This window comes from Amblyomma americanum, chromosome 11, assembly GCF_052857255.1.
Source record: "Amblyomma americanum isolate KBUSLIRL-KWMA chromosome 11, ASM5285725v1, whole genome shotgun sequence".
Taxonomy (NCBI): Eukaryota; Metazoa; Arthropoda; class Arachnida; order Ixodida; family Ixodidae; genus Amblyomma; species Amblyomma americanum.
In genome coordinates, this window is record NC_135507.1 from 48,508,270 (window position 1) to 48,580,358 (window position 72,089).

Genomic DNA, 72,089 nt, shown 5'->3' on the forward strand with positions numbered 1-72,089 from the left:
TAGCCTTGCATGCAGGAGTTGCGTGCTTTGATTCCAAGTGTATTTGCGTGCCCACCTTTGGTACAATGAGTAGAAGCTTGCCCTCACCGAATGGCCTGCTCATCAGGGGTGAAATGTTTGGGAAATGGCTCTTTGACATCGTCTTGTCTATTTGAAATTAACATATCATGGCACCCTTTCGCTAAAAGTGACCCTTAGGCCATACTTACTCACCATCGTTATAAACACTCCACAGATGTCATTCATTCTGCCACAGCGTAGGGAGGGGGTGGGGGCGTGGTTGTTAGGATTGAGCTTGAAACACAAGGTCGTCCTAGATCTATTTGCTACCGCAGGCAACGCTGAACTCGCTGGCTGTGCTTGAAGAGGTTGGTAATCGTTAAACCCTATGTAGAGCAAGTGAAGAGATTGAATTGCTTATTGCCTTTCTCTGCATTGAAGCAGTTACAACAATGACATTTTTGTATAAAACTAATACACCCGCAATAAAACTTAATAAAACCGGAAAGGAGGACGCCGACGAAAACTAAAAAACAAAAAACAACAAAATGACGTTTCGGCTCCTGTATGGGAGCCTTGTTTACAATGAGAAGGAATAGGAAGTGCATCAGGATTAAATACGTTTGAAAAAAGGGCACAGGGAGCGTGCGTATACAGGAGTTAGATTTCCAGTGTTGCGATTGAAGGTGCGATTAGTCGTTTGAATGAATTATTCCAGGTGAAGGAGACGGTAAAGATTCATTTCAGTTGCCAGCACGTGTGCCCTACCCCAGTCAATATCGTGGCCAGTTGATACGGAGTGTTCGGCGAGACCATTAGAGTTCACTTTTTTTTTAACATCATTACAATGTTCTTCTAGGCGTCTTTTAAAATCACCAGTCTCGCCGATGTAGACGCTGTCACAATCGAAACACGGGACGCTGTAAACAACGCCAGGGTACTTTTGTTTGGGGAGAACGTCTTTGACGTTAACCAACCCATGCCGTAGTTTCCTTGTGGGGACATGGGCAACGTGAACTTGGAATGTGCGCAGAATGCACGCCAAGGCTTCGCTTATTCCGGGTGTGTAGGGAACAGCGGCACGCTTCAGAGGGGACAACACGGGAGTTTCATGTGTCGGGCAAGATAACTGCTTTTCAACAGATGCCACAAAAGCAGCTGGGTCTCGTTGCGCGCGAGTTGTCGTACAGTACCAAAGTCGACTGCCCGATCTTCAGGAAAACTGCATATGCGCACTGCGCGTTTGAACAAGGTTGCGGCAACAGATTTCTTTTGATTAGCCGGGTGCACAGATTTGAAGTAAAGGTATCTTCCGGTGTGGGTGGGTTTCCTGTAAACGCTGAATGATAGCTTTCTACTGTTTCGTTTTACCAATACGTCCAGGAAGGGCAACGTGCCATTCATTTCTTCGACGGTGAAATCAATCGCTTCTACAATGGAATTTAAATGGCACGAAAAGGCCAGCAAATCATCTTTCCGAATGAGGCTGAAGCAGTCATCTACATGTCTAACGAAAATTCTTGGCGGTGATGGGAATGTTTCAAGGGCATGGCGCTCAACAAATTCCATAGTCAGATTCGCAACAGTCACTGAGATAGAGGCGCCCATTGGTGTGCCCTGAAATTGTCGGTAAGAAGAGCCTTGGATGACGAAATAAGTGTTGTCCAGGCAGAACTGTAAGAGCCTGCGGAGATCTGGAATGTCAATGGGGTTCCCTTACCCGCCTCCCTTACAAGAACGCCTGCTCGCACGCTTTTCCGCATCCCTTATCCGTAACAACACATTTTCGAGAATGGCCACTCCACTGTCCACATCTCAACACAAAAAACAATCCTTTGTACACATACCCCTGCAAGTGCAGATCTCCCCGTGTCCATGCAGGCCTTCCGGGACTGGTTCCGTGACGAGAGAAACCTGGGCCACCACGTGTTGTTCGGCATGAGCCTGCTGCTGACCACCAGCCTGTCGCTGGCCCTGACGCTGTCGTGGCTGGAATCGAGCCGACGGATGGCCAATCTCTCGTGGCTGCTCTCAGTGCCCCTGGGACTGGCCCTGCTCCTGCACAGCTGCGTCTGGGCGAGCCTGGCCGTCTACGGATTATGGTAGGAGAGGATTCCTGCATCGTAGGGCCTCACAATAATAATGTTTCAGTAGGTGGCATGGCGTATCCCTGTTGAAGCTATTATACGAGTCGCTAACAGGAAATTATGGCAACATGGAGTCCTTGTGATGTTAAAAATAAATTGACATCCAAACTTTTTCTGTAAAGAGTCCGTAAGCTTTCATTAAAATTTCCATATAGCTTCTACAAAACATGCATCATGTCGTACAAAGGCTGTAAGTTTCCGTAAAGCGCTTTCTATAATATCCATACCGACTACATACGCTCCATACTGATTCCATATAATCCATACGGAGATAATAGAATTACATCAGACTCTGCTATTAAACCTTCGGTTGGAATGTATCTCGTGATTGTGAACTGCCCGAATGAACTTCTGCTAACTACTGCTTGTGAAGGTGCAGCAGGCAAGAGCCTAAGATCTAAAAGAAATAAGATTTTGCTGTCTGTTTTAATCAGAACCAACGTTTCGGTGCGCACGTGACCTCTACCTCGTCGATAATTAGTGCGCTTACTGCTGGCACATCTGCACCACACTACTACAGTGGAGCATTTTCTTGAGCAGGAATTTTCTGGCCCACTTGAAGATTCTCTATCTCCTCTGTGGGTCGTATTTTGCTATTAAGGACAGTTTTCGTTATAAATTCTTTTTCTTGCATGCCACTCCTTAATGCCGCACTCGCTGAACAGACGTTGTTTTCCGCCTATAAGCGTCGTCGTCATAACGGGTGGCTGTCATTGGCGCTGGGCAAAAGAATGAGCCAGGAAAAAATTGATTTGACGATTACGTTAGTGGGTAATAGGAAATCTGAGCGCGGCTCTCCAGATGTGGTATCTACTACCTGCCACGTCCGGCAGGTGGCGTGTCGCGCTGCTATTCGCTCTCCAGGATATGCTCGTGGCAGCCATCTTCCTGTTCTGGAAGCGGCTTTTGAACTGCCCCGTCTGACCTGCTTCTGCTCTAGAGGTGACGTCATCGCGCTTTATGCTAACTTGCCCCGGACTTAAGTAGGCAGGCAAACGACACCTGGGAATTCAGGATTACCACACCAGCTGACCGCCACACACTCGAACCTGGGCACATGGGCCCCAATACCAGGCCTTAATAGTTGGCATTTATAGCTTACAGCGGGCAGCACATGCACGGTCTCAGCCAAAAATATACAGCCCAAGGGGTTTGCTTTCAAGCCCTTTAGCAAGGCAAATATCTCCGTGTTGTTGTTCCTCATAGCACAAGTAAGTAGGGTACGTGAGGTTTAGCGTCGCCAAACTGCGCAGGCGCTATGGGGAAACCCGCCGCGGTGGCACAGTGCTTAGGGCGCTCGTCTTCTGAGTCGGAGTTCCCGGGTTCTAACCTGACCGAGGCTATCGCGTTTCGATGGAGGCGAAACGCAAAAGGCTTCCGGGTGTTGCAGAATGTCACTGCCCGTTAAATATCCCCAGGTGGTCGAAATTATTCTGGAGCCCTCCATTACGGCACCCCTTTCTTCTTTCACTCTCTCCTTTATCCCTTCCTTTACAGTGCGGTTCGAGTGTCTGCCAATATGTGAGACAGATACCGCGCCATTTCCTTTCCTCAGTACCAATTTTCATTTTCTATGGAGAACGAAGCAGTGGATGGCTCCGGATTAGTTGCGACCGCCAGGTGTTCTGACTTCGTTATGCATGCATCGCCACCGAGCTATTTGGGCTGGTAAAGCGCCCACCCAAACGTTTCCAAGCGTTAAGCATCATTGCCCGCTAAACCAGAAAGCGTCATTAACTTACTGACGCCGTTATTACTGCACGTTGTTCGCAGGCAGTATCCGATGGCCTACCGGAGATGGAAGGATGAGATGCTGCCCATGGTCGGCCGACATTTTGTCAGCATGACGCAGACATGTGAGCCGGCCGCCCCTGCCCAAGCTCCGTAGTCCGCGCCAGCTTCCGGTCACACTCAGCCGTGGCTCCGGTTCCTGGATCCCCAAACTTACGCAGATCGCGTTTATGGCTTTTCGACTCTCTTCATTATAAAGCGTCGTTCTATCGGTATCGCTACGAATCAGTGTGTGTTCTCCAGAATGTTATGTTCGTGTGAAAATGCCGCCCAACGCATTCAAATAAAAAACCATTCAAGCAAGCGTTTTACTGGTATCCAGCTGATGATTGCTTACAATGTGTGAACACGAAGCATTTTTGTAGAGCTTTCTTCTCGCTACTTCCATCAATGAATAATGAAGGTTTGCCACACTGCCTTTTTTTGAAAATCGGTTCGACTGTGAGAAAATTCGTTCCCGTCTTGTCAAAGTCAAGACCTTCGTTTATATTCATGCCGGCTTTTCGGGAACATTAAAGATACTGTATACGCTGCCTCGAGTAGCCACAGTTTCGCGCCTGCTTTCCCGGCTTCGCTAGCGCCTCTATTAGAAAAACACGATCACATTGCTCCTAATCATCTGTGCACTGCAGAAAAGCCAATACGCTAATAATGTTTTTCTTTCAACCGGGGCTACAAGTTAATTGGTTAAAGCACTGTGCTCGTAACTTGAGGCCTCTGATTTTGATCGAGTGTCCATGTTGACTCAAAAATTGCTTATGTACCAATAACCAGCAATTTTATGATACACTTTCAGTAACTCAAAAGAAGAGCATGAGATTTTTGAAACATGCAAGAGAGGGCGCCACCCATCCGCATGATGCGAATATCGTTAATTCGTTGATATGGGCCTTGGTGTAGAGGCGCTTTGCTCACAAGCTGCCTTATTCACTGTGGAATTGCTTGTTTAAAATCTGTTGTTCCTGGCTGTGCGCCAGATATTCTGAGGAGCCGTGCACCTTCGCCGCATGCAGTTTTCTCCGAGAGAAGAAATTAAGTTGAACGCAACTGGAGCACCCCTATAATGCCCTTGCTGGCACGACCGAGAGATGTCCATTAAGAGCGCATGGTAAAATTTTGGTGCACAAACGATACAAATGCAAATTGCTCTCAAGGTATAAGCAGTATAATCCACAAGTGCAAAGCCCACTGCATTCACTACAACGAAGCTTCTTCGAAGTCCAGATTAGCTTTCTTTTATCACTCGGGAAAGCTATCGTGCAACGGCCATTTCTGGAGTGGTCCGAGCAGAGTGCCATGCGACACTCCAGAATTCTGCCAGGCCTGCGACCAAAGAAAGCAAAGTCCGCGTGACCACTGGTGCTAGGACGTGCAGCCAGCGCAAGTTAGGCGCGGAGGGAGAAAAAAGATGCCGGGCGTCCTCAAAGATGTGGAAATGTCCCCGTGAGGTGAAGAAAGAAGAGACCACAGACGTCGCCTAAGGCGCTCGGACGATGTGAGTGACCAAGGCGGTCAATCCCGCAGTATAACATATGAGCATGGCACGAAACAATATTACGCTTTCGAAGGAACTGTGGCGCCCACAACTGGGTTCTTACTTTATTATACGGGGTCCACGCATAGTGAGGCGAAAAGAAACACGGGCATCCAAAATAAGCCAACAATTTCAATAATCAAGTACTTGTCGGGCTACTGGTGCCTGTGCGGCTCACCTAAGAGTGATGGTTTTCTGCTGTCTGGTCCCTCGTAGTCGGCGCACTCACGAAGCTGCGTTTCCCGTCATAAAGACTGAGGTAGTCTGCTGCAGCAGTGGCGGCAGTGGTGTATGGAGGCACTTGATCAGTGGAACGGGCAGGTGGATAAGACTTAGTCTGGATCTCGTTCTCGGCTACGTGGCTGATGACGTCAGACAACTCCTGAATTTCTCCTACAGCCTGTTTTCTTGATCACCACGAAGCAGAGTGCGGAGCCTTGGGGCCCAAATCCAACCTAATAAGTAGAATTAGCTACGTGGCGGTTTCGCTCTCGCAACGGCATCACAGCCCTGTCATCACGTGCTACTCGCTGAAGTGGCACTTGCGGACATGGGACCCGCTAATTTGGTGATTTCCCACGGTGGTCCCGGAACTCGCAAGGCCCCTCTGAGGGTCTGGTTGCCCACACGCGGGTTCCGCGGCCTGCCTCTTGCCCCGCACACGACGTACATATGAAACTGGTTCCGCTCGTCACAGAACGTGTGACGAAAAGCAAAGCTTCAGCGAGTTTAAACAGTTTTTCCAGATGACTTCATCATCTCGGGGAAGCAGGAGAAGGGCTTCTGAAGCACGTGATGTCTACGCAGGCATGAACTATTGCGATGGGTATAGTACGTACCACAAAAAAGTGACAAGGCTCGATCGAGCCAGGCGCACTTGTTGCCTGGGCGCTGGCAGAAAAAGGTGGAGAAAATCTGAACCACATCGAATAAGAGGATGGCATACCGAAGAGTTAGGCTGCACGGTGTGTAGGAACAGACTGACAAAGAGGCTTAGTCTACCCAGATATATTCATCGCATCGCTTTAATTCCCACCAACTGTCACGCTAATCTCCCTGAGAAGCCTGCAGGGCGATATATAAACAAGCAGCTCTGAGATCACAGTTTCAGTATGGGTGATGGGACCTCAACGTGGTCTCAACTAAACTCTGATGCCATAGCCAGCTGACTGCTCCCGAGAGTACAATAGCTTTAGATAAACTAAATCCTAGATTACCTGCTGGGCTTAGAGCGAAGGCCACGTGACAATCCACGCTTACTGATGTCTTGGACTTCATTCGAAAAAAAGGGCATACGACGAAAATTTTGTTCTCTACTCAATATATATGTTCATGGAAATGCCACAAACAGCAGCAACAACGTATACTTCAGAAGTGAAAAAATGAATTTGTGAAAATTTCCAGCGAGAGTTGCGCAGGATTTACGCAGCAAGAACCGCTAATTAAATTCTGCCACTGAGCTCTTTTCCACACATTCACCTACTTTTGCAATCGTATGGGTCCCAACTGGAAAAATTTCTCTCCCGCCAACATCCTCGCAACGAACAGGTGAGGTAAAAATTGATATCGAATATGAATAGCTGCATACCAAAATTCAGCATCCATAGAAGGCATCGCTACCGCACGCTGCTGGCTGTCGCTCATGCGGCTATGAAGGTTGAACGTGTGCAGGCGTAATGTTGCACACAATGTTCGACCAGTAGTACTTATTCACGCCGAACAAGCCGGCCAAATTAAAATAAGTGACGAACAAGCATCGAAAACGAGGCTCGTTATTCGGCAATTAAGAAGATTCTACTCTCGCCGCCTCCTTCATTAACAGAAAGGCCCGGCAGGGCGAAATATCTTGTTGAATGCTAAATCCTGTTCATCGGGGATAGGTAATTGGCAGGGAGAGGATTAACGGTAGTTTCCCACCTAATCGCGGTCGATTCACGGCTCGCCATTGCCTCCGCACAGCCGCGCGCAGGAAATGACGCCATCTGGTGAGAGGCCGTCGAGAGAGCAGGTTGGAGTCATTGTTTTCGTCGTTGGCTGTGCGAATAGTGACTATGCGGGCAGTAGAGTCGCGGCGTTTATTGGCCGGCGACAAACAGACAGACCGGTATCGACCTCGCATCTTTTCTTTATACGCGATGTGCTCGAGCTAATTTCGTATTCGCCACGAACTTAATGACGCCCCCATAGGAAAGGAAGGTTTGTGATGTGCCGCTCGATCTTAGCGCTGCAGTCGGCTGGCATGTCCTCAAGAATGCTTGCGGTGTCGATGATTTGTTGTTTCGCACTTGACGTATTCCACGGTAGGAACTGCCTTTAACGTGAAGTGCGTGACAGCTTGGACGTGTACACCGCTCATTGTATGGTGCAGGTGTGGTGTTAAATACAATTCAATGAATTTGACTTTGATAGCATATCACTCAGTGCAAATGGATTCAGTGAAAGGGATTGCAGTTTCCGGCACCGAGCCATCGCAACGGCTACCTGAACGGGAAATAGTTGCGCACTGAAACCATTTTTTTTTAATTCAGGCCGTCCCTTCGGTTATAACCCCTGCCTAGGGTATTACTGGAGGGCAGCATGCAGGATGTGGAGGTCGTCTGAAATGTGCGTTGTAGCGACCACAGGATGGTAAAATCTCGAATTAGCCTGGACTTCAAGAGGGAACGAATCTAGTGAATCGGAAGCCGTGAGCGGTAACAGGGAAGGTAGAGGAATTTAGGACACCTTCCCAGAACACATGTTTGACTTCGACTGAGGACAACGACATAAAAGTTCAGACAGTGAACGATAATCTCAAAGCTATCATTACGGAATGCACAGTAGAGGTAGGCGGTAATACGGTTCGACAGGATACCGGCAAGCTATCTCAGGAGACGAAAGATTTTATTATGAAACGCCAAAGCATAAGGGCGTCTAACCCCTCGGACAGAGTAGAACTTTGAGAGCTATAAAAGTTAACGAGCACAGGGTAACCGACATAAGGAAGTTTAATCTGGAGGGTTCGAGTATGCTCTAAAGAACGGAGGTAGCCTAAAAGCAGTTCAAAGGAAACTAGGCATAGGCAAAAACCAGCTATATTCTTGAAGAGACAAACAGAGCATTGTCATCAGCAATATGCATCAGATAGTTAACGTAGTCGAAAGTTGTAAAAAAAATCTATGCAGTAGCCACTGTAATCAGGATTTTAGGAGAGAAACAGTAGCGCAAAGCAAAGGGACATGCCGTCAGTAACGAAGGAGCAAGAAAAGAAAGCCTTAGGAGCAATGCAAAAGGGGAAAAGCAGCTGGTGAGGATCAGGTAACAGCATGTCTGTTGAAGGACAGAGGGGAGATTGTGCTACAAATCCTTGCCCGCCTCTATAAGCAGTGCGTTACAACCTCGAGCCTACCAAAAGCTTCGAAGGACGCTAATATAATCTCAGTTGATAAGAAAGGAGACTTCAAGGACTGGAAAAATTACAGACCTATCAGATTACTGTTCTTTGCCTTTAAGGTATTTACTAACGTAATCGCAAGTAGGATCAGGACAACCTTAGACATCAATGAAGAAAGTGATCAGGCAGGCTCTCGTAAAGGATACTCGACTGTATACCCTATGCAGGCCTTTAATCAAGGAAGAGAGGAATGTGCAGTATATAACAAACCCATATACATTACCTTTATACATTACGAGAAGGCATTTGATTGAGCCGAAACTTCAGCAGTCTTGCAGGCATTGCGGAATCAGGGTGTAGAAGAGGCCTTCTTAAATATACTGGAAAATATCTATAGTAGCTGCACAGCATCTCCTGCCTAAAGTCAGGAATAAAACTCCAATAAGAAATGATGTCAGTTAGGGAGTTGCGATCTCGCCAGTTCTATTAACCGCCTGTTTACGGGGCACTCAGAAGCCTATATAGGGAAAAGTTGGGAATAAGAATAAATGGAGAAAACTCTATGCGACTCGCTGATGACAGTGCTTTCCTAAGTTAGTGATGAGATGAACTGGAAAACATGATCAATGAGTTAGACAGGCAGAGTAGTAGTGTATGTCAGTAAATTAATATGCAGAAAATCAAAGTAATGTTTAAGTCTCGGAAGAAAAAAGCAATTTATAATAAGTAGCGAGATGCTGGAGGTTGTATGGGAGTACGACTACTTAGGGCAGGTACTGAGTGGAGATCCGGATCACGAGAGCGAAAGAACGATAAGAATAAGAATGGGGTGAAGCACATTTGGCAGCTTCTCTCATATCATGAATGGCATTTTACCACATTCCAATATCCCTGAAGAGAAAAGTATACAACAGCTGTATCTTACAGGTTATCACCTACAGGGAAAGAACGTGGAGGCTAACGAAAAGGGTTCGACTTAAGGAAAGCGCAACGAGCTATTTGGAGCGACATGGGAGAGGAGTTTGTACTGCAATGGGACTAGTCAGTCTGGTGATGATTTTAATACTAATGAACATTAGATTATTTACACCTTCGCCACATTCGCTAATAGCCAGCTTCGTTATATCCGGCACATTTGTTCGTAATACCAGCTAATAACTTTTACAATTATGTGTATCGCAAGAGGAGAAATCGTTTAACACTATTGGGAATGCACTGCGACCAAAGTTCGGCCGTAATGGTCACCTGAAGGTCCTCGGAATGCATATTTTGTGGGTGGAAAGAGCGTCGGTGCGATTCCTACACATATTTTGGGCTTCATCCCAGTCAGTCATTTTATACTCAAGAACATGCCAGGTCATTTCAGACCACTTCGAGCGCTCTGCATCGAAAGAGGGGCCCCCAAATTTCCAAATATTTTTGCGAATGTAGGTTCCGGGGTGATCTTACTTCGATGTCTGCTATACTGGCACATATATAACTGATCGAAAGGATAGGTATCAATTGAGGCGCTAAGCGCACAGTGTTGCTGTCTGATAGAATGCGTCACGTTGTACTGTTTAGGTCAATTTCACCTTCACTGCAGGCAAACTCGTCCTTTACAAACGTAAGTAGTTAGAGCACGCCAGCACCTAAGGAATACTCAGCCATACTAGAAAAGTATGGAGGCAGAAAAATGCGATATCCCCCTGCGCACAAATCTCTCAACAGAGAGGATGCTGTCACTTGGGAGACAATTACAGACACATACTAAACAAAATGCACCCAACGATATACGCGGACCGCTGCCGCTGTGAAGTCCAACAAGGTCTGGTACACAAAAAGGTCTGGTACATAAGGTGGATACACAAAAAAGAGAACAAAGCTGAAGATACCCCAAGGCCGCCGAAAGAAGCACCAGGGTGCAATAAAGTTTTTAAAGTTAAACTTTACTACTCTTCTCCGTAACTCCTATCGCCGTGTGCGCCGTCTGCGCGTTTTACCTTCAACCGAGGAGAAAATCTTGAATATTGAAGATTGGCGTTTGGGGAAAGGAAATGGCGCAGCATAGAGGAGGCGCTTGTCTCACTTATCGGCGGATACCCTTACCGCGTCTAAACGGAGCGGTGAAAGAGGCGCAAGCATGATATTAGCGCATGTGAGTGCTTTCGAATCAAAACAATTGAGAATCAATGCAGTCCTAAAAACAACCTCTACATTTTTTTATCATTTCAGTGTACCTCACCATGATCTGCAAATTAAAAGCAATGCGCTAATAAAGAGATGCAGTGCGTTTGTCGAAAATAAGATAACATTTCAATCAATAGGATTTGGGAGGGAGAAATCTGGTTCTTAAAACTGGTCCGTTTTCATGCGTTCGGACTTATAGTGTGCAGTTACCCGTGCCTACTAAAAATCTTCTAAATCCGTTGCTTGTCTGCAATCTCCTTTTGCCTTCCTAAATAGCGCTAAAAGGCGTTTCAACTCGTTGCGACAAATTAAATTCGGCAGAGACAAGACTGCTTACGTCAGAGAACTTCAAAGTATTACACTCCCAAAGCATTACTCGACAATGCCCACAGGTAGGTAGGTTAGGTAGGTAAAAAATTGGCTTGGCTTAGCTCAGCTATGCGAGCATATACGTAGCGAGAGCTGTAGTTCTCCGCTGGTTACGCATGTTGTCGAGTTTGTTGTTTTGACAAAAATGTTAAGCATTGAAGAAGTATTCAGTGAGACGCATTGTTTATTTATTAAAAAGTTTTGACAGAGATAAACTCTGCTCGATGATCGGCAAAGTAACGCGCAGTTGTCTGAATGCTGCCTACACAGTATTTAGACTGGTTGCTTTCCCTCAGATACACAAGGTCAATCCTTCCGGTCCAGGATCCGGAGTACCCAGTTTCGATGTAGGCGAAACGCCAAGCCGCCCGTGCGCTGTGCGATGTCAGCGCACCTTACAGATCACTCGGTGGTCGAAATTATTCCGGAACTCTCCACTACGGCACCCCATTCTACCTCTCTTCTTTCATTCGCTCCTTTATCCTTTCTCTTACGGCGCGGTTTAGGTGTCCGTCGATATATGAGTCAGATACTGCCCCGTTTAATTCCCCAAGAAACAGACTATTATTATTATAAAACGCCGGAGCACTTTGATGCGTACAGGGGAACGGTAGGTGTGATCCATGCGACGCGTGCCGTGCATATCGACAACGCGGACCGCGGCCGTAAGGTTAAATTTGCTTTGGGGAAAGTTAATGGCACAGTATCTGTCTCACAATTGCTTCCTCTATTTTTCTGTGCCTGCTCGAAAGCTGCGGAAGCGCCGTCTGACTCTGCCGTGTTTCTCCGCGGGGCGTCCCTGCCAGGCCTGGGTGGACGTGCGCAGGTGGGATGGAGCAGTGGCGGCCGGCTGCAGGGGCTTCGGTGGCCGCATAATAAACATATGCCCGGCCTGTTTCGTAAAGGACCAACTCGTCCTAAGACAATTCTTGGCGACAACAAAGAGGGATGCTCTTTTATATCATATCTCTTAGTCCGGAAAACAAACGCCAATCCAGTAAGCAGCACTGCATGAGTGCCTCGAGACCACACTTTTGCTTGTGTGGTTTCTTGTTTCAAATTTTTAACAGTGGTTCTTTCGAAGTAAATCTAGTGCTCACATGCCTCCCTGTGTTCCGCCCTGTACTTTAACAGGCAGCGCAGCGCTGTGGCACAAAACTAGCTGATTGACTACGAGGAACATGCATAGTGCTTACCGCCGAGAAATCAACCCATAACTTGCAGTTCAACCACAAAAATACGTCACTCTGCCTTATGTCCGAGGTGTCAGCGAAACCATTGCCCGAATCCTAAGGAAAGAGGATCTCCAGGTTGCGCACAAGCATACAAACACGGCTGCGCTTGCCTACCTGTTCCCACTATCGGCTACGGAGAGTAAGAGCCCAAGGCAATATGGAGAATTTTCTCGCGCCGGCTGCGACACAAGCTAAACCAAAAAACTAAAAGAAACGATTCGGCAACACAGAAACGACGTCAGCAACTACGCAAGAAAGTGCAACATTCCGAAATCTCAAACCACAGAGCCATCTTCCACGAAACTAATCAGCGATAATGCTCTTACTCCAATTCTGGCACTTTCAAACGACACCCAACAACGTCAACAGCACCAAGGGGAACCTCCTCCCTGTATAAGCACATCGCTCCGCGGCAGCTGCCCGAAGAAGAAAAGTGGCCTTTATTGACCGTCAACATGCAGTCCGAAAACGTGACTCAGAGTCATAACGTTAACCAGGTAATGTATCCGAAGTCAAGCGTGAAATGTGTCAAATACCTAACTGAAAATGAAAAGTTAAAGTTTGTCAGGAACATTTTTTTTCGGACACCACATATGTATCAGGAATGACGCACGTTTTATGCATGGTGCGGCCGTTCATCGTGCTCGTCTAGATTAGATAAGCGCCTTGTTTGCCGCGCCCCCTGCTGCTATAAAAGCTCTCTACGTTCAGCAATAAACGGCTTTTGTTCGCTGGGCACCTCGACTGATACTGTCAGAAGTGCGGCCAGCTCACGTCGAGGGCCAGCCGTCTGAGGATAAGACTGGAGCGACCGAGACACGACGGAGCAACTGCTGAAGCTTCCCGAACCGCTACTGCTGTCGGGGAATATCGCCGAGAACTGGGAATTGTTCCAGCAGAAATTCGAGCTTTTTCTGCAAGCAAGGGAATCTCCAAAATATCCCCGATTCACGGCCGCCAAAACAGCACTGCTTCTCAGCACTGCCGGAGACGACGCATTGGAGGTGTTTAACAAATTTCTTTTCCTCGAGGGCGAGTGCAAGCAAGGTTATGCTACCGTTATTAAGAAGTTCAAGGAGGACTGCCGCCAAGAACAACAAAATGAAGTCTATGAGCGGTTCATATTTCGATCAAGAGTGCAAGGCGAAGGGGAGTCATTCGAGCATTTCTTGCGGGACCTCAGAAAACATGCGAAAAGCTGCAATGTTTCGGGACAAACAGATTTTTTAATCCGTCACCAATTAGTGTTTGGCACCAGCAGCCCACGACTGCGAGAAAAGATTCTCAAAGAAAAAGACTTAACACTTGCCAAGGCCGAGCAGGTTTGCAAAGCAGAGGAAGCCACATCGCTACAAAACGATCCATGGGCGCAGCCCGATAAGCACGTGGCGCTAGTCATGAAGCGGTCTGCGCAGATCCGCAAAGCGGAGCACGCGGTGCAAAAAGAACCCTGGCCACAGCCCGATAAGCAAGTGACGCCAGAGAAGCAGGAATCTCGGAAATGCGCCAGATGCAACCGTTTACACGAGACACCCGGCAGATGTCCAGCGTTCGGCAAAACGTGTTTCAGATGCCGAGGTGTTAACCATTTCGCAGCCTGTTGCAAAAAGGGCCCACAGATCAGAGTAGTCAGCGAAGAGCAACGCATCTTTGACATTCTCGATGTAACAGTCTTTAGCATCGATGCCAGAGCGGACTGTGTAGTGCATACGAAAGTGGCTGGCCAGATGGTTAGCTTCAAAGTGCACACGGGATCTCAGGCCAATTTGCTGCCCTACTCTATCTTCCGACGATGCAAGACGGCAGCAGATTTGCCACCGAGCTCTTCGGTGTTTAGATCACACAGCGGTGGTGTCATTCGACATTTCCGCATGGCAAGGCTACCACTGACCATGAACGGCCGGTCTAAGGACGTCAACTTCTATGTCGTCAAAAATGGCAACCAAGCTATACTGGGATTACTAGCATGCGAGTCCCAAGGTCTGGTGTCACGCGCAGTGAACGCTATAAAAGAAGGAAGCACCGCAGCCGGCAGCAGTGAAGACGTTCCGACCGATTTCCGCCAGCTTTTTCAGGGAATAGGTTGCGTGAGTCGCCAGTAAAAAATGGTCCTACGCAAGAATGCGACGCCAGTTGTCCAGCCAGCTCGGCGGGTGCCCTTGGCGCTGAGGGAACCTTTGAAGGAGGAGCGCGTGGAGCGTGGCATCTTTGAGAGGGTCCAGAAAACGACACTCTGATTGAACCCTTTGGATATCGTGCGGAATAAAGACGGCAAAATACGCGTTTGCATGGACCCTAGAAGTATCAACGAGTGCATACAGCGAGAGCATTAGCAGATGCCAAGAAGCGAGGACATAGAAGATGAGGTGGCAGGAGCTAAGTACTTCACGCTCCTCGAGGCAAGGGCGTGTTTTCATCAGGTACCTTTGGATGACGCCACAACAACTATATGCCCGTTCAGTACTCCGTTCGGGCGCTACCGGTTTTTAAGGCTCCCGTTCGGAATCGCATTAGCCCTGGAAGTATTCCAGATAATCCTGAGCGAAATATTTGACCGCTGCCAAGGCGTTAGAGTGTACATTGATGAAATTCTAATATGGGGATCGTCTAAGGAAGAACACGATGCGCGCCTGCGGAAAGTGCTGCAAGAAGCAGAAAAAGCAAGCTTAACTTTCAATGCCTAAATGTGCAACATTCGAGTCACTGAAAAAAAAAAATTCCTGGGTGACGTCATTAGCCAGGATGGAATCCTGACTAACCCAGCGTTGACGCAGTCGTTGAGGGAGACTCCATTCCCAACGAATAAAGCCGTGGTCCACCGAATGCTAGAACTAGCAAATTATTTTAGCAAGTACTTGCCCAATCTCGCCGAACGTACAACGCTTCTTCGCAGCCTCGTCAAAAAGGACTCGGTCTTCGAGTGGACCGAAAATCACGCTAGTGAGTGGAAGGTGATCTGCGACATGCTTAGCAGTGCACCTCGCCTAGCTATTTTTAACCCAGCCAGTGAAACTAAAATTGTGGCAGATGCATCAAAGATACATTTGGCGCCACAGTAAAAACTGGCGGCCAGTCGCTTACGCCTCACGTGTAATGACCAGCTCAGAACACAGGTAGTCGCAGATTGAAAAGGAAGCGATGGGAATAACGATCGGCAGTGAAAAATTCCTTCACTTCGTGTACGGACGTTAGACTGTTATCGAGACTGACCACCGTCCAGTAATTGGTGTTGCAGCTAAAGGAATAAGTGATATGCCACCCAGGCTTCAACGTTTTTTCTTGAGGCTACTGGTTTATGATTTAGAACTTCGGTATGTACCAGGAAAGAAATTCTTTCTCGCAGACATGCTATCAATGGCTCCAAGGGCAGAGACTAAGGACTACATGAACGGCACGGAAGACGTTGAAGTGCATGCGGTTGCAGTCATGTGAACTTTGGTAAGCGCAAAAACACTGGCCCGTCTGGCCAAAGCAGCAGCGACTGATCCGGACTTACAGTCGGTGATGCGCTACATTAATGGGCAAGGTGACATTGTGGGCATAATGAAGCCATTCGCGTCTGAGCTGTCACTGAATAAAGGAATTGTACTTAAAGCAAAGAAAGTTGTAGTCCCGAAGTCAATAAGAAAGGAAGTTCTTGAACGCATTCATGAGGGACACATGTGCTTGAACAAGGGCCAAGCAAGTGCCAGGGGCGTAGTGTTCTGGCCGGGCTGAACTATGATGTGAAAAAAAAACTGTTGCAGAGCTGTGCAGTTTGCCGAAAATATTCGTACAAACAGCAAAGCGAGACATTTATGATCAGACCTACACCGGACCATGCATGGTACCGCGTAGGTATCGACATTTTTCAGCACGGCGGGAGCTCGTACCTATCTGTTTTTGCTGCCCATTCGAACTTCCCTGAAGTGGAGAAGCTGACTCGTACAACATCTAATGCCGTAATTGAGAAGTTGAGCGCCATCTTTCCAAGATACAGCATTCCAATGGAAGTCCATACGGCCAATGGGCCTCAGATTTCGTCTTATGAATTTGCTCTCTTTACGCCAAGGTATGACTTCAACCACGTCACGTCGAGCCCAGAGTTCCCTCGATCGCATGGACTCGCCAAAAAGGGGGTTCAGATTGTGAAGAGTATCCTAAAGGAAACGCGAGAAACAAAGGAAGACTTCTGGCTCGGGTTGCTCAGCTACAGATCCACTCCGCGCGAAGATGGCCGCTCCCTTGGTGAACTCTTGCAGGGCAGGAGGGTTCGTACTCTGCTCCCAGACTTCAGGCAGCAGCCAAGCATGCCGGTATTCAAGTGAGCTCAAGCAGCATCTAGGTGAAGAATGCTACCACCTCTCAAAACCAGCCATGTCGTGAGAGTAAAGGAAAATACATGGAATCGCCGAGCTCAAGTTACCGGAGCAATTGCGCCGAGGTCTCGTCGAGTAGTTACCGAGGACAACAGAGTGGTACGCCACAACAGACAGCATCTGCTTCCAACTGGTGAGCTGTTCCAGCAAGAAGCCTCCGAATGTGACGACCCGGAGAGCGAACGAGGGAGTGAAGCACTGCAACCCACGCACCCGCTTCGACTTCCTCCGAGAGCTCCAAGAACATTCCGCAGGCGCCGCCGCCCTTGACTACGACTGGACCACCTGTGAGCTCAACGGCACCGCATGCTCTTCCATAGCGCCGGTCTACCAGAGATAGGCGACCACCGTAGCGCCTGCGGTACGACCGCAATTTCAACCAAGTACTTCGCCTCTATTCTCCACACGAGGGAAGATGTATCGGTTATGACACACGTGTTATGCCTGGTGCGGCCGTTCATTGTGGTCGTCTAGATTAGATAAGCGCCTTGTTTGCCACACCCCCGCTGCTATAAAAGCACTGCACGTTCAGCAATAAACGGCTATTGTTCGCTGACCACATCAACTGATACAATATAGAGCCGTTTTTTGGGTGGTCAAGGCGGTCGGCTATAAGCAACGATCAGACAGACGTTATAGCAGCACTCGCAGGTGTAGGGAATTCCTTGGAAGCTGGGTTAGTGTCTGCTTCCAAAGGCAGCAACGTCATTGAAACGGAAAGCCAAGCACTTGAAGCGCTGAACAGTACACGTAAACCTGCAGTCACGCACCCCTGCAACGCGGACTACTTTCCACCGGAGGAGAAAGTTTGGGACCTCGAAAACCTGCTCAGGACCCAGAAAACGTTGCTGCCAGCGCCAGACACTGCAGCACTTGCGATGGTAGGAGGATACTTAATTGACTCGCGTTGTTAAAAAAAAAAATGAACTACAGCAGCTGCCCTCTTTTTAGGCGACCAGCTTCTGCGCCCAGCGACCATCTGACCCGTCATCAGAACATAGGAGGCCTCCTTTACCTTTCAACATAGTTTGTGTACGTTCTGTACGCCTTGAAGAACTACGTTGAAGTGTTGATGATCAAAAGGAGGTTTTCAGCAAAACCGCTGCAAGCTGCAGTGATCAATGCAGTTGGCGCTCTTGCAGAGCATGGAGCATTGAGTAATAGCTTGCTTGCTGCACGGCCAACTTCTGAAACTCGCCTGCACCAAGTTTTTCCGCCCTGTTTTTGCGAACTATGCCTTAAATTCGATGAAAGAGCGACGAAGTTAAGCCATTAACATCAAAGCCTCTCTCTCGAAAGCTCTTAATGTTCTGAAAACGTTTTCGTCCATGTGTCTTCTATTCTGATTGCGCCCGTAAAATGTTTCAATTCACTCATCGCGCAGAAAAATTCTTAATATTTCTATTTATATATCGATCGATTCAGATACGTGTTCTGCTGAGAATGCGTGTTTTGTACACAGCAGCACAATAATAATTATCATCGATAAAGCTGGAAACTGAGGAATTCATCTCGGTACTACAGCAGCATTCTATCTGATGCCCGGCTGTCGCTTTCAGGATTTGCTTGATGACCAGCTTTTATTAAGTACGTCTGCAAGAAGAACATAGCAGGTTATCACTTTCACTATCTTGCCCGCATATCATGAATGTTTTACTAAAAGAGGAGTAGTATACACAGTAACAGAACTGCACACCTCGTATTACGCGGCGTGTAACTGCTCCTCCCGCGTCGTCTGCTCCATCCAAGGCTGCGCACGCCACACGTCGGCAGCTTCGCGTACTAGCGCGAACGGCATCTAACAACAGGGTTCTGCGCGGTTGAGCGGGCATGAAAAAAATATATGAGGCTATGCTACAGGAGCCTACTACTACACGGCTTACGGCAAACATCTGGGCTATAAACTTTTGACTAAGGCTGTTCGCATAAAGCTGAGCTTGTCAAGAAACCACGCATGCTTAGCGATTTTAATCGAGTGCGGAGAAGCGCGCATTTTCACGTCAGAATAACACCTTTCATGCACCAATCCCCCTCCCGCCCTGCAATTATTGTCGAAGCTTTAGCGCCTCTGCTTGCACTGATATCAGAATAATGATAATAATAATAATAATTGTTTTTCTTTTCGGGGAAAGGTAATGGCGCGGTATCGGTCTCATATATATCTTTGGACACCTGACAGATACTGCGCCATTTTATTTCCCCAAAAACCAATTATTATTATTATTTTTATTCTCTACTATTACTAGAGGGGGCTAGGGAGCAGAAAATACCTTGTAGCGACCCGCGCGGCTGGCAGTGCGCGTGATTACGCAAAGGACGAAGTGTTCCCAGCACGCGCTAGAGAGAACGCTCAGGACCTTGGCCAGGGCTCGACGCTGCCGCCGCAGGTCCGCTGCTGTTTCTACTCTGGCAGCCCTTGAATGAATGTGGCCGCGGTAGACTCCCTGGGCGACCTATACAACCTGAAAGGAGGAAGAAGACGGTCATACACTTCCAACCGAGATTGCTTGCTTCGGTGAGTGCTGTTTCTCTACTCGTAACGAAATTCACTTCAGCACTACATCCACCCGCCGTGGTGGCTCAGTAGTTAAGGCGCTCGGCTACTGATCCGGAGTACCCGGTTTTGAACCCGACCGGGGAGGCCGCGTTTCTACGGAGGCGAAACACAAAAGGCGCCCCTGTGCTGTGCGATGTCAGTGCATGTTAAAGATCCCCAGGTGGCCGAAATTCTCCGGAGCCCTTCAATACGGCACCTCTTCCTTGCTTGTTTAAGTACATCCTTTAATCCTTGCCTTACAGCGTGGTTCAGCTGTCCGCTGAGATGTGAGGCAGATACAGCGTCATTTCCTTTCCCCAAAAACCATTCTTCCATTTTTACTACAACATCCATTACTTATACTCTCGGTAAGTGCATTGCAATAACTGCACAGTGTACGCTGCAGGGATGCTCTCGGCGAGGTGACGTGCTTTGGGCCGAGCTTCTCTCAATGTGTGACTAGTAATGCACTCATTGCAAGAGCGCCTTAACCACGCTTAACGCAACCAGGACTATAGCTATGTGGTGCTGAAGCAAGTAGCTCGACGACAAAGTGAACTGCTGTTTTCTTGCTAACTATCGTAAAATACTTTCAGCGATGGCTAACCTTTCAGGCGTCGGTTAATACTCTATTACACGAGCAGCGTTAATCTCTGCTAAAGCCTGCTAATCGTCTTCAGTCTGAAGCTGTTTTTCTGCCCGTGTAGATAATAGCGAATAGCTGTACTTGCTTTAACCATGGTAAAGGCTTTGCTTGTGACAGGGTTATGGAATCAGACTCGATGACGCACTTTTGGTGCCAGTATATTCGCGAATGAAACTTCAACCCATGCATAAAGAACAATTTCAGCCCGTCCCTATAGCACACCATTTATTCACCTAATTCCAGGACCTTTCATCAATCATCACACAGAAATATATTTAACTGGGGAGACGCCATACTTAACACCTATTTAACAAGCAAAATAGGATAGGCGTCTGAGATTCAGGTTGAATTCATGCTACGGTTTTGTTGAAGGCCGCATGCGTTGCACACAAACGGTCCTGCACGTGGCAACAATGAGCGCAAGTTAGTAAGGAAAATGACACGCGCAAAAATGCACCTTCTTTCTTCTATTGTGACTATTTGGTAAGGAATAAGAAAGTGTGAACTTTCCTCGATGACAATCTCCTGCTGTAAGTATTAAAAAACATGTGTGAGTATTCCCACCGTGAGTCGCATTATAAATTCCTCACGAACAAGTAAGTGGTGGTTGCGAACTGAAGGCCGAAGACATCTTGTATCTGTGCGAGTGTTCAAGCATTCATTCATTGTCCTTGAGCCCTGAATCTGGATCATTCTAACCATTCCACTGTAGAAGTTTGTTTTTTATTTATGTATTTCAGACGTTGAAAGCTGCAGTTTTGTCTTATTTCAGAAAAATATTGCGATTTGCATGAGCTGTTTGATTCTCTAAGCTAGCTCCAGCAATTCCGGACGTGGGTAGGTTTTGCGTGTTGGATGATTACCAGTAAAGTTTTTCAGGCAATATCACCTCCATGAACTACGGCTTCTTTGACTACGCTCCTGAGGCCTCGCGTATATTTTAACCGACATGTCTTTTTATGACATTTCTGAAAAGGGCATGAGCTGTGGAGCGTACGTACCACGACTGAAATGTTCCATATAAGTCGCTCGTATAGAATATGGAGCCCATAACGTATGGAATGTATACTGAAATTCATATGACCTTTGTATGGAGTCTATAAGCAATCCATATAAATTCTACACGATTTCCATTCGGCGTATCACCTTTGCCAAAAGTAACCAGGCTGGATGGTTTGCTTCTCATTCGAATAGTACGAGTCCTTACGGCTTCCCTGAATATGAAAAAGTTCTCGGAAGGTGGGGACAAGGGTTCTCCTTACCATACAGAGATTTAGAGCTTGCCTGCGGGCATAATAACTTCAATATACGGCAGGGAAGCAAACCGTCCATATGTCCATACCGACTGTATGAAATTTCTTAGGGATACAAATGAAGTTATGGCACTCGTCATATGGCAACTTTCTGAACGGACCTGCTCGAAGTACGAGAGTAGTCAATATGTTCGCGCATTGGCACCTGGTCAAGTTTTCTGTGGGTATAGGGGCGCCCTAAGCAGTTTTTCATTTTGTTTCCTTTGTCTAAATGAACTTACTGCTCCAAACGGCAAGTTAAATTGCCAGTATACTGGGCTTCACGATAGGATTTTCATATAAACATGCATTATGCCTCGCATATATTCAAATGAATACGAGTTATAGCCCTTTGCTCTATGGCTCTGAAGGCACGGGGGCCCACAGCTACGGCACAGGGAAACGTTGAAGAACTCCTGCTGTCCTACAGCTTCTAATCATATGTGAACGCACATCGCACCACTCAGGTGTGAGACACGTTGCATAATTCTCCATTCACGCCATTCTTTACTACCCGAGGTTTTGAATCACATCGCCTGCGTTGACTGCTGCTCTTGTACACGTAGGTGCACAGTGCACAAAGAACATTTGGGTTGATCGAAATACCGAAAATACTGAATTTCCTCGCTGCCTTGGGGCGCAGCCTGATTTAGTACGCAAAATTAATTTGAATTTTTCACCAATGCAGAGAGTCTCACTACAACCCAGCCTCAAGAAAGGAGCACCAATCAGTTGGTGGCGCCACTTGACAGCCTCCAAACGCGTCCACCTCGTCTTGGACTTAGGTTTCGTATTTGGATCCGACTTGTTTGCAGTTTGAAACGGTGCCTGCTGCAGACGCTGCAGCTTTTGTGCGCCTGAATACCCCGTCTGCGGCCATGCTTTCGCAGCACATAGAACCTCAAGATGCGATCGAGGCCGCACATGTGGTCACGGAAGCGACTCAGCCTGCAGGTTCACCCGCAGTTGTGGCGGCGGCTTCGGCTGCTGACGGGTCTGCTGCAGTTATTCCGGTTCCGAATGCGGTACAGGTTCCTGCTTTGGATGGTGGCTGCTTGATTGAGCCGCCTACTGCACTACCGGCTGATCGTCTGCCAGCTGCGGCCGCCGGAGTACTTGAAGGAAATACTACGAACTTCACGTGGAACTGGACCACGAGCAGTGGTAAGCCAGGGCAGTGTTGCTGCAGAGGAAAGCGCTTCTTGTTTCCGCCCAGTAGCGAAGTTTCGCACTTGATGACGCCACTATTTGAGAGCAACGGTCTATTTTCCGGGCATGCACCCTGTAACAATCTAGGGTTTGCTCATTGAAAGCACAATGCATTTTAAAAGCGACAAAGATGGCATATTTCATGAACACATATTATGCAGTTTAAATAACTGCCAGGAATGCTTTTGGGGGTGTGCGCAGGACAGCAGTCGCGATACGGGACATAAAGAGTTACTACCGAAGTGCACTTTCGGCGAAGTGCATCTCACAGACTTGTGTACATTGTATCGAAAGGGGCCACAAATAGGACACGGACAAAAATTCGTAAAAATAAATTCCATTCGACTTAAATTAAGAAGCGCTATACTGGCTTTTGTTGTATACAAACATTGGTTCTGATAGTGGTGGTCACCCCACAGCGCTCCGGTATCAATGGTGTGGCGTTTGAAAAGGTTTACGCCGGTATAGACAACGCGTATCGCGCTGGTTTTGATAAGGCACCGAGACGCGGGAAGCATTCCGCTTAGTGTTCGATAAGGCGCTGGTGCGGGTCACGACCCAGCTTTCGATGCTTTGCTTGGGGAAATTGCTTTCTCAAAAAACGCGCCATCTTCAAATACAGCCATCTTCAAACACAGCAGTGTTTAGCGTTCGTGGTGTCCTTCTATCTTTGTCCGTGTCTCTAGCGCAGTTACCATGTGCATTGAATCTAAAGATCACCAACTAGCCCTGCTGTCTGCTTTAAATTCAAACACAAAATGTCCTGGGGCCAAATCACGGTAATGCCGGGGCAAAAACGATCGACAAAACCATGTACAAATGTAAATAGGCGGTTTGCATAATTTGATTGTATAAAAAATAAAAAATAATTCCGAAAAATTGCCTAATAATTCCGTGATTAGAACTGCGAACATGTCTTGGCAGTCATGTCCGTCTCGCTCTTAAAATCGATGTACTCTTTTCTCTCTTTCATGTGCAGCCCCATCCGTACAGCCAGCCCGTGAGTACCCAAGAGTGAGGGCGAACTGCTATGATCGACACAGGTCACCCGGTGAGTATAAATCTGTCAAGCACTATGCACGGTTCTTCAATGGATGTGCAGTGTTGTGAAAACAAATCGACTCTAATTGCATAGCAATCGCGCAATGGTCTGTTTCGTACGCCTGTTCTTACACTGCAACCACTGTTACTGGCAGCTGGCCTCAGAGCTTGATTCCTGATGATGAACAGTATGAAGCATATCAAGTACGGAAAATGTGTACAGCGCTGCTCATCTTGTACACAGAGGAAAAAACACAAGTTACTGTGTGGACATGTTAAATAACATCCAATCTGCGGCACGGCCTTGGATCTCTCACATGGGAAGTAAACTGCGCTGTATAAATGCACTGCACTAAAGCATAGATCGCTTGAGATCTCCATCCCGGAGACCAAGCACCAGTGCGAAAAATGTGTAAAGAGCTGTGATCGATGAAGCTGTCTGTGTAGCAGTGTTACATAAACCGTGCTCGTATCTCTGCCATGCAATCCGCCTTTTACGCGTCTGAAATACCGCTAACAATGGCACCAATATTAACAGTCACGAAGTGATCGGATTCTACCTCCAGGTGAAAATCAACTTCATGTAGGCATATGTTCGGCCGATACATCTGCGGCGGCATTCTCGAGTTTCCAGAACAGACGCTCTTGCGGCAGTTCCATCTGCTGCACCGCTTGATATTGGGGAAGAGTTCACAGCTAGAAGGATAGCCTAACTCTGTGCTGTTTGCTACGTGGAGTCGTCCACTTCTAACCTAAACACGCGAGAGGTGTGACTACGCTCTTCAGATGGCCGGCGCGTCCTCCACATCGACGCATCGGAGTAAAGTTTCCTATGCGTAGAGGAACCTAGAGGTCGTGCTTCTCGTCAGCTGCCACTTCGCTTTGATTAACACAAGCAAGAGACACTCTGGCGCTCTGAAGAGCAAATCCAAGCCGCTCAAGTGTTCAATATAAAAGTGGGCAACCTTGTACATTGCACGGTCAGTTGGGCTCAAAAGTGTTTGGTCCGCATGATCCTTGAACGCAGCCGGTAGTTTAATTTGCCGTCAGTTGGAGTCCGCCTTTGCGGAGGCAAAATAAGAGGGTTTTAACTTTCACCTCCATAATTTTGGCCTCAAAACGGTCGCTAATAACGGAGCTATCAGCTTTCTTTGTTTATCACGTGGTTCAAAGACTTTTGCTCCGACTGCACTTCCTTGTGTCGCGTGATAAAGCATTTGCCTCTCCCCTCTGACACCATCTACGTTGACGAAAGAGATAATTCAATGACACGGCCACAGTTATAGCATTATAAACAAATAAACTCAATCTGATAAAACCGCGCATGAATAAATTTTTAACATCTTATATCAGAGCGAATTATCCTACTTGAATGCGCGTGCTACGTAACTGTAATGTTCATTTTTGAAAACATGCTCAGAAACAAACGTTCAATCCGCTATGTTATTAATTAAGCATGGTTTTCTCACGACAACCACTTCATTTTTGCTTAATCTGGTCTGAGATAACTTTCTAATACATTCTGGAAAGGAGACTATTGATGATGTAGGCTACCTTCGAGTGGCCAGCACCCACTCAAGCGACTGTTGGTAGAAAATCAAGTGATATTTAAATAACTAAGAAAAGACTCGCCACTCGGGAATAACTTTTCTCACTAGTACACCTCTCTGCACACAGTGACTGGTTCAAGTAGGACGCGTAACCTCCCTATATAGGAATCTATGTCTGTGTTGAAAATTGATTCTGATTATTTTCCACTTTCTTATGTTAGGCCTCGCCGCCGGGGATATCAACGTGTTGCGAGGCACGTATCACGCCAGAACCTACCCCTGCGATGCCTGTGGCTACCACTTCGATGTCCGCATGGACCGCCGACAGGTACGGCAATGTATATGCTAAGACAACAGGCTTACACCCTTTGTGACTACGGCTAGCTCGGTAACACACACTCTGAGCACGGTAAAACAGCCAGCAATGCCCACCGTTTTCCCTAGCTTTATCACTCGAATTCCAACACCTCAAATATGCTTGCGTGACCTTACGGTTAAAGCTAGAAGCACTGACGGCGAGAGATTTCGCGTCAGCTACCACATGCGGTCAACAGGTACTAGTTCAACAATCCGCAGTCACCAATAGCCTCACCTTTTCAATGACGCTTTTAACAAATCTAAAATGACAGCAGACAACATGTCGATAAATTTCTTTTCTGAGAATATATGTATAAATCGTTCGAAATATTCATTCATCACAAATTGTTTGCGCGACATGTGTGCGATGTAATTTATTATTAGCTTGCACAGGAACTAATTAACCGATAATTTTGCCAGTAGATGCAGGATGTAAGTCTCTTCATCCCGGCAACACATTCTAGGCGATTGTATTCGGCTGACAACATCAAAATATTTTTTTTTTGGTTCACACATCCTCATCCCGTACACTTTTTATGCCGAATGTGCACTTTTTGGAAACCATTATTTTTCAGTTTCTGCAATTGGGATGCTAGCTGCTAGCCCTAAAAAAGAACTCCAATTCATAGATTCTAGAAATTCGTAAAGTCAATGCTCAAATCAAGATGTCTTCTCTCCCATAAGGGAAGAAGTGGCCATCAACTGCAACCCTATGTATCCCTTTCCACTATACGCATACTTACATACTCAATGAAAAAGAGCCCGTTTCGTGACTTTGAAGAGGCGCGACGGACCGACCTACCTCAACCACGCTACTACACATAGCGTATGTCTTTATGCTATCGTTTATCGTTCTGACCCGTAGGCCTCACGCGGTGTTCCCCACAAATCTGTTGGAGCCAAATCGAGCTCACTGTCTATAATTTTTTTTAAATTTAGGCCCCACTGACTCGTATACCAACCTTATGAAGCACATTCACTGAACTGGTAACTTCTAAATTCTGCACACATTTTTCACCCCATGCACCTCAGAATATGACCTAATTGGTACCACACAACCTTAAAGGTGCTTCAGTATGCATAGAAAACAGAATAGTTCTAAAGAAGTAAAAATACTTCAGTCTTATCTGGGAAGATAAACAGTCTAATGCATCATACCTATCTTGTGATTCGAATCAAGGAATTAAAGAAAACATTCAGAGCACCGCAGCAGTGATCTGGGAGTATGAGTATTAGCCTTGTATGCAGCAGCTGCGTGGTTCGATTCCAAGTGTCTTTGCGTACCCACCTTTGGCACAAAAGGTAGAATCTTGCCCTGACCTAATGACCTGCTTATCGGAGGTGAAATGTTTGGGAAATGGTTCTTTGACATCATCTTGTCTATTTGAAAACAACATATCATGGCTCCCTTTTGATAAAAGTGGCCCTTGGGCCATACATACTGATCATCGTTATAAACACTCCAGAGATGTTATTCATTCTGCCACAGCGTACCGGGGGATGGGAGTGGGGGCGGGGGGGTGGGGGGGGGGGCCATGGGTGTTAGGATTGAGCTTGAAACCCAAGATCGTTATACATCTATTTTCTACCGAAGGCAACGCTGAACTCGCTGGCTGTGCTTCAAGAGGTTGGTAATCGTTCAACCCACTGTAGAGCGAATGGAGAAACTGAAATGCTTATTACCTTTCTCTGCATCAAAGCAGTTACAACGATATCGCTTTTGTATAAAACTAATTCACCCGCCTCCCTTAGAAGAACGCCTGCCGACACGCTTTTCTGCGTCCCTTATCCGTAACAACACATTTTCGAGAATGGCCACTGCAATGCCCAATTCAGAACCAAAACATTATTTTGTATACATATCCCTGCACGTGCACATCTCCCCGTGTCCATGCAGGCCTTCCTGGAATGGTTCCGTGACGAGAGAAACCTGGGCCACCACGTGTTGTTCGGCATGAGCCTGCTGCTGGCCACCAGCCTGTCTCTGGCCCTGACGCTGTCGTGGCTGGAGGCGAGCCGACGGATGGCCAACCTCTCGTGGCTTCTCTCGGTGCCCCTGGGACTGGCCCTGCTCCTGCACAGCTGCGTCTGGGCGAGTCTGGCCGTCTACGGACTCTGGTATGGGAGGATTCCGGCATCGTAGGGCCTCACAATAATAATGTTTCAGTAGGTGGCATTGGATATCCCTATTGAAAATATTATACGAGTCCCTTGTTTGAAATTATGGGAACATGGAGGCCATATGATGTTGAAAATATATGGACACCGAAACTTTTAGTGTAAGGGGTCCGTAAGCTTTCATTAAAATTTCTATATAACTTCTATAAAACATGCATCATGTCGTAAAGAGGCCGTAATTTTCCGTACGCGCTTTCCATAATATCCATGCCGACTACATACGCTCCATACTGACTTCATATAATCCATGCGGAGATATATGGAATTACATCGAACTCTCCTCACGAAAACTTTCGGTTGGGATGTAGCTCGTAATTGTGGGCTGTCGAAATGAACTTCTGCTGAGCACTCCTTGTGAAGCTGCAGCAGGCAGCAAGAGTGAAGAGCCTAAGAACTAAAATAAATAAGATTTTTGCTGTCTGTTGGAATTAGAACGAACGTTTCGGTGTGCACGTGACCTCCACCCTGTCGATCATTAGTAGGCTTACTGCTGGGACACCTGCACCACACTACTACAGTGGAGCATTTTCGTGAGCAGGAATTTTGTGGCCCACTTGAAGATCCTCTATGACCTGTGTGGGTCGTAATTTGCTATTAAGGACACTTTCTCTTATAAATTCTTTTTCTTGGCAGCCACTCCTTAATGCCGCACTCGCTGAACCGACGTTATTTGACGCCTATAAGCGCCGTCATAACGGTGGCTGTCATTGGCGCTGGGGCAAAAGAATGAACCAGGAAAAAATTGATGGACGATTACGATAGTGGGTAATAGGAAATATGAGCGCGGCTCTTCAGATGTGGTAGTTACTACCTATAACTGCCTGCAGGTGGCATGTCGCGCTGCTAGTCGCCATCAGGATGTGCGCGCGGCAGCCATCTTCCGGTTCTGGAAGCGGCTTCTGAACTGTCACTTTTGACCTGCTTCTGCTCTAGAGGCGACGTTATCGCACTTTATGCTAACTTGCCCCGGACTTAAGTAGGCTGGCAAACGACACCTGGGAATTAAGGATTACCACACCAGCTTACCACCACACACTCGAACCTGGACACATGGGCCCCAATACCAGGCCTTGATTGTTGGCATTTATAGCTTACAGCGGCCTGCACTTGCACAGTCTTAGCCAAAAATATACAGCCCAAGAGGTTTGCTTTCAAGCCGTTTAGCAAGGCAAATATCTCCGTGTTGTTGTTCCTCTTAGCAAAAGTAAGTAGGGTACGTGAGGTTTAGCGTCGCCAAGCTGCGCAGACGCTATGGGGAAACCCGCGGCTGTTGCACAGTGGTTAGGGCGCTCGTCTTCTGAGCCGGAGTTCCCGGGTTCTAACCTGACCACGGCTACCGAGTTTCGATGGAGGCGAAACGCAAAAGGCTTCCGGGTGTTGTACAATGTCACGGCCCGTTAAAGATCCTCAGGTGGTCGAAATTATTCCGGAGTCCTCCATTACGGCACCCCTTTCTTCTTTCACTCTCTCCTTTATCCTTTCCCTTACTGTGCGGTTCGGGTGTCTGCCAATATATGAGACAGATACCGCGCCATTTCCTTTCCTTAAAAACAATTTTCATTTTCTACGGAGAACGAAGCAGTGGATGGCTCCAGATTAGTTCCGACCGCCATGTGTTCTGACTTCGTTATGCATGCATCGCCACCGAGATATTTGGGCGGGTTAAGCGCCCACCCAAACGTTTCCAAGCTTAAGCATCATTGCCCGCTAAACCAGAAAGCGTCATTAACTTACTGACGCCGTTATTACTGCACGTTGTTCGCAGGCAGTATCCGATGGCCTACCGGAGATGGAAGGATGAGATGCTGCCCATGGTCGGCCGACATTTTGTCAGCATGACGCAGACATGTGAGCCGGCCGCCCCTGCCCAAGCTCCGTAGTCCGCGCCAGCTTCCGGTCACACTCAGCCGTGGCTCCGGTTCCTGGATCCTCAAACTTATGTTGATCGCGTTTATGGCTTTTCGAGTTTCTTCATTATAAAGCTTCTTTCTATGGGTATCGCTACGCATCAGTGTGTGTTCTCCAGAATGGTTGTGTTCGTGTGAAAATGCCTCCCAACGCATTCAAATAAAAAACCATTAAAGCGAGCGTTTTACTTGTATCCAGCTGATGATTGCTTACACTGTATGAACACGAAGCATTTTTGTAGAGTTTTCTTCTCGCTACTTCCATGAATGAATGATGGTTTGCCACACTGCTTTTTTTTCAAAATCGGTTCGATATAGAGAAAATTCGTTCCCGTCTTGTAAAAGTCAAGACCTCCGTTTACATTCATGCCTGCTTTACGGGAATATTAAAGATACTGTATACGGTGCGTCGAGGAGCCACAGTTTCGCGCCTGCTTTCCCGGCTTCGCTAGCGCCTCTATTAGAAAAACACGATCACATTGCTCCTAATCATTTATGCACTGCAGGGAAGCCCATACGCTAATAACTTTTTCCTTTCGACCTGGGGCTTCAAGTTAATTGATTCAAGCACTGTGTTCGCAACTTGAGGCCTCTGATTTTGATCCAGTGTCCATGTTCACTGAAAATTTATGTACAAAAACAAGCAATTTTATGATACGCCTTCAGTAACTCAAAAAAAAAGGTGCATGAGATTTCTGTAACCTGCAAGAGAGGGCGCCGCCCATCCGCATGATGCGAATATCGTTAATTCGTTGATATGGGCCTTGGTGTAGAGGCGCTTTGCTCACAAGATGCCTAATTCACTGCGAAATTGTTTGTTTAAAACAACCTGTTGTACCTGGCTGTGCGCCAGAGATTCTGAGGAGCCGTGCACCTTCGCCGCATGCAGTTTTCTCCGAGAGAAGAAATTAAGTTGAACGCAACTGGAGCACCCCTATAATGCCCTTGCTTGCACGACCGAGAAATGTCCATTAAGAGCGCATGGTAAAACTTTGGTGCACAAATGATACAAATGCAAATTGCTCACAAGGTATAAGCAGTATAATCCACAAGTGCAAAGCCCATTATATTCACTACAACGAAGATTCTTCGAAGTCCAGATGAGCTTTCTTTTATAAGTCGGGAAAGATATCGTTCTACGGCCAATTCTGGAGTGGTCCGAGCAGAGTGCCATGCGACACTCCAGAATTCTGCCAGGCCTGCGACCAAAGAAAGCAAAGGCCGCGTGAGCACTGGTACTGGGACCTGCAGCCAGCGCATGTTAGACGCGGAGGGAGAAAAAAGATGTCGGCCGTCTCCAAAGATGTGGCAATGGCCCCGTGAGGTGAAGAAAGAAGAGACTGCAGACTTCGCCTAAGGCGCTCGGACGATGTAAGTGACCAAGGCGGTCAATCCCGCAGTATAACATATGAGCATGGTACGAAACAATATATATTACGCTTTCGAAAGAACTGTGGCGCCCACAACTGGCTTCTTGCTTTACTATACGGGGATCCACGCAGAGTGAGGCGAAAAGAAACACGGGGCATCCAAAATAAGCCAACACTTTTATTAATCAAGTACAAGTCGGGCTACTGATGTCTGTGCGGCTCACCTAAGAGTGATGGTTTTCTGCTGTCTAGTCCCACGTAGTCGGCGCACCCACTAAGCTGCGTTTCCCGTCGTAAAGATTGAGGTATTCTGCTGCAGCAGTGGCGGCAGAGGCGTATCGAAGCACTTGATCAGTGGAACTGGCAGGTGGACCAGACTTGGCCTGGATCTCGTTCTCGGCTACGTGGCGGATGACGTCAGACAACTTCTGAATTTCTCCTACAGCCTTTTTTCTTGATCACCACGAAGCATAGTGCGGAGCCTTGGCGCCCCAATCCAACCTAATAAGTAGAATTAGCTACGTGGCGGTTTCGCTCTCACAACGGCAGCACAGCCCTGTCATCACGTGCTACTCGCTGAAGTGGCACTTGCGGACATGGGACCCGCTAATTTTGTGGTTTCCCACGGTGATACCGGAATTCGCAAGGCGCCTCTGAGGGTCTGGTTGCCCACACACGAGTTCCGCCAGCCTGTCTCTTGCCCCACACACGACGTACATATGAATCCGGTTAGGCTCGTCACAGAACTTGTGACGAAAAGTAAAATGTCAGCTGGTTTAAACAGTCTTTGCAGATGACTCCGTCATCTCGGGGAACCAGGAGAAGGGCACCTGAAGATCATGGTGTCTACGCAGGCATGAAATATTGCGGTGGGTATATTACGTACCACAAAAACGTGACAAGGCTCGATCGAGCCAGGCGCACTTGTTGCCTGGGCGCTGGCAGAAAAGGGTGGAGAAATCTGAACCACAGCGAATAAGAGGATGGCATACCGAAGAGTAAGGCTGCAAGGTGTGTAGGAACAGACTGACAGAGTCTATGTCTAGCCAGAGATAATAATCGCATCGTTTTAATTCGCCCCAACTGTCACGCTAATCTGCCTGAGAATTCCTGCAGGGCGATATATGAACGAGCAGCTCTGAGATCGCCGTTTCAGTGTGGGTGATGGGACTTCAACGTGTTCTCAACTAAACTGCGATGCCACGGCCAGCTGACTGCTCCCGAGAGTAGAATAGCTTTAGATAACCTCAATCCTATATTACCTGCTGGGCTTAGAGCGAAGGCCACATGACAATCCACGCTTACTGATGGACATCATTCGAAAAACGGGCGTAGGACGAAAGTTTGGTTTCCTACTCTATATATATTCATGGAAATGCCGAAAACAGCCCCAACAACGTATACTTCTGAAGTGAAGAAAATTTGTGAAAACTTCAAGCGAAAGCTGCTTAGGATTTACGCAGCAAGAACCGCTAATTAAATTCTGCCACTGAGCTCTCTTCAACACGTTCACCTACTGTTGCAATCTTATGGGTCCCACCAGGAAAAAAATTCTCCCGCCAATATCCTCGCAACGAACAGGTGAAGTATGAATGATATCGAGTATGAATAGCTGCATACCAAAATTCATCATCTATAGAAGGCATCGTTACCGCACGCTGTTGGCGGTCAGTCATGCGGTTATGAAAACTGAATGCGTGGCGGCGTAATGTTGCACATACTGTACGACCAGCAGTACTTATTCCCACCGAACAAGCAGGCCAAATTCATAGAAGTGACGAACAAGCATCGAAAACAAGGCTCGTTACTCGGCAATTAAAAAGATTCTACTCTCGCCGCCTCCTTCGTTAACAGAATGGCCCGGCAGGGCGATATATCTTGTTGAATGCTAAATATTGTTCTTCAGGGATAGGTAATTGGCACGGAGAGGATTAACGGTGGTTTCTCACCTAATCGCCGTCGATTCACGCCGCGCCATTGCCTCCGCACAGTCGCGCGCAGGAAATGACGCCATCTGGTGAGAGGCCGTCGAGTGACCAGGATGGAGTCATTGTTTCCGTCGTTGGCTAAGCGAATAACGACTAGGCGTTTTTAGGCCGGCGAAAAACAGACTGGCCGCTATTGACCTCGCATCCTTTCTTTATACGCGATGTGCTCGACCTAAATTCGTCTTCGCCACGACCTTACTGACGCCCCCAGAGGAAAGGAAGGCTGCGTGCAATGTGCCGCTCGATCTTAGCGCGGCAATCGCAGGGCACGTCTTGAAAGAGGAATTACGGCGAGCATTACAAACATCACGATTGCTTGCGGTGTCGATGTATTCATTTTTATTTTTATTTATTAATACTGCAGGCCAACATACTGGCCCATGCAGGAGGGGCAATACAGTTGACAAAATAAGGTTAATGCAACAAAGGTGACAAAAAAATGCATATATAAACAGTGCATGAAAATGATGCAGCCCTAGCCACGTTACAGAAATCTAAATGCTTTCCTTAGCACAGTAATTAAAACAAAAAGAATCGCACATTTGAATTTATATGTAGATAAAGACGCAGTGCCAAACAACAATCGGGCACTAAACATAACAAAATACAGAAAATATCACATAAAAAACGAGAAAATAGTGAAAATACTGCTTATGTTTGTATTATTTTATGTGACAAATAGTTTTCCAACGCTTTTGTGAAGTTCTCTGATTGAAGTACATCAACAAAGAGAGAATTCCATTCGTTTATAGTACGTGGGTAAAAACTATTCATGTGAGATTTTGTTTTAGCAAATAATGGTGTAAGGGAAAAGTTGTGTCTATGTCTTGTTTTTCGTGCTTTAAGAGCCGTTACATAATGAAGCATTTGAAGCCCGATTTTTCAATTTATGATTTTATGTAAAAACTGGAGACGGCTAACTTTACGCCTGTGTTCTAGTGAAGTGATTTTATTTCTAAGCATTAGTATGGGCGGGGAATCCTGTCTTTTATATTTTCCAAAGATAAATCTAACGGCCTTCCTTTGTGCACGTTCCAAATTCATGATGTCCTTTTTTGTATGAGGATCCCATACAACCGCTGCATATTCAAGTTTCGATCGCACGAATGTGTTATATGCTAAAATATTAGTGTTTACCGGGGCCTTTTTAAGTTTCCTTTTCAACAACCATAATTTGCGCAAGGCCGCTGAACATGAAATGGAAATATGGTCTGACCAGGAGAATCTCTTAGTGACTGTGACGCCTAATTGTTTGTATTGTTCAACATTAGTTATTTTTGTGCCGTTTAGAAGGTAAGAAAATATACTAGGTTCCTTTTTTCGTGTTACTCGCAGCAAGACTGTTTTGTGTACATTTAATTCCATGCCCCAAAATTTATACGAATTTGAAATTGCAATAACTGACTTCTGCAGGCATGCGTGATCATTTCGTGAAGCTATTTTTTTTTAAATATGACACATTCATCCGCAAATAAATTAACATGCACATAATCGGGGATTTCGTCTACTATATCATTAATATAGATGAAAAATAAAAGCGGTCCTAAACGCTGCCATGCGGTACGCCCGAAAATACCTAACGGACACTGAAGAACATTTAAGTTCTACGAACTGCTGCCTGCGTTGGAGGAAGGCTTGGATTCATGATATAATATTTGATGGAAGACCAATGCACTCGAGCTTGTGGATTAATTTTCCGTGGGGTACCTTATCGAACGCTTTGCTAAAATCTAAAAAGAGCATGTCAACTTCTCCGGACGAGTCAAGTACTTCAGAGATTTCATGAACGACTGATACGAGCGGAGTTGAAGTCGATAATCCCTTTCTGAACCAATGCTGTATTGAGATAGGACATTGTGATCTGTCAAATACTGACGAATAAAGCCTGCGACAATGTGCTCTAATAATTTGCAGCATGTGCTTGTAATAGAAACAGGACGATAATTTGACACTGTGAGGCGATCGCCCTTTTTATGAATTGGGACAACCCTTGCCTTACGCCAATCTAATGGTATTTCTGCTAAATGTAACGATAATTTGATCAAATCTGTTAAAATACACATATCTGTTCCGCATACCTTCGTAAAAACGCATTTGGAAGCTTGTCAGGGCCTGCAGATTTCCTAACGTTGATATTAAGGAGCATTTCCAAGACACCTTCAAGGGAAATCGTTATATCACGTAAGGCAGACCTATTTGTACTGGATCGCTCGAATTCATCTAGGTCAGAGAATACACTACCGAAGTAATCATTAAAATGCTCAGCAATTATGTGGGCGTCTTCAATAATGTTACCATTCATGTTTATTTATGTGCTGCCTCTTTTCATTGACTTAAATAGCTCCAAAACGTTTGTGGAGCATTTGAAATAAAATCAGCAAGGCAATGACTAAAGAATCTTTCTCGCGCAGCTTTAACTTTTCCCGGTACTTCATTTTTTAATTATGTGACATGCGAACTCCTTATTTTTTTATGTTTTCGTTTCATTCTTTTCAGCTTCCAACTAGATTGGATGATATCTCTGTTGATCCAAGGGTTTGATGGAGGTTTCTTGACCTCCTTCAATGGAATAAATCTTTCAATACAATAAGTAACAATCTACCTGCATCTTTGCCATGAAAGCTCGACATCATCCTGAACAATGTTATGGTGCAGGTTCAAGTAATCTGTAATTGATTCATCATCTGCTTTAGCATAATCCCTAATCTGAATTTTTTTTCGAGGTAGTCTGACATTTTTCACAGCCATCGATGACGACAAAAAAATCAGTTTATGGTCGGAAATACTAGTTTCAATTTCGGCGGTTCCTTCACCAAAAACTTCGCTAAAGAATAAGAGGTCAAGAATTTTCCCTCCCCGAGTACATACACTGAACCCCTGCTGAAGACTGAAAGTTAGCATGATATCAATGAATAAGTCAGAGGAAACATTGTGTCCATAACTCCAATTTTCCCAGTCTATTTGTGGGAGATTAAAATCACCAGTAATTATTAAGCTTTTTCCTCTATATTTCAAAAGGTGAACATGTAATTGCTGCATAAAGTGATCATCAGCATTTGGTGTCCGGTACAGAGAACATAATATGAATGCAACACCCGAAACAGAGACACTCAAAAACAAACTTTCATGATTATCTATCTGATCTCAGTTTCTTACAAGAACACTATTCTTTGCAATAACTGTGACGCCACCGCCTCGGGAGGACCTATCTTTTTTCGCACTGGACGTATTCCACGGAAGGAACTGCCTTTAACGTGAAGTGCGTGGCTACTTGGACGTGTACAGCGCACATTGTATAATGCAGGTGCGGTGTTAAACACAATTCAATGAGCTTGAGTTTGATAGAATATCACTCAGTGCAAATGGATTCAAAGAAAGTGATTGTAGTTTCCGGCACCGAGCCATCGCAACGTCTACATGAACGGGAAATAGTTGCATACGGAAACCATATTTTTAACTCAGGCCGTCCCTTCGGTAATAACCCCGGCCTGGGGTATTACTGGATGGCAACATGCAGGATGTGGAGGTCCTCGGAAAGGTGCGTTGTAGCGACCACAAAATTGTAAAGTCTCCATTTAGCCTAGACTTCAAGAGGGAACGGAAGAAGCTAGTGAATCGGAAGCCTATTAAGGAGTCAGCTGTAACAGGGAAGGTAGAGGAAATTAAGGTATCTTTCCAGAACACATGTTCGGCTTCGACTCAGGACAACGACATAGAATTTCAAGCAATGAACGATAATCTCAAAGCTATCATTACGGAATGCGATGTACAGGTAGGCGGTAGGATAGTTTGACAGGATACCGGCAAGCTATCTCAGGACACCAAAGATTTGATTAAGAAACGCCAAAAACATGAGGACATCTAACCCCTCAGACAGAGAACAACTTTAAGAGCTATCAAAGTTAACAAGCACAGGGTACCCGACATAAGGAAATTTAATGTGGAGGGGTTCGAGTATGCTCTAAAGAACGGAGGTAGCCTAAAAGCAGTTAAAAGGAAACTAGGCATAGGCAAAAACCAGCTATATTCGTTAAGAGACAAACAGAGCATTGTCATCAGCGATAAGCATCAGATAGTTAACGTAGTCGAAAGTTCTACAAAAATCTATACAGTAGCCAATGTAATCAGGATGTTATAAAAGGGGCAGTAGCGCACAGCATTGGGACGCCCCGTCAGTAACGAAGGAGCAAGAAAAGAAAGCCTCAGGAGCAATGCAAAAGGGGAAAAGCAGCTGGTGAGGATCAGGTAACAGCAGGTCTGTTGAAGGACTGAGGGAATTTTGTGCTACAAAACAAAACCAGTCTGTATAAGCAGTGCATTAACACCTCGAGCGTACCAAAAGCTTCGAAGGACGCTAATATAATCTCAATTCATAAGGGGGCTTCAAGGACTTGAAAAATAACAGACCGGTCAGTACTGTCATTTGCCTATAAGGTATTTACTAAGCTAATCGTAAGTAGGATCAGGACCACCTTAGACGTCAATGAAGAAAGTGATCAGGCAGGCTCTCGTAAAGCATATTCCACTGTAGACCCTATGCAGGCTATTAATTAGGGAACATAGGAATGTGCAGGATATAACCAACCCATATACATTACCTTTATACATTAAGAGGAAGCATTGACTTAGGCGAAACTTCAGCAGTCTTGCAGGCATTGCGGAATCAGGGTGTAGAAAAGGCTTACTTGAATATACTGGAAAATATCCATAGTAGATGCACAGCATCTCCTGCCAAAAGTCAGGAATAAAATTACAATAAGAAAAGATGTCAGGCATGGAGTGGCGATCTCGCCAGTTCTATTAGCCGCCTGTTTACGGGGGCAATCAGAGGCTTATATGGAGAACAGTTAGGGAAAGAGTAAATGAAGAATACTCTATGCGACTCGCTGATGACAGTGCTTTGCTATGCTGCTGATGAGATGAACTGGAAAACATGATCAGTGAGTTAAGACAGGCATAGCAGTACTGTATGTCTATAAATTATTATGTAGAAAAGCAAACTAATGTTGAACAGTCTCGGAAGAAAAGAGCAGTTTATAATTGGTAGCGAGATGCTGGAAGTTGTACGGGAGTACGCCTACTTATTGCAGGTACTGACTGGAGATCCGGATCACGAGAGCGGAGGAACCATAAGAATAAGAATGGGGTGAAGCGCATTTGGCAGGTTCTCTCAGATCATTAATGGCATTTTACCACATTCCACTATCCGTGAAGAGAAAAGTATACAACAGCTGTATCTTACAGGTGATCACCTACAGGGAAGGAACGTGGAGGCCAACGAAAAGCGTTCGACTTAAGGACAGCGCAACGAGCTATTTGGAGCCACATGGGCGAGGAGTTTGAACTGCAGTGAGCCTAGTCAGGCTGGTGATGATTTTAATACTAATGAACATTTCATTATTTACACCTTCGCCACCTTCGCTAATAACAAGCTTACTTATATCCGGTACATTTCTTCGTAATAGCAGCTAATAACTTTTACAAACATGTGTATCGCAACACGAGAGATCGTTTCACACTACTGGAAATCCACTGCGACCAAAGTTTGGCCGTAATGGCCACCTGAAGGTCATCGAAATGCACATTTTGTGGGCGTTAAGGCGTCGGTGCGAATCCGACACATATTTTTGGCTTCATCTCAGTTAGTGATTTTAAATTCAAGAACATGCCAAGTCAATTCAGACCACTTCGAGCGCTCTGCATCGGAAGAGGGGCCCCCAAATTTCTAAATTTTATGCGAATGTAGGTTGTGGGGTGATCTTACTTCGATGTCTGCTATACTGGCACATATATAACTGATCGAAAGGATAGGTATCAATTGAGGCGCTAAGAGCACAGTGTTGATATCTGATAGAATGCGTTCACGTTGTACTGTTTAGGTCAATTTGACCTTCAGTGCAGGCAAACTCGTCCTTTACAAACGTAAGTAGTAAGAGCGCACCAGCGCCTAATGCATACTCAGCCATATTAGAAAACTATTGAGGCGGAAAAATATGAAATCCCCCTGCGCACAAATCTCTCAACAGAGAGGATGCTATCACTTAGGAGACAATTACAGAAAGGTGCGCTCTTACCCAACCCGACACATACTAAACAAAATGCACCCAACGATATACGCGGACCGCTGCCGCTGTGAAGTCCAACAAGGTCTGGTACACAAAAAGGTCTGGTACACAAGGTGGATACACAAAAAAGAGAACAAAGCTGAAGATGCCCCAAGGCCGCAGAAAGAAGCACCAGGGTGCAATAAAGTTTTTAAAGTTAAACTTTACTACTCTTCTCCGTAACTTCTATCGCCGTGTGCGCCGTCTGCGCGTTTTACCTTCAACCGAGGAGAAACCACCTGAAGCTAGGACGTCACTCAGCCGCCGCCGCCGCCACCGCCGAAACCGAGCGCTCGCCTGTTTCTAAACCCGCCGCGGTGGCAAAGGGGTTAGAGCGCTCGGCTACTAATCCGGGGCACCCGGGTTCGAAGCCGACCGCGGCGGCCGCGTTTCGATGGAGGCAAAATGCAAAGGCACCCGTGTGCTGTGCGATGTCAGTGCACTTAAAGGATCCCCATGTGGTCGAAATTTTTCCGGAGCCCTCAACTACGGCACCTCTTTGTTCCTTCTTTCTTTCACTCCCGCCATCCTGCCTTCCCTCCCGGAGCGGTTGAAGTGTCCAGCGAGGAAACAGTAACAGCACCTTTCTGTTCGCGATAACCAAATAGTACCCGTTTAGGGTTAGCGGGTTTGACCTTCCAAAGCTACTCAAGCTATGGGTGACGCAGTAGTGAGGGGCTTCAGAAATTTCGACCACCTCGGTGCTCGTAATCGTGGTGAAGCAAAAATTACCAGGTGTTTAACTCCGCTTAAGCCGCTGTGTGATGTACAAATGTGCAATGACGTAAATGGCGACGCCAAAAGCGAAACCATAGCAATGAGATGGCCCAACTCGCAATGCTGTGAACAAATTTCTGGAGGTGGCCAAATTTTGGAAATGAACCAGGCCAAATTTGGAGGTCGCCATCACGTCGGGCACGCACAATTGTGGCTGGACATCGATTCTGCTCTAAATCTGTCAATGTCAAGTTTCGGGAGCAGCCTGGACCAAATTATTGCCGCTTGATTTCACAGTTGCTATGACAACGAGCGATGGACAAGCAAGATGCACAACCAAGATGGAAGAGGCAAGATGCTAGACGAAAAATAAAAGTTAAAAAGTGTTTAGAGTAAAGTAAATGCCGCGGAAACTGTCTCACATATCTCGCTGGATAACCCAACTGCGCTGTTAGGGAAGGTATAACGGAGGGACTTAAAGAAAAAAAGAAAATGGGGAGTGAAGGCCCTTAGGGTAATTTCGTTCACCTGGGGATTTCTTTTTTTTCACGGAAGAAAAATTGAAGATTGAAGATTGGAGTTTGGGGGAAGCACCGCAAGTCCCTGCGCGTGTGCCTAGGCCTGCCCAAAAACTCGCAGTACGCCGCAACGTTGGCCGAGGCAGGAGCGTGGCCACTTGAGCTCCAAGCAGCGCGCAGGGCATTGAATCACAACGACCGGCTTCAACGCGCACCGGACGGCGGCTCGCTGCTGCGGCGTATGCGCTCGCACACGCGCTCACGAATGGGCGCGGCGCTGCTCGAGTATGAGCAATTGACACAAGGCCCACCCAACTACGGCTCCTGCGTGCCCTGGCCTGCTGCCTCAGAGGTACAGCGAGAGATCGTCGGCATTGCGGGACAGCGGAGCACACCACTCTGTGCTGTGCAGCAGCTGGCCAGAGCCGTCATACACGAGGAGCTCCAGGACCATCTCCTCGTGTATACCGACGGCTCAGTGGCCCGCAACAGCTGCTCCCTTGTTGCGGCGGCCACCATCCCCGCCCTGCAACTACACAGCCAGCAACACGCAGCCTTCCTGGGCTCCTCCACCATGGCGGAGTTGATGGGGATCCGGCTCGGGCTGGACCTGCTGCTCACCCTCGGCCCTCCGCCGCCCAGGAGTGCTCTGCTGTGCGACTCCCGCGCCGCCCTCAGCCGCCTGCAATCTAACGGCCGCGGTACCCCACTAGTGCGGGAAATTCGCTCGCGCATCGAGCGCCTCGCGCAGAGAGGTTGTGCCGTGCGAGCACAGTGGGTGCCCGGTCACTGCGGCATCGCCGGCAACGAAGAAGCTGACGACCTCGCGACCGCTGCACACCAACTACCTGCCAGCGATCTGCCCCTTGCGCTGGAGGACGTGCGTGCGGCCATCTACGACCATCTCCGAAAGCGGCACCCCGACCCACGCATCGCGGGAGGTGAGCGCATCGACAGTTCATAGTTCTTCAGCGCAACGGCACGTTTTAAGCCAAGGAAAGGAAGACAGAAGACAGAAAAGAAGAAGGACGAACAGCCTTCTTCTTTTCTGTCTTCTGTCTTCCTTTCCTTGGCTTAAAACGTGCCGTTGCGCTGAAGAACTATGAACTTCAATCAACAATACCAACTAGCCCAAGAACTAACTCTACTGAAGTGCATCGACAGTGTCACCGGCTGTCGCGCACTTACACGGTCACAACGTGGAATGATCCTCCACGCGCGCATTGGCTGCGTGTGGCCCGGGTAACGACGGGTGCGTCACGGAATCGCGACGAGATATATGTGTGACGGATGCTGTGCAGTGGAAACAATAGAACACCTGCTCCTTGACTGTGCCGCGTTCGCCGATGCTCGTCGCGATATGCTCGCGGCCTATAGGGCGCAGGGCATACTAGCAGACTCCATCAAGACGCTCTTGTGGCCGCAGGGCAGTGCGCACAATCATGAGCGAACATTGGTGAGCCTCTGTGCATTCCTCGAACACACGGGCTTAACGTCCCGTCTGTTCTCCGTCAGGTAGTTACACGCAGTGACCGAACGCTCCGCGAGTTCTACCTTGAACGATTAATAACTGGACGCCCCACTCCAGTTGTAGCCAACACAGTGCTGTGCACGTGTGTGATTTAATTCCTCTAAAATGAACTAATCACGCGCACAACCTGGACACGTTTCTTATTGTGTAAATTGTTTGTGCATATTACATCTCAACCTATCCTCTGTTCCCGTCCCCTCCTCTCTTTCATCTCATTTCTCCATTCTGTCTGCCATCCTTCATTTCCGCTGCCCCAGCTCAGGTGCTTCAGTATCGATGGCAGATGCCGGGGCTAGCAAAAATCTTTTCCTTCCTTTTTACTATTATTTTTAATAAAACCACTACCACCCCCAGTTTGGGGGAAGGAAATGGCGCAGCATGGAGGAGGCGCTGGTCTCACTTATCGGCGGATACGCTTACCGCGTCTTAACGGAGAAGTGAAAGAGGCGCAAGCATGATATTAGCGCACGTGAGTGCTTTCGAACCAAAACAATCGAGAATCATTGCAGTCCTATAAACAACCTCTAAATTTTTTATCATTTCAGTGTACCACTACATGATCTGCAAATTAAAACCATTGCGCTAACAAAGAGAAGCAGTGCGTATGTCGAAAATAAGATAACATTTCAATAAATAGGATTTAGGAGGGAGAAATCTGGTCCTTAAAACTGGTCCGTTTTCATGCTTTCGGAATTGTAGCCTGCAGTTACCCTTGCCTATGATGAATCATCATCTAAAGCGGTTGATTGTCTGCAATCTCCTCTTGCCTTCGTAAATATCCCTAAAAGGCGTTTCAACTCGTTGCGACAAATTAAATTCGGCAGAGACAAGACTGCTTACGTCAGAGAACATCAAAGTATTACACTCCCAAAGCATTACTCGACAATGCCCAAAGGTAGGTAGGTAAAAAATTGGCTTGGCTTAGCTCAGCTATGCGAGCATATACGTAGCGAGAGCTGTAGTTCTCCGCTGGTTACGCATGTTGTCGAGGTTGTTGTTTTGACTAAAATGTTAAGCATTGTAGAAGTATTCAGGGAGACACATTGTTTATTTATTAAAAAATTTTGACAGAGATAAACCCTGCTCGATAATCGGCAAAGTAACGCGCAGTTGTCTGAATGCTGCCTACACAGTATTTAGACTGGTTGCTTTCCCTCAGATACGCAAGGTCAGTCCTTCCGGTCCAGGATCCGGAGTACCCAGTTTCGATGTAGGCGAAACGCCAAGCCGCCCGTGCGCTGAGCGATGTCAGCGCACCTTACAGATCACCCGGTGGTCGAAATTATTCCGGAGCACTCCACTACAGCACCTCTTTCTTCCTTTCTTCTTTCACGCCCACCTTTATCCCTTCCCTTACGGCGCGGTTCAGGTGTCAAACGATATACGAGGCAGATACTGCGCCGTTTTCTTTCCCCAAAAACCAATTATTAATATTATGAAACTCCGGGCCCGCCGTGCTGGCTCAGTGGTTAGTGCGCTCGGCTACTGATCGGGAGTTCCCGGGTTCGGACCCGACCGCGGATGCTGTGTATTTATGGAGGCAAAACGCTAAGGCACCGGTGTGCTGTGCAATGTAAGTGCACGTTAAAGTTCCCGAGGTAGTCGAAATTATTCCGGAACTCTCCACTACGGCACCTCCATTCTACCTTTCTTCTTTCATTCCCTCCTTTATCCCTTCCCTTACGGCGTGGTTTAGGTTTCCGCCGATATATGAGACAGATACTGCTCCGTTTAATTCCCCAGGAAACAGATTATTATTAATATTATTATTATATTATTATTATTATTATTATTATTATTATTATTATTATTATTATTATTATTATTATTATTATTATTATTATTATTATTATTATTATTATTATTATTATTATTATTATTATGTTGACGAACAAGTCAGTCGCTTCACTGAAATAGTTCTCAATGGTATGCGCCAGTACATACCTGTGCGCACTCCTACTCGTAGCAAGTTTCCGTTCTGGTTTTCCAAGGAACTTAGAACAGCGCTGAAACTTAAGGAGCGGGCCCACCATAAAGCGAAACGCCCTGGGCTGGATACATGGGCAGATGAATTTCGCCGCTTGCGTTCCCTTTGCAAACGCCTGTACAAGCGTGATCATGAGTCCTATCTTGAATATTTAGAGAATAGTGCCTCTAATCGTCCTACTGAATTCTGGAGATACGTTCGCAAACACTCGAATAAATCTGATAGTCATATTCACTTAGTTGACTCTCATGGGAATGAAATTCGGAACGTCGCTGACGGCTTTGCTCAACACTTTTCCTCCGTGTACAAATCTCCACGTTGCGATTCCGTATGCCTTCCAGCTGGCGCACCTAATTCCGTTCTTCTTGACGAGAAGTTAGTAAGTGAGAGTCTTAAGTGTTTGAAACCATCTTTGTCCCCTGGACCTGATGGCATTCCAGCCGCCATAATAAAAGCCTTCAATATTACCTTCGTCCCTGTTTTAACCACGATATTTAATAACTGTTTGAAAAATTCTGCCTTTCCCCGCGTGTGGAAAACGGCGCGTGTTTTCCCTGTCTTCAAATCAGGAAACAAATCTGTGGTTCGAACTACCGCCCCATTTCTCTTCTTTGTGCAACCTCTAAGCTTTTTGAATTAGCTTTGCACAAAGTACTTTCCTTCCACCTCAAACATGTAATCATACATAATCAGCATGGTTTCATAAAAGGTCGTTCTACTACAACTAACCTTGTGACTTTTATGACGTATACATCAGCTGAAGTCCTTCAGAGGAGTCAGGTAGACGCTGTGTACTGTGATTTGAGCAAAGCTTTCGACGTTGTTACTCACTCATTACTTCTTCAAAAGCTTCTGCTGCTTGAGATCGACGTTTCAATTGTAGCCCTCTTACGCAACTATCTTCTTGATCGGTCCTGCTTTGTCAGTGTAAATGGACAGACCTCATTTGTTTACACTCCAACCAGCGGAGTTCCTCAGGGCTCGGTATTAGGCCCGCTTCTGTTCTCTGTTTTTATCAATGACGTTTCCTCCGTGGTCAAAAACTCCTCGTTTCTCCTTTATGCGGACGATATAAAAATGTTCAAGGCAATACATACTCTTCATGATTGCTTGTCATTGCAATCGGACATATCCGCCTTCTCTGATTGGTGCTTGAAGAATGGGCTCACTCTCAATTCATCTAAAACCAAGGTTGTCTCATTTACGCGTAAAACGCACAGTCTTCTCTACTCTTATTCTGTGAATGGTAGGCCGCTGCCCAGGGTTGATGAAATTAATGACCTCGGCGTACTTTTCGACCGTAGCCTCAGCTTCTCCTCTCATACAAAACGCATTGCTCTACGGGCTATGCGTACACTCGGCTTCATCTGCTGGCTTTCGAGAGAGTTTCGATCCCAACTCCCTTTCTTAAAGCTCTACCTCTCCACATGCTTGCCGCTTTTGGAATATGCGTCTGTTGTTTGGAGCGGCACTTGCCAGTCGAACTGTGAAAAAATCGACAGAGTTCAGCTAAAGTTTTTACGCATATTTCAACATCGGTTTTCATGCAAAACTTCTAGCTCTCGTCCCAGACGGAGTAACTCACTGCAGCTTCCTTCTCTTAGCTGCCGTCGCGTGAGGGCAGATATAATTTTCTTGTATAAACTTCTTCATGGTCACATTCTATGCCGTCAGCTCCTAGCGCGTATCCTTTTGCGTGTACCGCGAAAGAGCATAAGAGAATTCAGACCATTTCAAGTTTCTGCGCTCCTGCACTCCCTCTCCCCTCTGGACAGAATGCAAAAGTTGTTTAATTCTCTTTGTCCTCACCTTGATATATTCGAAAATTCTCTCCCTTCCTTTATATTGAATGTCCGTGACGTTCCAATTTGAGCACTCTTTTTCTCATACATAACTTCCCCTTTCATGCATTTTGTCTTTACTACACTTGTGCGTTTGCACCGGTATTATATTGTTTTTTTCTCTCCTTAATTGTACATCACGTGTACTTGTTTTCATTAATATTATTTCTTTAATACTGTGTACTGACGCCTGATTTTCTGTAACGCGTTCACTAATTACATTTCTTATTGTGTATGATTGTATTTCTAGCTTGTATTTCAGAGATCTCTTATTCGTTCATATTAGCATTGGCTTTATTCTTGTTTGTATTTTGATATATGCTGTACTTAGCTGTTATCGGTCGTTCTTGTGTTCATTCTCTTTGTTTATTGTTTTATTAGTTATTTATATGTCTGTTGCCTGTTCTAGCTGTTTTCATTTACCGCTGTTCGCGCTGTTTCCTTGTTCTCGCCTTTTTGTTTCATGCTTGCTGTCGCGCCTAGTTTATGTGTCTTTTTTTTCTATCGCCTTGACTGCTGCATTACCTCCCCTGAGTGTCTTCCTTTGTAGTGAAATAAATGTACATTTTGTGCGTGTGAATGGTGTACCAGCACCAAGACCTTTGGGTTGTTCCTGGGCACCGAAAAAATAAAGATTGATTGATTGATTGATTGATTGATTATTATTATAATAAAACGCCGGTGCACTTTGATGCGTACAGGGGAACGGTAGGTGTGATCCATGCGACGCGTGCCGTGCATATCGACAACGCGGACCGCGGCCGCAAAGTTAAATTGGCTTTGGGGAAAGTTAATGGCACAGCATCTGTCTCACCATTGTTTCCTCTATTTTTTCTGTGCCTGCTCGAAAGCTGCGGAAGCGCCGTCTGACTCTGCCGTGTTTCTCCGCGGGGCGGCGCTGCCAGGCCTGGGTGGACGTGCGCAGGTGGGATGGAGCAGTGGCGGCCGGCTGCAGGGGCTTCGGTGGCCGCATAATAAACATATGCCCGGCCTGTTTCGTAAAGGACCAACTCGTCCTAAGACAATTCTTGGCGACAACAAAGAGGGATGCTCTTTTATATCATGCCTCTTAGTCCGGAAAACAAACGCCAATCCAGTAAGCAGCAATGCATGAGTGCCTCGAGACCACACTTTTGCTTGTGTGGTTTCTTGTTTCAAATTTTTAACAGTGGTTCTTTCGAAGTAAATCTAGTGCTCACATGCCTCCCTGTGTTCCGCCCTGTACTTTAACAGGCAGCGCAGCGCTGTGGCACAAAACTAGCTGATTGACTACGAGGAACATGCATTCTGCTCACCGCTGAGAAATGAACGCATAACTTGCAGTTCAACCACAAAAATACGTCACTTTGCCTTATGTCCGAGGTGTCAGCGAAACCACTGCGCGAATCCTAAGGAAAGAGGATCTCCAGGTTGCGCACAAGCATACAAACACGGCTGCGCTTGCCTACCTGTTCCCACAATCGGCTACGGAGAGTAACAGCCCAAGGCAATATCCACAAATTTCATCGCGCCGGCTGCGACACAAGCTAAACCAAATGTCTAAAAGAAACAATTCGGCTACACAGAAATGACGTCAGCAACTACGCAGGAAAGTGCAACATTCCGAAGTCTCAAACTACAGTGCCATCTTTGACGAACCTAGCATACTGGTCACCGAAACAAATCAGAAAAAAGGCTCTTACTCCAATTCTGGCACATTCAAATGACCCCGAACGACATCAACAGCACCAAAGGGAACATCCTCCCTGTATAAGCACTTCGCTCCGCGGCAGTTTCCCGAAGAAGTAGCCTTTATTGACCGTCAACATACAGTCCGAAAACGTCACTCAGAGCCGTAACGTTAACCAGGTAATGTATCAAGCATTTCTGATCACAACGAAATCAAGCGTGAAATGTGTCAAATACCTAATTGAAAATTAAATGTTCAAGTTTGACAAGAACATTTTTTTTCGAGCCACACACACACACACACACACACACACACACACACATATATATATATATATATATATATATATATATATATATATATATATATATATATATATATATATATATATATATATATATATATATATATATATCAGGAATGACACACGTTCAACGCCTGGTGCGGCCGTTCATCGTGCTCGTCTAGATTAGACAAGCGCCTTGTTTGCCACACCCCCTGCTGCTATAAAAGCTCTCTACGTTAAGCAGTCAACGGCTTTTGTTCGCTGGCTACCTCGACTGATACTGTCAGAAGTGCGCCCAGATCACGTCGGGGGCCTGCCGTCTGAGGATAAGACTGGAAAGACCGAGACACGATGGAGCAACTGCTGAAGCTTCCTGAACCACTACTGTTGTCTGGGAATATCGCCAAGAAGTGGGAATTGTTCCAGCAGAAATTCGAGCTTTTTCTGCAAGCAAGGGAATCTCCAAAATATCCCCGATCCACGGCCGCCAAAACGGCACTCCTGCTCAGCACTGCCGGAGACGACGCATTAGAGTTGTTTAACAAATTTATTTTCCTCGGGGGCGAGTGCAAGCAAGGTTATGCTACCGTAATTATGATGTTCAAGGAGGACTGCCAAGAACAACAGAATGAAGTCTATGAGCGGTACATATTTCGATCAAGAGTGCAAGGCGAAGGGGAGTCATTCGAGCATTTCTTGCGGGACCTCAGAAAACATGGGAAAAGCTGCAATTTTTCGGGACTAGCCGATTCTTTAATCCGTGACCAATTAGTGTTTGGCACCAGCAGCCCACGACTGCGAGAAAAGATTCTCAAAGAAAAAGACTTGACACTTGCCAAGGCTGAGCAGATTTGCAAGGCGGAGGAAGCCGCATCGCTACGAAACGATCCCTCGGCGCATCGAGATAAGCACGTGGCGCTAGTCATGAAGCGGTCTGCGCATATCCGCAAAGCGGAGCACACGGTGCGAATAGAACCCTGGCCACAGCCCGATAAGCAAGTGACGCCAGAGAAGCAGGAATCTCGGAAATGCGCCAGATGCAAGCGTTTACACGAGACACCCGGCAGATGTCCAGCGTTCGGCAAAACGTGTTTCAGATGCCGAGGTGTTAACCATTTCGCAGCCTGTTGCAAAAAGGGCCCGCAAATCAGAGAAGTTGGCGAAGAGCTACACATCTTCGACATTCTCGATGTGACTGTCTCTAGCATCGATTCCAGATCGGACTGGCTAGTGATTGCGAAAGTGGCTGACCGGATGGAATTAGCTTCAAAGTGGGCACGGGATCTCCGGCCAATTTGCTGCCCTACTCTATCTTCCGACGATGCAAGACGGCAGCAGATTTGACACCAAGCTCTTCGGTGCTTCGATCATACAGCGGTGGTGTCATTCGACATTTCCGCATGGCAAGGCTACCAGTGACTGTGAACGGCCGGTCTAAGGACGTCAACTTCTCTGTCGTCAAAAATGGCAACCAAGCTATACTGGGATTACTAGCATACGAGTCCCTCGGTCTGGTGTCACGCGCAGTGGACGCTGTAAAAGAAGGAAACACCGCAGCCGGCAGCAGTGAAGACGTTCTCACCGATTTCCGCCAGCCATTTCAGGGAATAGGCTGCCTGAGCCGCCAGTACAAAATGGTCCTAGGCAAGAATGTGATGCCAGTTGTCCAGCCAGCTCGGCGGGTGCGCTTGGAGCTGAGGTTACCTTTGAGGGAGGAGCTGGAGCGCGTGGAGCATGGCGTCTTTGAGAGGGTCCAGAAAACCACACTCTGTGTGAGCCCTTTGGTTATCGAGCGGAATAAAGACGGGAAAATACGAGTTTGCATGGACACTAGAAGTATCAACAAGTGCATACAGCGAGAGCGTTATCAGATGCCAAGCAGCGAGGACATAGAAGCTAAGCTGGCCGGAGCCAAGTACTTCCCGCTCCTCGAGGCAAGGGCGTGTTTTCATCAGGTACCTTTGGATGACGCCACAGCAACTATATGCCCGTTCAGTACTCCGTTCGGGCGCTACCGGTTTTTAAGGCTCCCGTTCAGAATCGCATTAGCCCTGGAAGTATTCCAGATAATCCTGAGCGAAATATTTGACCGCTGCCAAGGCGTTAGAGTGTACATTGATGAGATTCTAATATGGGGATCGTCTAAGGAAGAACACGATGCGCCCCTGCGGAAAGTGCTGCCAGTAGCAGAAAAAGCACGCTTAACTTTCAATGCCGAAAAGTGTAACGTTCGAGTCACTGAAAAACAATTCCTGGGTGAGGTCATTAGCCAGGATGGAATCCAGCCTAACCCAGCGTTGACGCAGTCGTTGAGGGAGACTCCATGCCCAACGAATAAAGCCGCGGTCCACTGAGTGCTAGGAGCAGCAAATTATTTCAGCAGGTACTTGCCCAATCTCGCCGAACGTACAACGCTTGTTCGCAGCCTCGTCAAAAAAGACTCGGTCTTCGAGGGGACCGAAAATCACGCTAGTGAGTGGAGGGTGATCTGCGACATGCTTAGCAGTGCGCCTCACCTAGCTATTTTTAACCCAGCCAGTGAAACTAAAATTGTGGCAGATGCATCAAAAATGCATTTGGGGTCTGCACTTCTACAGCGCCACGCTGAAAACTGGCGGCCAGTCGCTTACGCCTCGAGTGTAATGAGCAGCTCAGAACAGAGGTACTCGCAGATTGAAAAGGAAGCGATGGGAATAACGATCGGCTGTGAAAAATTCCATCACTTCGTATACGGAAGAAAGACTGTTATCGAAATTGACCACCGTCCACTAATTGGTGTTGCAGCAAACGGAATCAGTGATATGCCACCCAGGCTTCAACTATTTTTCTTGAGGCTACTGGCTTATTATGATTTTGAACTTCAGTATGTACCAGGAAAGAAATTCTTTCTCGCAGACATGCTATCAAGGGCTCCAAGGGCAGAGACTAAGGACTACACGAACGGCATGGAAGACGTTGAAGTCCATGCGGTTTCAGTCATGTGAACTTTGGTAAGCGCAAAAACACTGGCCCGTCTGGCCAAAGCAACAGCGAATGATCCGGACTTGCAGTCGGTGATGGGCTACATTAATGGGCAAGGTGACATTGTGGGAAAATGAATTCATTCGCGTCTGAGCTGTCATTGATTAAAGGAATTGTACTTAAAGGCCGGAAAGTTGTAGTCCCGGAGTCAATGAGAAAGGAAGTTCTTGAACGCATTCATGATGGACACATGGGCTTGAACAAGGGCCAAGCAAGAGCCAGGGGCCTAGTGTTTTGAATGGGGCTGAACTCTGCAATAAAAAAGAAACTGTTTCACAGCTGTGCAGTTTGCCGAAAATATTCGTACAAACAGCTAAGCGAGACATTTATGATCAGACCTACATCGGACCATGCATGGCACCGCGTATGCATCGACATCTTTCAACATGGCGGGAGCTCGTACCTATCTGTTTTTGCTGCCTGTTCGAACTTTCCGGAAGTGAAGAAGCTGACTCGTAGAACATCTAGTGCCGTAATTGAAAAGTTGAGCGCCATCTTTTCAAGATACGGCATTCCAATGGAAGTCCATACGGCCAATGTGCCTCAGTTTTCGTCTTATGAATTTCCTCTCTTTACGCCAAGGTATGACTTCAACCACGTCACGTCGAGCCCAGAGTTCCCTCGATCGCATGGACTCGCCGAGAAGGGGGTTCAGATTGTGAAGAGAACCCTAAAAGAAACGAAAGAAACGAAAGAAGACTTCTGGATCGGGTTGCTCAGCTACAGATCCACTCCGCTCGAAGATGGCCGCTCCCTTGGTGAACTCTTGCAGGGCAGCAGGGTTTGCACTCTGCTCCCAGACTTCAGGCAGCAGCCAAGCAGGCCGGTATTCAAGCGAGCCCAGGCGACCTCTCGGGAAAGAACGCTACCACCTCACAAAGCCGGCCATGTCGTGAGAGTAAAAGAAAAGACATGAAATAGCCGAGCCCAAGTTACCGGAGCAGTTGCACCGAGGCCTTATCGAGTAGTTACTGAGGACAACAGGGTGCTACGTCGCAACAGACAGCATCTGCTTCCAACTGGTGAGCTGTTGCAGCAAGGAGCGGCCGAACGTGACGACCCGGAGAGCGAACGAGGGAGTGAAGCACTACAACCCACGGCACCCGCTGCAACTTACCCCGAGAGCTCCGAGAACATTCCGCAGGTGCCGCCGCCCGTGACTACGACTGGACCGCCCGTCAGCTCAACGGCTCCGCAGGCTCTTCCATTGCGCCGATCTACCAGAGATAGGCGGCCACCGTAGCGCCTGCGGTACGACCGCAATTTCAACCAAGTACTTCGCATCCATTCTCCGCAGGAGGGAATACGTATCGGGAATGACACACGTGCCATGCCTGGTGCGGCGGTTCATTGGGCTCGTCTAGATTAGATAAGCGCCTTGTTTGCCACACCCACTGATGCTATAAAAGCACTGCACGTTCAGCAATAAATGATTTTTGTTCGCTGACCACCTCGACTGATACAATATAGAGCCTGTTTTGGGGTGGTTAAGGCGGTCTGCTATGAGCAACGATCAGACAGACGTTATAGCAGACGTTATGGTGCAGCATCTCTCTCATGTGTAGTTGGACACCTGAACCGCGCCGTAAGAGAAGGGATAAAGGGGGGAGTAAAAGAAGAAAGGAAGAGGTGCCGTAGTGAGCGTTCCGGAATAATTTTGACCACCTGGAGATCTTTAATGTGCACTGACATCGCACAGCACACGGCCGCCTTAGCGTTTGGCCTCCTTAAGAGCGCAGCCGCCGCGGTCGGGTTCTAACCCGGGAACTACGGACCAGTAGCCGAGCGCTCTGACCACTCAGCCACCGCGGCGGGTATATAAGAAACTGCAGCTGTAGAATTATGCGTCAGTTTTACTTAAGGGACATTTTAACGCTCACTTTGTGTAACCATTGGGCCCAGTATGACAGAAGGTTGACAAAATCATCTTTATTGTTAATGTTACTTATATTTTGCATATACCTCTTATGCGATTTGTACAATTTCTCACCGCTTTCCCTGAACGCTGTTAAAAAACTGCTTTTATTCTCTAGAAAAATGCTGTGGCGCCCGTGTGCTGTGCGATGTCAGTGCACGTTAAAGATACTCAGGTGGTCGAAATTACTCCGGAGCCCTTAACTACGGCACCTCTCTCTTCTTTCCTTCTTTCATTCCCTCCTTTATCGCTTCCCTTACGGCGCGGTTCAGATGTCCAACGATATATGAGACAGATACTGATCCATTTGTTTTCCCCAAAAGCCAATTATTATTATTATTCTCTATTGCCACTAGAGGGGGCTAGGGAGCAAAAATACCTTGTAGCGACCCGCGCGGCTGGCACTGCGCGTGATGCCGAAAAGGACGAAGTGTTCCCAACACGCGCTAGAGAGAACGCTCAGAACCTTGGCTAAGGCAGGAGGCAGCCGCCACCGCTCCGCTGCTGTTTCTACTCTGGCAGCCCTTCAATAAATGTGGCCGCGGTCGCCTCCCTCGGCGAACTCCACAGCCTGAAAGCAGGGAGAAGACGGTCATACACTTCAGCCAACCGAGATTTCTTGCTTCGGTGAGTATTGTTTCTCTACTCGTAACGAAATTCACTTCCGCACTACAACATCTACCCGCCGTGGTGGCTCAGCTGCTAAGGCGCTCGGCTACTGATCCGGAGTACCCGGTTTCGAACCCGACCGCGGAGGCCGCGTTTCTACGGAGGCAAAGCACAAAAAGCGCCCCTGCGCTGGGCGATGTCAGTGCACGCTAACGTTCCCCAGGTGGCCGAAATCATTCCGGAGCCCTTCACTACGGCACCTCTTCCTTGCTTTTTTCAGTCCATCCTTTATTCATTGCCTTACGCCGTGGTTAAGGTGTCCGCGGAGATATGAGGCAGATACAGCACCATTACCTTTCCCCAAAAACCAACTTCCAATTTTTACTACAACATCCATTACATACACTCTCGGTAAGTGCATCGTAATAACTTCAAAGTGTACGCTGCAGAGAGGCTCTCGGCGGGGTTACGTGCTTTGTACCGAGCTTTTTACAATGCGTGACTAGTAATACACTCATTGCAAGAACGCCAAAAATGCGCTTAACGCTACCAGGACTATAACTATGTGATGCTGAAGCATGTGGCTCGACGACAAAGTGAACGACCGTTTTCTTGCTAACTATCGTAAAATGCTTTAAGCGATGGCTAGCTAACCTTTCAGGCGTCGGTTAATACTCTGTTATAACACGCGAGCAGCGTTAACCACTGCTAAAGCCAGCTAATCGTCTTCATTCTGAAGCAGTTTTTCTGCTCGTGTAGATAATTGCGAATAGGTGTACTTGCTTTAACCATGGTAAAGGCTTTGCGTGTGACAGGGTTATGGTATCAGACTCGATGACGCACTTTTGGTGCCAGTATATTCGCGAATGAAAGTTGAACCCATGCATAAAGAACACTTTCAGCCCGTCAGTATAGCACACCATTTATTCCCCTAATTCCAGGACCTTTCATCAATCATCACACAGAAATATATTTAACTGAGGAGACACCATACTTTTAAGCTACTTAACAAGCAAAATAGGATAGGCGTCTGAGATTCAAGTCTTCATGCTGCGGTTTTGTTGAAGGCCGCATGCGGTGGACACGACTGTCCTACAGATGGCAACAATGAGCGCAAGTTAGTAAGGAAAATGACACGCGCAGAAATGAACCTTCTTTCTTCTATTGTGAATATTTGGTAAGGAATACGAAAGTGTGAACTTTCCTCGATGACAGTCTCCAGCTGTAAGTATTAAACAACATGCAGTGAGTATTCCCACCGTGAGTCGCACTATAAATTGTTCTCGAACAAGTAGAGGTTGCGAACTGTAGGCCGTAGACATCTTGTATCTGTGCGAGTGCTGAAGCGTTCGTTCATTGTTCTTGAGCCCTCAATCTGGAACATTCTAACCATTCCACTGTAGAAGTTTGTTTTTTATTTCTGTATTTCTGACGTTAAAAGCTACAGTTTTGTCTTGTTTCACAAAAATATTGTGATTTGCATGAGCTGTTTGATTCTCTATGGTCGCTGCAGCAATTCTGAACATGGAAAGTTTTTGCGTGTTGGATGATTACCAGTAAAGTTTATTAGGCAAGATCAAATGCATGAGCTACGGCTGCTTTGTATACGCTCCTGAGGCCTCACGTATATTTTAACAGACATGCCTTTTTATGACGTCTCTGAAAAGGGCATGAGCCGTGGAGCGTATACGTACCCCGACTGAAACGTTCATATAAGTCGCTCGTATGGAATATGGAGCCCATAACGTATGGATTGTATATAGAAATTGATATCACCATTTTATAAGCAATTCACATAATTTCTATACGATTTTCATTCGCATTTGCCAAAAGTAATCAGGCTGCACGGTTTGCTTCTCATTCGAATAGTAAGAGCCCTTACGGCTTCCCTGAATATGAAAAAGTTCTCGGAAGGTGAGCACAACGGTTCTCCTTATCATACAGAGATTTAGAGATTGAGTGCTGGCATAATAGCTTCAATATACGACAGGGAAGCAAACCGTCCTGCCTGGATACTTTCGGCAAAGACTGTACATCAAGTGGTATGGACTCCGTAAGATTCTATGCATGTTTCCATATGTCCATACCGACTGTATGAAATTTGTTAAGGATACGTATGGAGTTATGGAACTCGTCATATGGAAACTTTCTGAACGTACCACTCGAAGTACGAGAGTAGTCAATATGTTCGCGCATAGGCACCTGGTGAAGGTTTTTGTAGGTATAGGAATGACCTAAGCAGTTTTTCATTTTCTTTTCTTTGTCTAAATGAACTCTATGCTCCAAACGGTAAATAAATTGCGAGTTTATTGGTCTTCACTATAGGATTTTGATATAAACATGCATTATGCCTCGTATATATTCAAATGAATACGAGTTATAGGCCTTTGCTCTATGGCTCTGAAGGCACGGGATCCGCAGCGCACGGCACAGGGAAACGTTAAAGAACTCCTGCTGTCCTACAGCTTCTAAACATATGTGAACGCACATCGCACCATTCAGGTATCAGACACGTCACATAATTCTCCATTCGCACTATTCCTTACTACCCGAGGTTTTGAATCACATCACCTGCGTTGGCTGCTGCTCTTGTACACGTACCTGCCCACAAAACCTTTGGGTACATCGCAATACTGAAAGTACTGAATTTCCTTGCTGCCTTGGGCCGCAGCCTGAATTAGTACGCTAAAGTAATTTGAATTTTTTACGAATGCAGAGAGTCTCACTACTACCCCACCTCAAGAAAGGAGCAGCAGTCGGTTGGTGGAGCCACTTGACAGCCTACAAACGCGTCCACCTCGTCTTGGACTTAGGCTTCGCCGACTTATTTGCAGTTTTAAACGGCGCCTGCTGCAGACTCTGCGGCGTTTGTGTGCCTGAATACCCCGTCTGCGGCCATGCTTTCGCCGCACATAGAACCTCAAGATGCGATCGAGGCCGCACATGCGGTCACGGAAGCGGCTGAGGCTGCAGGTTCAGCCGAAGTTGTGGCGGCGGCTTCGGCTGCTGACGGGCCTGCTGCAGTTATTCCGGTCCCGAATGCGGCACTGGTTCCTGCTTTGGATGGTGGCTGCTTGATTGAGCCGCCTACTGCACTACTGGCTGATCGTGTGCCAGCTGCGCCCGCCGGAGTACTTGAGGGAAATACTACGAACTTCACGTGGAACTGGACCACGAGCAGGGGTAAGCCAGTGCAGTGTTGCTGCACAGGAAAGCGCTTCTTGTTTGCGCCCAGTAGCGAAGTTTCGCATGCTCATTGAAAACACAATGCATTCTAAAAGCGACAAAGATGACATATTTCATGAACAGATATTATGCAGTTTAAATAACTGCTAGGAATGCTTTTGGGGGTGTGCGCAGGACAGCAGTCGCGATAAGGGACATAAAGAGTTACTAACGAACTGCACTTTCGGCGAAATGCATCTCACTGACTTGTGTACATTGTATCGAAAGGGGTCACAAATAGGACACTGATACAAACTCGTAAAAAACAAATTCCATTCGACTTAAATTAAGAAGCACTACGCTAGCTTTTGTTGGATATAAACATTGGTGCTGATAGTGGTGCTAACCCCAAAGGGCTTCCGGTATCAATAACGTGGCGTTTGAAAAGCTTAACGCTGGTATAGACGACGCGTGTCGCGCTGGTTTTGATAAGGCAGCGAGACACGTTAAGCATTCCGCTTATTGTTCGATAAGGCGCCGATGCTGGTCACGACCCAGCTTTCGATGCTTAACTTTTTGCCTTGGAAATTGCTTTCTCGAAAAAGGCGCCCTCTTCAAACGCAAACTGTCCAGGGGCAAAATCACGGTGATGCCAGGGCAAAAACGATCGACAAAGCCATGTATAAATATAAATAGGCGGCTCGCATAATTTGATTGTATAAAAATAAAAAATTAAATCTGTATAACTGCCTAATAATTCCGTGATTAGACCAGCGAACATGTCTTGGCCGCCATGTCCGCCTCGCTCTAAAAATCGATGTAACCTTTTCTTTCTTTCAGGTGCAGCCCCATCCGTAGAGCCAGCCCGTGAGTACCCTAGAGTGAGGACGAACTGCTATGATCGACACAGCTCGCCCGGTGAGTATAAATCGGTCAAGCACTATGCACGGTTCTTTAATCGATGTGAAGTCCTGTGAAAAAAAATCGACTCCGATTGGAAAGCAATCGCGCATTGGTGTGTTCCGGACGCGTATTCTTAGACTGCAACCATTACTGGCAACTGGCCTCAGAGCTTGATTCCTGATGACGAAAAGCATGAAGCATATCAAGTACGGGATATGTGTACAACGCTGCTCATTTTGAACACAGAAAAACAATTCAGTGTGTGGACATGTTAAATAACATCCAAGCCACGGCACGGGCTTGGAACTGTCACCTGAAAAGTGAACTGCGCTGTATGAATCTACACCACCAAACCATAGATTGCTTGAGCTGACGTGTTCATATGAGAAAAACTTTGAGCTCTGTCCCGGAGACCCAGCACGAGGGCGAAAAATGTATAAAAAGCTTATCGATGAAGCTGTCTAGGCAGCAGCGTTACATAAATCGTGCTTGTATCTCTACCATGCAATTCGCCTTTTACGAGTCTTAAATATCGCTAACAATGGCACGAATATTCACAGTCGTGAAGTGGACCCTTTCTACCACCAGGTGAAAATCAACTTCATGTAGCCATATTTTCGGCCGATACATCTTTGGCGGCATTATCTAGGTTCCAGAACAGACGCTCTTGCGGTCGTTCCATCTGTTGCACCGCTGGATATTGGGGAACAGTTCACAGCTAGAAGGATAGCCTTACTCTGTGCTGTTTGCAACGTGGAGTCTTCCACTTCTAACCTAAACACGCGAGATGTGTGACAACGCTCTTCAGATGGCCAGCGCGTCCTCCACAGCGACGCATCGGAGCAAAGTTGCCTAAGCGTAGAGGAACCTAGAGCTCGTGCTTCTCGTCAGCTGCCACTTCGCTTTGATGAACACATCGAAGAGACACTCTGGCGCTCTCAAGAGCAAATCCAAGCCGCTCAAGTGTTCAAAAGAAAAGTGGACAACCCTGTACATTGAACGTGCAGTCGGGCTCAGAAGTATTTGGTCCCCATGATCCTTGAACGAAGCCGATAGTTTTTTTTTATTATTGGTCAGTTGGAGTCCCCACTTGCGGAGGCAATACAAGAGGGTTTTGACTTTCATCTCCACAAGTTTGGTCCCAAAATGGGGGCTACTAACGGAGCTATCAGCTTTGTTTGTTGATCACGCGTCGAAAAACTTTTGCCCCCGACTGTACTTCCTTGTGTCGCGTGCATAAGCCTTTGCCTCTCCCCTCTGACACCATCTAGGTTGACGAAAGAGATAATTCAATGACACGGTCACAGTTATAGCATTATAAACAAATAAACTCAATGTGATAAAACCGCGCATGAATAAATTCTTAGCATTTTATTTCAGAGCGAATTATCCTACTTGAATGCGCGTGCTACGTAACTGTAATGTTCATTTTTGAAAACATGCTCAGAAACGAACGTTCAATCCGCTATGTTATTAATTAAACACGGTTTCCTCACGACAACCACTTCATTTTTGCTTAATCGGGCCTGAGATAACTTTCGTATATAATCTGGAAGGGAGACTACCGATGACGTAGGCTATCTTCGAATAGGCAGCACCCACTCAAGCGACTGTTGGTAGAAAATCAAGTAATATTTAAAGAACCGAGAAATGACTCGCCACTCGGGAAAATCTTTTCCCACTAGTACTCCTCTGTGAGTGAACTGCATGCACACAGTTACTGGTTTAAGTAGAACGCATAACCTCTCTTCATAGGAATCTATGTCTGTTGAAAATTGATTCTGATTATTTTCCACATTCATATGTTAGGCCTCGCCGCCAGGGATATCAACGTGTTGCGAGGCACGTATCACGCCAGAACCTACCCCTGCGACGCCTGTGGCTACCACTTCGATGTCCGCATGGACCGCCGACAGGTACGGCAATGTATATGCTAAGACAACACGCTTACACGCTTTGTGACTACGCCTAGCTCGGTAACACAATATGAGCACGGATAAGCAGCCAGAAATACCCATCGTTTTCCCTAGCTTTATCACTCGAATTCCAACACCTCAAATATGCTTGCGTGACCTTACGGTTAAAGCTAGCAGCACTGACGGCGAGAGATTTCGCGTCAGCTACCACATGCGGTCAACAGGTACTAGTTCAACAATCCGCAGTCACCAATAGCCTCACCTATTCAATGACGCTTTTAACAAATCTAAAATGACAGCAGACCAGGAGTCAATAGATTTCTTTTATGAGCATATATGTATAAATCATTCGAAATATTCATTCATCACAAATTGTTGGCGAGGTATGTGTGCGATGTAATTTATTAATAGCTTGCGCGGAAACTAAATAACCTATATTTATAGTAGTAGAGGAATGATCTATCTCTCTTCATCCGGCAACCCATTTTACTCGATTGTATTTGGCTGACAACACCAAAATATTTTTTTGTTCACACAGCCTCATCTCGTACACTTTTTCTTCCCAATGTACACTTTTTGGAAACCATTCTTTTTCAGTTTCTTCAATTGGCAAGCTAGCTGCTTGTAAATTTGCAGTCGTAAAAAAGAACTCCAATTCACTGATTCCCGAAATTTGTAAAGTCAAAGCTCAAATCAAGATTTCTTCTTCCCATAAGGGAAAAAGTAGCCAACAACTACAACCCTCTGCTCCCTGTTTCCACTGTACGCATACTTACGTTCCCAGTGAAAAAGAGCCCGTTTCGTGACTTTGAAGAGGCGCAACGGACAGACCTACCTCAACCACGCTACTACACACAGCGTATGTCTTTATGCCCTCGTTCTCATTGGACAAACGCAAAACCTTTATCATGTTAATGAGCTCAAGAAGAGCTGAACATCGTACCATAGACCTCACGCGGTCTTCCCCACAAATCTGTCGGAGCCAAATCAAGCTCACTCTTCGTTTAATTTTCAATTTAGGCCCCACTGACTTTTATACCAACCTTTTAAAGTACAGTCACTGGACTGGTAACTTTTAAATTCCGCAGACATTTTTCACCCTAAGCGCAGCATAATATGACCTAATTGGTACCACACAACCTTAAAGGTGCCTTAGAATGCATAGAGAACAGAATATTTCTAAATAAGTGAAAATACTTCCGTCTAATCAGGGAAAATAAACAGTCTTTGGCAACATACGCTTATTGTGATTCTGATCAAGCAATTAAAAAAACATTGAGAGCACCACAGCAGCGATCTGAGTGTATGAGCATTAGCCTTGTATGCAGGAGGTGCGTGCTTCGTTTCCAAGTGTATTTGCGTGCCCACCTTTGGTACAATGAGTAGAAGCTTGCCCTCACCTAATGGCCTGCTCATCGGGGGTGAAATATTTGGGAAATAGCTCTTTGACATCGTCTTGTCTATTTGAAATTAACATATCATGGCACCCTTTTGCTAAAAGTGGCCCTTGGGCCATACATACCCATCATTGTTATAAACACTCCAGAGATGTCACTCATTCTGAAACAGCGTAGCGGGGGGGGGGGGGGGGGGGGGCGTGGTTGTCAGGATTGAGCTTGAAACACAAGGTCGTGCTAGATCTATTTTTTACCGCTGGTAACGGTGAACTGGCTGGCTGTGCTTGAAGAAGTTGGTAATCGAACACCCACTGTAGAGCAAGTGCTGAAACTGAAAGGCTTATTACCTTTCTCTGAATCAAAGCGGTTGCAACGATAACGCCTTTATAAAACTAATACACCCGCTTCCCTTACAAGAACGCCTGCCCGCACGTTTTTTCTGCATCCCTTATCCGTAGCGACACAATGTCAAGAATAGCCCCACCACTGCCCACATCTCAATCCAAAAAATTATCTTTTCTACACATATCCCTGCAAGTGCAGATCTCCCCGTGTCCATGCAGGCCTTCCTGGACTGGTTTCGTGACGAGAGAAACCTGGGCCACCACGTGTTGTTCGGCATGAGCCTGCTGCTGACCACCAGCCTGTCTCTGGCCCTGACGCTGTCGTGGCTGGAGGCGAGCCGACGGATGGCCAACCTCTCGTGGCTTCTCTCGGTGCCCCTGGGACTGGCCCTGCTCCTGCACAGCTGCGTCTGGGCGAGCCTGGCCGTCTACGGACTCTGGTATGGGAGGATTCCTGCATCGTAGGGCCTCACAATAATAATGTTTCAGTAGGTGGCATTCCGTATCCCTATTGAAGCTACTATACGAGTCGCTTGTATGAAATAATGGGAACATGGAGTCCACATGATTTTGAAAATATATGGACATCGAATGTTTTTGTGTAAGGAGTCCGTAAGCTTTCATTAAAATTTCCATATAGCTTCTACAAAACATGCATCATGTCGTACAGAGGCCGTAAGTTGCAGTACGCGCTATCCATGATATCTATAACGACTGCTTACGCTTCAAACTGACTTCATATAATCAATACGGAGATGTATGGAGTTACATCGGAGTCTCGTAATCAAAACTTTCGGTTGGGGTGTATCTCGTAATTGTGGGCGGTCCAAATGAACTTCGGCCGACCACTGCTTGTGAAGGTGCAGCAGGCAGCAAAAGTGAAGGCCTAAGAGCTAAAAGAAATGAGATTTTGCTGTCTTTTGGAATTAGAACGACGTTTCGGTGTGCACGTGACCTCCACCCCGTCGATCATTAGTGCGCTTACTGCTGGGACACCTGCACCACACTACTACAGTAGAGCATTTTCGTTAGCAGGAATTTTCTGGCCCCCTTGAAGATTCTCTATGACCTTTGTGGATCATATTTTGCTTTTAAGGGCAGTTTCACTTGTAAATTAGTTTCCTTGGCAGCCACTGCTTAATGCCGCACTCCCTGAAGCGATGTAGTTTGCCGCCTATAAGCCCCGTCATACCGGTGGCTGTCATTGACGCTGGGGCAAAAGAATGAACAAGGGAAAAATTGATAGACAATTACGATAATGGGCAAAAGGAAAGATGAGCCGCCTCTCAAGATGTGGTAGCTACTACCTACCACGCCCGACAGGTGGCGTGTCGCGCTGCTAGTCGCAAATCAGCAGTTATCAGTTAAAAAAAAGGTTAAAGAAACAGAGAGAGCTTTGTGGAAAACAGCGTTGCTGACCAAATCAGCACTGGGAACATACCGGATTTTAAGCAGCTAATTGCCAAAGAAAATATCTATGATAATTGTAGGGGAAGCTCTTTGTTGTTTGAAGCCAGGACTGGAGTTTTGCGGACTAAGTCATATAGAGTCAGGTACCACGAGATAGACACGTTGTGCGTTGCGTGCGGAGAGGAGGAGGAGGAAACGACTGAACAATTGATACTTTTCTGTAAAGGGCTTCACCCTACAGTGGAAAGCAGCGGGGCTGATTTACTCAAGGCATTGGGGTTTAAGGACAGTGAAGGGAAAGTAGATTTTAAGCGGGTAGAAATAACCAAGCGAAGGTCATCTGAATGGTGGCTAAAATCAAAAGAAGAGTAAAATTTAATAAGTCATGGCTAGGTGGCTTGAGCCACCGCCCGATTTAAAGGGTTCAGCCGTATCCATCCATCCATCCATCCATTTATCCATACATACATACATACATACATACATACATACATACATACATACATCCATCCATCCATTCATACATACATACATACATACATACATACATACATACATACATACATACATACATACATACATACATACATACATACATACATACATACATACATACATACATACATACATACATACATACATACATACATACATACATACATACATACATACATACATACATACATACATACATACATACATACATACATACATACATACATACATACATACATACATACATACATACATACATACATACATACATACATACATACATACATACATACATACATGCATACATGCATACATGCATACATGCATACATGCATACATGCATACATACGTCCATCCGTCCGTCCGCCCGTCCGTCCATCCATCCATCTATCCATCTATCCATCCATCCATCCATCCATCCATCCATCCATCGCTCTCCAGGATGTGCGCGTGGCAGCCATCTCCCGGTTCTGGAAGCGGCTTCTGAACTGCCCCGTCTGACCTGCTTCTGCTCTAGAGGCGACGTTATCGCACTTTATGCTAACTTACCCCGGACTTAAGTAGGCAGACAAGCGACACCTGGGCATTCAGGGTTACCACCCTAGCCGACCACCAGACACTCGAACCTGGACCCAAGGGCCCCAATACCGGGCCTTGTTGGCATTTATAGCTTACAGCGGCCTGCACATGCACGGTCTTAGTAAAAAAATATGCAGCCCAAGGAGTTTGGTTTCAAACCGTTTAGCAAGGCAAATATCTCCGTGTTGTTGTTCCTCTTAGCACAAGTAAGTAGGGTACGTGAGGTTTAGCGTTGCCAAGCTGCGCAGACGCTATGGGGAAACCCGCCACGGCGGCTCAGTGGTTAGGGCTCTCGTGTTCTGAGCCGGAGATCCCCGGTTCTAACTCGACCGCGGCTACCGAGTTTCGATGGAGGCGAAACGCAGAAGGCTTCCGTGTGTTGTACAATGTCGCTGCCCGTTAAAGATGCCCAGGTGGTCGAAATTATACCGCAGCCCTCCATTACGGCACCCCTTTCTTCTTTCACTCTCTCCTTTATCCCTTCCCTTACGGTGCGGTTTGGGAGTCTGCCAATATGTGATACAGATACCGCGCCATTCCTTTCCTCAAAACCAATTTCTATTTTCTATGGAGAACGAAGCAGAGAATGGCTCCGGATTAGGTGCGACCTACCAGTGTTCTGACTTCGTTATGAATGCATCGCCACCGAGCTATTTGGGCGGCTAAAGCGCCCACCCAAACGTTTCCAAGCTGCAAGCATCATTGCCCGCTAAACCAGAAGGCGTCATTAACTTATTGATGCCGTTATTACTGCACGTTGTTCGCAGGCAGTATCCGATGGCCTACAGGAGATGGAAGGATGAGATGCTGCCCATGGTCGGCCGACATTTTGTCAGCATGACGCATACATGTGTGCCGGCCGCTCCTGCCCAAGCTCCGTAGTCCGCGCCAGCTTCCTGTCACACTCAGCCGTGGCTCCGGTTTCTGGATCCCCAAACTTTAGGCAGATCGCGTTTATTGCTTTTCGAGTTTCTTTTTTATAAAGCTTTGTTCTATGGGTATCGCTACGCATCAGTGTGTGTTCCACAGAATGGTTATGTTCGTGTGAAAAAGGCGCCCAACGCATGCAAATAAAAAACTATTGAAGCGAGCGTTTTACTGGTATCCAGCTGATGATTGCTTATAATGTATGAACACGAAGCATTTTTGTAGAGTTTTCTTCTCGCTACTTCCATCAATGAATAATGAAGTTTTGCCACAATGCCTTTTTTCAAAATCGGTTCGATAGTGAGAAAATTCCTTCCCGTCATGTAAAAGTCAAGACTTCCGTTTATATTCATGCCGGCTTTTCGGGAACATTAAAGATACGGTATATGCCGCCACGAGGAGCCACAGTCTCGCACCTGCTTTCCCGGCTTCCCTACTGCCTCTATTAGAAAAACACGATCACATTGCTCCTAACCATATATGCACTGCTGGGAAGCCAATACGCTAATATTTTCCTTTCGACCGGGGCTACAAGTTAGTTGGTTCAAGCACTGTGCTCGCAACTTGAGGCCTCTGACTTTGATCCAGTGTCTATGTTCACTGAAAATTTCTTATGTACCAAAAACAAAGCCATTTTATGATACGTTTTCACTAAAAAAAAGTGCATGCGATTTCTGACACCTACAAGAGAGGGCGCCACCCATCCGCATGATGCGAATATCGTTAATTCGTTGATATGGACCTTGGTGTAGCGGCGCTTTGCTCACAAGCTGCCTTACTCGCTGTGCCTGGCTGTGCACCAGAGATTCTGAGGAGGCGCGCACGTTCGCCGCGTGCAGTTTACTCCGACAGAAGAAATTAAGTTGAATGCAACTGGAGCACCCCTATAATGCCCTTGCTGGCACGACCGAGAAATATGCATTAAGAGCGCATGGTAAGATTTTGGTGCACAAACGATACAAATGCAAATTGCTCTCAAGGTATAAGCAGTATAATCCACAAGTGCAAAGCCCACTGCATTCACTACAACGAAGCTTCTTCGAAGTCCAGATGACGTTTCTTTTATCAGTCGGGAAAGCTATCGTGCAGCGGCCATTTCTGGAGTGGTCCGAGCAGAGTGCCATGCGACACTCCAGAATTCTGCCAGGCCTGCGACCAAAGAAAGCAAAGTCCGCGTGACCACTGGTGCTGAGACGTGCAGCCAGCGCAGGTTAGACGCGGAGGGAGAAAAAAGATGCCGGCCGTCCTCACGGATGTTGCAATGGCCCCTTGTGGTGAAGAAAGAAGAGACCACAGACGTCGCCTAATTCGCACAGACGATGTGAATATATTACGCTTTCGAAGGAACTGTGGCGCCCACAACTGGGTTCTTGCTTTATTATACGGGGTCCACGCAGAGTGAGGCGAAAAGAAACACGGGCATCCAAAATAAGCCAACAATTTCAATAATCAAGTACTTGTCGGGCTACTGGTGCCTGTGCGGCTCACCTAAGAGTGATGGTTTTTTTGCTGTCTGGTCCCTCGTAGTCGGCGCACTCACGAAGCTGCGTTTCCCGTCCTAAAGTTTGAGGTAGTCTGCTGCAGCAGTGGCGGCAGTGGCGTATGGAAGCACTTGATCAGTGGAACGGGCAGGTGGACCAGACTTAGTCTGGATCTCGTTCTCGGCTACGTGGCTGATGACGTCAGACAACTCCTGAATTTCTCCTACAGCCTGTCTTCTTGATCACCACGAAGCAGAGTGCGGAGCATTGGCGCCCCAATCCAACCAAATAAGTAGAATTAGCCACGTGGCGGTTTCGCTCTCGCAATGGCATCACAGCCGTGTCATCACGTGCTACTCGCTGAAGTGGCACTTGCGGACATGGGACCCGCTAATGTGGTGATTTCCCACGGCGGTCCCGGTATTCCCAAGGCCCCTCTGAGGGTCTGGTTGCCCACACGCGGGTTCCGCCGGCCTGGCTCTTGCCCTGCACATGGCGTACTGGTTACGCTCGTCACAAAATGTGTGACAAAAAGTGTCAGCGAGTTTAAGCAGTCTCTCCAGGTGACTCCATAATCTCGGGGAACCAGGAGAAGGGCATCTGAAGCTCGTGATGTCTACGCAGGCATGAACTATTGCAATGGGTATATTACGTACCACAAAAACGTGACAAGGCTCGATCGAGCCAGGCGCACTTGTTGCCTGGGCGCTGGCAGAAAAGGGTGGAGTAATCTGAACCACAGCGAATAAGAGGATGGCATACCAAAGAGTTAGGCTGCAAGGTGTGTAGGAACAGACTGACAAAGAGGCTATGTCAAGCCAGATATAATCATCGCATCGTTTTAATTCGCTCCAACTGTCACGCTAATCTGCCTGAGAAGCCTGCAGGGCGATATATAAATAAGCAGCTCTGAGATCACCGTTTCAGTATGGGTTATGGGACCTCAACGTGGTCTCAACTAAACTGTGATGCCATCGCCAGCTGACTGCTCCTTAAAGTACACTAGCTTCAGTTAAACTGAATCCTAGATTACCTACTAGGCTTAGAGCGAAGGCCAAGTGACAATCCACGCTTACGGATGTCTTGGACTTCATTCGAAAAAAAAAGGCCTACGATTAAAATTTCCTCCCCCACTCGATATAATTTCATGGAAGTGCAACAAATAGCACCATTAACGTACACTTCCGAGGTCAACAAAATAAATTTGTGAAAACTTCAAGCGAAAGTTGCTTAGGATTTACGCAGCAAGAACCGCTAATTAAAATCTGCTACTGAGCTCTCTTCAACACGTTCACCTACTGTTGCAATCGTATGGGTCCCAACAGAAAAACATTCTCCCGCCAATATCCTCGCAACGAACAGGTGAAGTAAGAATGATATCGAGTATGAATAGCTGCATACCAAAATTCGGCATCCATAGAAGGCATCGCTACCGCAGGCTGCTGGTGGTCGGTCATGCGGCTATGAAGGTTGAACGTGTGGAGGCGTAATGTTGCACATACTGTACGACCAGTAGTACTTATTCACACCGAACAAGCAGGCCAAATTAAATAAAGTGACGAACAAGCATCGAAAACGAGGCTCATTACCCGGCAATTAAGAAGATTCTACCCTCGCCGCCTCCTGCATTAACAGAATGGCCCGGCAGGGCGAAATATCTTGTTGAAGGCTAAATGTTATTCTTCAGGGATAGGTAATTGGCAGGGGGAGGATTAACGGTTGTTTCCCACCTAATCGCGGTCGATTCACGGCGAGCCATTGCCTCCGCACAGCCGCGCGCAGGAAATGACGCCATCTGGTGAGAGGCCGTCGAGAGAGCAGGTTGGAGTCATTGTTTTCGTCGTTGGCCGAGCGAATAACGACTAGGCGTTTATTGGCCGGCGAGAAGCAAACTGGCCGGTATCGACCTCGCATCCTTTCTTTACACGCGATGTGCTCGAGCTAATTTCGTATTCGCCACGAACTTAATGACGCCCCCAGAGGAAAGGAAGGCTTCGTGCGATGTGCCGCTCGATCTTAGCGCTGCAATCGGATGACACGTCTTAAAAGAAGAATTACGGCAAGCATTAAAAACATCAAGGTTGCTTGCGGTGTCGGTGTATTCTTGTTTCGCGCTGAACGTATTCAACGGCAGGAACTGCCTTTTACGTGAAGTCTGTGACTGCTTGGACGTTTACAGCGCACATTGTAGAGTGCAGGTGTGGTGTTAAATACAATTCAATGAATTTTAGTTCGTTAGATTATCAATCAGTGCAAATGAATTCAATGAAAGTGATTGTAGTTTCCTGCATCGAGTCATCGCACTGGCTACCTGAACATGAAATAATTGCACACGGTAACCATTTTTTTTTAACTCAAGCCGTCCCTTCTGTAATGCCTTCGGCCTGGGGTATTACTGGAGGGCAACATGCAGGATGTGGAGGTCCTCGGAAAGGTGTGTTGTAGCTAAAACAGGATGGTAAAGTCTCGATTTAGCTTAGACTTCAAAAGGGAACGGAAGAAGCTAGTGAATCGGAAGTCTATTAAGGAGTTACCGGTAACAGCGAAGGTAGAGGAATTTAGGGTATCTGCCCAGAACACATGTTCGGCTTCGACTGAGGACAACGACATAAAACTTCAGGCAATGAACGATAATCTCAAAGCTATCATTATGGAATGCGCAGTACAGGTAGGCGGTAATATGGTTCGGCAGGATACCGGCAAGCTGCTATCCCAGGTGACGAAAGATTTGATTATGAAACGCCAATGCATTAGGGCGTCTAACCCCTCGGACAGAGTAGAACTTTCAGAGCTATCAACGTTAACAAGCACAGGGTAACCGACATAAGGAAATTCAATCTGGAGGGGTTCGAGTATGCTCTAAAGAACGGAGGTAGCCAAAAAGCAGTTAAGAGGAAACTAGGCATAGGCAAAAACCAGCTATATTCGTTAAGATAGAAACAGAGCAATGTCATCAGCAATCTGCATCAGATAGTTAACATTTGTGCAAAAAATCAATACAGTAGCCAATGTAATCAGGATGTTGAGAGAGAGACAGTAGCGCACAGCGCTGGGACATCCCGTCAGTAACGAAGGAGCAAGAGAAGAAAGCCTTAGAAGCAATGCAAAAGGAGAAAAGCAGCTGGTGAGGATCAGGTAACAGAAGGTCTCTTGAAGGACGGCGGAGAAATTGTGCTACAAAACCTAGCCAGCCTGTATAAGCAGTGTGTTACAACCTCGAGCGTACCAAAAGCTTCAAGGGAAGCTAATACAATCTCAGTTCATAAGAAAGAAGACTTCAAGGAATTGAAAAATTACAGACCGATCACCTTACTGTCCTTTGCCTATAAGGTATTTACTAAGGTAATCGCAGATAGCACCAGGACAACCTTAGACGTAAATCAAGAAAGTGATCAGGCATGCTCTCGTAAAGGATGCTCGACTGTAGACCATATTCAGGCTATTAATGAAGGGACAGAGAAATGTGCAGAATAGAACCGACTAATATACATTACCTTTATACATTACGAGAAAGTATTTGACTGAGGCCAAACTTCAGCAGTCTTGCAGGCATTGCGGGATCAACGTGTAGAAGGGGCTTACTTAAATATACTGGAAAATATCTATAGTATATGCACAGCTACCATACTCCTACATAAAGTCAGGAATAAAGTTCCAATAAGAAAAGATGTCATGCAGGGAGTTGCGATCTCGCCAGTGCTATTCACCGCCTGTTTACGGAGGCACTCAGAGGCCTATATAGGGAACAGTTGAAAATAAGAATAAATTGAGAATGATCTATGCTACTCGCTGATGACAGTGCCTTGCTAAGTTACTGAGGAGATGAACTTGAAAACATAATCAATGGGTTAGACAGGCAGAGCAGTACTGTATGTCTAAAAATTAATATGCAGAAAACCAAAGCAATGTGCTACTCGCTGATGACAGTGCCTTGCTAAGTTACTGAAGAGATGAACTGGAAAACATAATCAATGAGTTAGACAGGCAGAGCAGTACTGTATGTCTGAAAATAAATATGCAGAAAACCAAAGTAATGTTGAACAGTCTCGGAAGAAAAGAGCTGTTTATAAGTAGTAGCGACATGCTGGAAGTTGTATGGGAGTACGACTACTTAGGGCAGGTACTGAGTGGAGATCCATGATCATGAGAACGAAAGAACCATTAGCATAAAAATGGGATGAAGCGAATTTGGCAGGTTCTCTCAGATCATGAATGGAATTTTACCACATTCCATTATCCCTGAAAAGAGAAGTATACAACAGCTGTATCTTACAGGTTAATACCTATGGGGAAGGAACGTGGAGGCTAGCGAAAAGGGTTCGACTTAAGGAGAGCGCAACGAGCTTTTTGGAGAGACATGGGAGAGAAGTTTGTACTCCAGTGGGCGTAGTCAGGCTGGGGATAATTTTAATATTAATGAACATTTCATTCTTTACACCTTCGCCACCTTCGCTAATAGCCAGCTTCGCTATATCCGGCACATGTGTTTGTAGTACCAGCTAATAACTTTTATAACATGTGTATCGAAACACCAGAAATTGTTTCACACAAACCGGAATCCACTGCGACCAATGTTTGGCAGAAATGGCCACCTTAAGGCCGTCGGAATGCACATTTTGAGGGCGAAAAGGGGCCGGTGCGAATCTGACACATATTTCGGCCGTCATCTCAATTAGTAATTTTATTCTCAGGAATTTTATGCGAATGGTGGTACCGGGGTGATCGCACTTCGGTGTCCGCTATACTGGCACATGTATATAACTGATCGAAAGGATAGCTATCAATTGAGGCGCTACGCGCACACTGTTGCTATGTGGTAGAATGCGGTCACGTGGTACTGTTTAGGTCAATTTGACCTTCACTGCAAGCAGACTCGTCCTTTACAAACGTAAGTAGTAAGAGCGCGCCAGCACCTAACGAATGCTCAGGCATACTAGAAAACTATGGAGGCAGAAACATGCGAAATCCCCCTGCGCACAAATCTCTCAAGAGAGAGGAACCCGTTACATGGAGACAATTACAGACAGGCTCCTACCCAAACCTACACACACTAAACAAAAAGCACCCAACGACATGCGCGGACCACTGCCGCTGTGAAGTCCAACAAGGTCTGGTAAAGCGAGTTCCACGTGCGGCAGTAGCCAGCAGAGCCCTGGACTGAGGGCAACCGAGCATTGATTAACAGTGGACGAGGGAAACCGAGAATACTCGTGTGGATTCACCAAAGGGAGAACATAGCTGAAGATGCCCCGAGGCCCTCAGAAAGAAGCACTAGGGTAAAATAAAGTTTTTCCAGTGAAACCTTACTACTCCCCCTTGTAACTTGTAGCGCCGTGTGCGCCGTGTGCGCGTTTTCCCTGGAACCGAGGAGAAACCACCTCACCGCTATGACGTCACTCAGCCGCTGCCACCGCCGCCGAAACCGAGCGCTCGCCTGTTTCTAAACCCGCCGTGGTGACTCGGGGGTTAGGGCGCTCGGCTAATGATCCGAAGTACCATGTTTCGACCCGGACTGCTGCGGCCGCGTCTCGATGGAGGCGAAACGCAAAGGCACCCGTATGCTGTGCGATGTCAGTGCACGTAAAGATCTCCAGGTGGTCATAAATTTTCGGATCCTCCAATACGGCACCTCTTTGTTCCTTCCTTCTTTCACTCCCGCCATCCTGTCTTCCCTCACGGAACGGTTGATGTGCCTAGCGAGGAGAGAGTTACCGAACCTTTCTGTTCGCGATAACCAAATAGTGCTCGTTTAGGGATAGGGAGGTTTGACCTCCCAAAGTTACTCAAGCTATGTGCGACGCAGTAGTGAGGCGCTTCGGAAATTTCGACCACCTAGGGGCTCGTAATCGTGGTGAAGCAAAAATTACCCGGCGTTAACCTCCGCTTAATCCGCTGTGTGATGTACAAATGTGCAATGACGTAAATGGCGATGACAAAAGCGAACACATAGCAATGAGATGGCCCAACTCTCAATGCTGTGAACAAAATTTCCGGAGGTGGCCAAATTTTGGAAATGTGCCGGGACAAATTTGGAGGTCGCCATCACGTCCGGCACGCCCAATTGTGGTTGGACATCGATTTTGGTCTAAATCGGTCAACGTCAAGTTTCGGGAGCAGCCTGGACCAAATTCTTGCCGCTTGATTTCACAGTTGCTATGGCAACGAGCGATGGACAAGCAAGACGCACAACCAAGATGCAAAAGGCAAGATGAAAAAAAGAGTTA

At 46.7% G+C, this 72,089-nt stretch overlaps 1 long non-coding RNA gene across 1 annotated transcript; it reads left to right on the forward strand.

The window, feature by feature from the left end:
- The first annotated feature begins 27,523 nt into the window (after positions 1-27,523).
- Positions 27,524-29,679, forward strand: LOC144110330 (uncharacterized). The gene is made up of 2 exons (XR_013309808.1): positions 27,524-27,725; positions 29,551-29,679. It is a non-coding gene; the product is annotated as an uncharacterized LOC144110330 (long non-coding RNA).
- The last annotated feature ends 42,410 nt before the right edge of the window (positions 29,680-72,089 follow it).